Source organism: Mytilus trossulus, chromosome 13, assembly GCF_036588685.1.
Source record: "Mytilus trossulus isolate FHL-02 chromosome 13, PNRI_Mtr1.1.1.hap1, whole genome shotgun sequence".
In the NCBI taxonomy this organism is placed as follows: domain Eukaryota; kingdom Metazoa; phylum Mollusca; class Bivalvia; order Mytilida; family Mytilidae; genus Mytilus; species Mytilus trossulus.
The window spans coordinates 4084267-4156355 of record NC_086385.1 but is presented as its reverse complement, the minus strand read 5'-3'; the positions used below and the strand labels follow the sequence as shown (position 1 = coordinate 4156355).

Here is a 72089-nt window from a genome sequence, read left to right as displayed (position 1 = left end):
TAAAATGCATTGTGTCAGATCTCGCAATGACATTTAGTAAAACTACAATATATTGACTAGTTTACAAATTTGTTGGTCGATGTTTTACTTGACAGACGTTTCATCAGCAATTGAAGGCTAGTGCACAATTATTTTTTTTTAATTTGACTGTAGAGTCCATTCTGAGTAATATTCTTTTAGCGTGTTTCGGTATTGATACATCTAGCCATTGTGTAATGAGCTATGGTCATTTTTTGTACACTTACCTTTCATTTTTTGCTTAGAATGTGATTTGCATATAGAAAGTCTATATGCCTTTTTGTTGTTCTTTGTTTAAAGGGTTATTTGTTTTATAGTGATTTGAAAGATTAAAACCCCTTGTTGGCCGCTGCACCTTCATTTTTGACATGTTGACCAAGGCCGTTTTCACACCAAACACAATGTAGAGTAAATTTGTTTACAATTTGTTTAATGTACTGGACATTGGTTTCACATTAAATTTGTTCACATCTCTACACCTTGTTTAATTACCTGTACATAAGAATTGTTCACACTTTTAAATTCTATGTCATTTAATTGTTCATTACGTAGAACCGAATACAAAGTTTTCGGACAACTTTTCTAGCAGTAAGGAAACGACCATTTGATTCCAAATCGGGGGCGGGGGTGTCGAAAGAAATATTCCGAACACCAATTGGATAAAAAAAAAAAAGGTCCTACAGATGATACAAAAATATTCCAAATCAAGAGTTTCCCCATACATGATAGTGTTAAATGTTGGAAAAAAAATTGATTACCAGCTTCGAAAAAAAACCCAGAATAAAACGTTTGCGCGAAAAATTTATGTCTCAGATAAATTAACAATTTAAGTGGTTGCTTCATTATGAAAGCCATTTTGATGATTTGCAGTAGTTTAAAAATAATTAAGATGTATCGATTAAGCATTAGAAAACGTAGGCTGCATCAGCGTGCTTCTAGGCGAAGAATATATATATATTTATTCTCATAAAGCAAATGCATTACATTGGTATACAGATTGAAGGAGAAGAAGGAATGATATATTAGGGATCACTATATTCCTATCTGTTCTGTTTGTTATAAATGGCATTTCTTCTGCAAGGAGTATTTGGCAAAGGGAGAGGGTAATGCTTTTTTTAATTTTAAGGGTAATTTAACGGATCCTATACATATACTAGACAAACAATACATTTACCTCACACTTTTTAGAAATGCATTTATGAGTTAATCGTTGTTCGAGTAAAGACCAGTGGTAAACATTTCTGTGTAAGTCAAGTCGATTCGGAAAGACCTTAATTTTCAAATGAATTATTTGTTCGGCAATGATGCTGCTTTGAGTCTTGATAAGGGCTAAATAGAGCTACGTTAAGTTTAAAAAAACCCCACATAAATATATCAAGTTAAGGCAAATAATTCTGTAAAGAACTTTATTAATAATTGTTATAAATATCAATTTTATTCAAAAACTGTTTCTTCCTTAAATATACACGGTGAAACTAATGTTTTAAATGCCTAGTTTTGCGTATACTTAATCTACACAAAGCCTTCATCGAGTATCGACTGCATGTAGACAAAACATTTTTTACACTACATGTAAACATTGAATTTTATCAATGGAACTTACACTTACACAACACAGAGTTTAGGTCAATGTGAACACGGCCTTATAATACCAATTGAAGTTGACATCATCACTTAGAAATTTTACGGACGACATCACGAGTTAGTTGACCGTTATGGAATGACCGTTTCACAAATGATATCGGATATGTTCATTACGTCGTAATTACAATCTTCTTCCCCTTCATGTATGTGACCTACCGAATTAGACTATTTACCGGATTTATTATCTCATAAGCAACACGACGGGTGCCACATATGGAGCAGGATCGGAATACCCTTCCGGAGCACCTGAGATCACCTCTAGTTTTTGATGGGGTTCGTGTTGTTTATTTTTTTGTTTTCTATAATGTGTTATGTGAACTATTGTTTCTCTGCTTGTCCTCTTCATTTTTAGCCATGACATTGTCAGGTTTTTTTTAGATTGATGAGTTTGACGTATCTTTTGTCCCTCATTTCAATATCAAAAGGTTAGGCGATAAAGATGAAACATTTACAAAGCAATACATGATCGGAATAAATAAGATGATAAAATAAGTTGAGCCATTGTCAAGTGTAACAGTTATATTTTTTTTTATTTTTCTGTGCAAAATTTTTCACATTATTGATAGTGAGTACCTGTCAATGTTTGTTTTAATTAATTGGTTGCATTCAATTTTTTTTAAGCGCGAAACTCATATCATAACAATGAATAAATCGAACACAAACTGACAATGCCATATGAAAAATAGACAATCGACCGATAGACAAACAACAGCCTACAAAACACAAAACACAAAACACAAAACACAAAATATTAAATTAAAGATTGCGTAACAAGAAATATTTGAAAAAAAGGGATTATCTCAGGTTATCTGGAAGAATGATATCATCCTTCTCTTATTTTGTCACGCGTCTTGTTTTACTCATTTTTATTCAAACCAGGTGAAACTGCTAAACACAATTTAAATACAGTCAACATCTTAAGAAGCACAGTCATCCTATTAAATATTTTCCAGTTTAACCTTTAGAAGTAGTAAATAAGCAGCCTGGTGAATCTCATTCAATGTTTGTACGATCACGAACAATAATTGAATTAAATTGGATCAAAAAATTACAGACAGCCTACCCTCTCGGTCTTAATGATAATATCATGGGAATAAGCAATATATCAAGAACCGATTCTGTTAACATTTTGGATATAGTTTCTAAAACTGTTCGTAAAAATCGTTCTCATGGACGCAGAAAAAATCGCAATCAAAGAAAATTTCGGACCAACCATACAAATATTTTGGACCTAATTTCTATTTCAAAAAACAACGGCAGACATTATCTGTTAACCAAACTTTGTTCTTTACCTATAAAAAAATTACATAAAATTTTAGAGGATTGCAACACAATTTCATATTACAGTCCTAAGTATGAAATTGTCCAAATTATAATGGTATATTGTTATTCTAAACTGTTTCCAAAAATTGATCGCCCTGAAGATCATAAAAAACATTTTATTAAAATAAAGTATGTCAATAAAGGTTTTGATTTTGTAAATATTGCAGGTATTTTTAGTGACCATTCTGTTAAAGACCAAATTCCTGGATATTTTGATAATACTGAACTCCCTCTCATTTGTTATATATACAAGAAATCTACCCGAAAATATGTGTTTAATTATAGCCAATTGTGTAAAGATGTAAATATCACTGAAAATACACCTATGTCGTGTAACTGCAGTAATTCAGAATACACCTATGGCCCAATTTCCAATGTTATAACAGGAGACATTAATATCGTTCGCGACCGAGAGTTAAAATCATTCCTCAGTAAAGGACATAAATGTCGTCCCCCGTCAACTATTAACTGGAATGAGTTACGTAATATCATTCACCACTCACTCCGTGCCTACTGTTTGAAATGGGTAAAACGGGAAAAAGCTGACAAAAAATATTTGGACTCTTTTTTTGATTCAGTAATGAAGATAGTTGATATTCGAATACAACATTTTAAAGATGATTTTACTCTTAACAAAAACATTAAAAACCATATTTCGCGTATCAAAAATAAACTAACAGAACTAGCTAAGGAATTTGTTTTTGTCCCGGCTGATAAAGCTGCTAATAATATCATTATCGTTTGACGTAAATTTTATATAGAGGTTCTGCAAAAGGAAATCACGAATTCACCAACATTCCAACTGACTTAATTTTTAGAAAACGACATATGTAACAAACATAAACTTTTAGCTACTTCTTTACAAGCAGAACCAAACACAATGAAAGTCCCAACTATGTACTGGCTTCCGAAGCTGCACAAAAAACCTTACAAATATAGATTTATTTCATCTTCTAGCCATTGTTCAACTACTAAATTGTCTGTTTTACTTATTAGTACACTTGGTACAATAAAAAACCTGATAATAAATTGTTCAAATAAGGCCTTTGAAAATAGTGGAATTAATTACTTTTGGAGTGTCAAAAACTCGTTGGAAGTACTTGATAAATTGCATGCATATATTGGTGATTTTGAATCTGTTCAAAGTTTTGATTTTTCTACCCTATATACCACTTTGCCTCATATTCTTATTAAGAAAATAAGAAAACAATCACATCCCTAATTAACTGGGCATTTAAAAAGTCGGAATGCGAGTACATATGTTCAAACTATACAAAAGAACTATGTCAATTGGACATGCTTTGATACTATTTATGCGCTTGCATTTTTACTTGATAACATTTTTGTTCGCTTTGGAGATTCCGTATATCGTCAAGTTATTGGAATTCCAATGGGCACTAACTGTGCACCACGTATTGCGGACCTGCTTTTGTATTGTTATGAGTTACAATTTATGACTAAAATTAGCAAAGACCCATCAAAAAAGCATTTGATACAAAAAATTAACAATACTTTTAGATATTTGGATAATATATTGGCTCTCAATAATGACGACTTCAGTATGTATACTAATGAAATTTATCCTGTAGAACTTACTTTGAATAAAGCTAATGATAGCAATGACCACTGCCCTTTCCTCGATCTTGATATCTATATCATAAACGGGAAGCTTAATACAAACATTTATGATAAAAGAGATGATTTTTCATTTCCTATTGTTAATTATCCATTTTTAGATGGTGACGTTCGCTTGTCACCATCTTATGGTGTTTATATATCTCAATTTGTACGATTCGCTCGTGTATGTAACAACGTATTAGATTTTAGCGAGAGAAATTTATGTATAACTGAAAAATTATTACACCAGGGTTTTCGATATCACAAACTGGTCAAAACATTTACTTAATTTTATCACCGGTATAAGGAAATAATTCGTAAATATAACTCAACTTGCAGACATCTTATACGTTCAGGTATTTCACATCCATTTTTTATGGAAATATTCTTTATAAGCACAAAAATGTCAGTATTCTCCTCAGAAACTAACAAAACCTTTAAATAGACTTATTAGAAGGGGATATAGTTACGATACTGTTGTAAGGTCATTAAAGATTGCATATTTTGGTTTTAATATTGATTCAATGATAGGGTCTTTGCATCGGAACTAAACACATTTATTTCTAAATAAACAGTTGTTGGCATGACACGGATTATGTTCTTCTCATATATTTTATGATAGTATGATACTAAACCCCTGACGGGAGGGATTGTGCCTGATATTCATATGATGAAGACATAATATTTCAATCAGTTTAATCGAGGTCTGTAGCTGGCATGTCAGTTAACTGCTAAAAGTCTGTTGTTATTTATGTATTATTGTCATTTTATTTATCTTCTTTTGTTACATCTTTTGACATCGGACTCGGACTTCACTTGAACTGAATTTAAATGTGCGTATTGTTATTCTTTTACTTTTCTACATTGGCTAGAGGTATAGGGGGAGGGTTGAGATCTTATCAACATGTTTAACCCCGCCGCAATTTTGCAAGTCAGGAGCCTCTGGCCTTTGTTAGTCTTGTATGATTTTAAATTTTAGTTTCTTGTGTATTATTCGGAGTTAAGTATGACGTCCATTATGACTGTACTATTATGCATATTTTTAGGGGCCAGCTGAGGGACACCTACGGGTGCGGGTATTCTCGCTACATTGAAGACCAATTGGTTGCCTTCGGCTGTTGTCTGCTCTATGGTCGGGTGGTTGTCGCTTTGACATATTCTCCATTTCCTTTCTTAATTTTATTTGCAACGTTAGGTACTGTTAATAAAATTGAGAATGGAAATGGGGAATGTGTCAAAGAGACAATAACCCGACCATAGAAACAAAAATAACAGCAGAAGGTCACCAACAGGTCTTCAATGCAGCGAGAAACTCCCATACCCGGAGGCGTTCCTCAGCTGGCCCCTAAACAAATATATACTAGTTCAGTGATAATGAACGCCATACTAATTTCCAAACTGTACACACGAAACCAAAATTTAAATAATACAAGACTAACAAAGGCCAGGGGCTCCTGACTTGGGACAGGCGCAATGTTTATATTTTTATTCCCTCTCTGCAAAGAAACCGAATATTTAAGTAATGTTTTCATCAAGCCGATACAAGACAATACAGTTTAAATACGATATAAAGATGTATACAGGTACAGGGGGAAGGTTTGGTATTGGTACTATTTAAACGTTAAATCCCGCTGCAAATATTTGCAACTGTTCTTAATCAGGAATCTGATGTATAATAAATGAAGATATAGTCAATACAGGTTTCCCGTTTTTATATAGATAAGAACATTGGTTTACTGTTTGAATGGTTTTCCACTTGATTTTTTTTTGGGGGGGGGGGCTTTATAGCTTTACGTCGGTGTGAACCAAAGTTTTGTGTTGACGGTCATACCTTGACCTATAATGGTTTGCTTTCATAAATTGTTACTTGGATGGAGAGTTGTCTCATTCGCACTCGAACCGCATCTTCCGATATTTAATAAAATGCATTGTGTAAGATCTTGCAGTGACATTTACTAAAACTACAATATAGTGGCTAGTTTACAAATTTGTTGGTCGATTTTTTACTTGACAGACGTTTCATCAGCAATTGAAGGCTAGTGCACAATTTTTTTATTTTTTTTTTATTTGACTGTAGAGTCCATTCTAAGTAATATTCTTTTAGCGTGGTTCGGTATTTATACATCTATCCATTGTGTAATGAGCTATTGTCATTTTTTGTACACTTACCTTTCTTTTTTTGCTTAGAATGTGATTTGCATATAGAAAGTCTATATGCCATTTTGTTGTTCTTTGTTTAAAGGGTTATTTGTTTTATAGTGATTTTAAAGATCAAAACCCCTTGTTGACCGCTGCACCTTCGTTTTTGACATGTTGACCAAGGCCGTGTTCACACCAAACGCAATGTAGAGTAAATTTGTTTACAATTAGTTTAATGTACTGGACATTGGTTTCACATTAAATTTGTTCACCTTGTTTAATTACCTGTACATAAGAATTGTTCACACTGGTAAACTCTATGTCATTTAATTGTTCATTACGTAGAACCGAATACAAAGTTTTCGGACAACTTTTCTAGCAGTAAGGAAACGACCATTTGACTCCAAATCGGGGCGGGGGTGTCGAAAGAAATATTCCGAACACCAATTGGATAAAAAAAAAAGGTCCTACAGATGATACAAAAATATTCTAAATCAAGAGTTTCCCCATAGATTATAGTGTTAAATGTTGGAAAAAAAATTGATTACCAGCATAAAAAAAAACAGAATAAAACGTTTGCGCGAAACTTTTTATGTCTCAGATAAATTAACAATTTAAGTGGTTGCCTCTTTATGAAAGCCATTTTGATGATTTGCAGTAGTTTAAAAATAATTAAGATGTATCGAGTAAGCATTAGAAAACGTAGGCTGCATCAGCGTGCTTCTAGGCGAAGAATATAAATATTTGTATTCTCATCAAGCAAATGCATTACATCGGTACACAGATTGAAGGAGAAGAAGGAATGATATATTAGGGATCACTATATTCCTATCTGTTCTGTTTGTTATAAATGGCATTTCTTCTGCAAGGAGTATTTGGCAAAGGGAGAGGGTAATGCTTTTTTTAGTTTTAAGGGTAATTTAACGGATCCTATACATATACTAGACAAACAATACATTCACCTCACACTTTTTAGTAATGCATTTATGAGTTAATCGTTGTTTGAGTAAAGACCAGTGGCAAACATTTCTGTGCAAGTCAAGTCGATTCGGAAAGACCTTAATTTTCAAGTGAATTACGTGTTCGGCAATGATGCTGCTTTGAGTCTTGATAAGGGCTAAATAAAGCTACGTTAAGTTTAAAAACAAAACACGTAAATATATCAAGTTTAGACAAATAATTCTGTAAAGAACTTTATTAATAATTGTTATAAATGTCAATTTTATTCAAAAACTGTTTCTTCCTTAAATATACACGGTGAAACTAATGTTTTAAATGCCTAGTTTTGTGTACACTTAATCTACACAAAGCCTTCATCAAGTTTCGACTGCATGTAGACAAAACATGTTTTACACTACATGTAAACATTGAATTTTATCAAAGGGAACGTAATTTTGTTTAGTTTACGTGTGCGTTACACTTACACAACACCGAGTTTAGGTCAATGTGAACACGGCCTTATAATGCCAATTGAAGTTGACATCATCACTTAAAAATGTTACGGACGACATCACGAGTTAGTTGACCGTTATGGAATGACCGTTTCACAAATAATATCGGATATGTTCCTTACGCCGTAATTACAATCTTCTTCCCCTTCATGAATGTGACCTACCGAATTAGACTATTTTCCGAATTTATTATCTCATAAGCAACACGACGGATGCCAAATATGGAGCAGGATCTAAATACCCTTCCGGAGCACCAGAGATCACCACTAGTTTTTGGTGGGGTTCGTGTTGTTTATTCTTTTGTTTTCTATGTTGTGTCATGTGTACTATTGTTTCTCTGTTTGTCCTCTTCACTTTTAGCCATGACATTGTCATTTTTTTTTCGATTTATGAGTTTGACGTATCTTTCGTCCCTCTTTTCAATATCAAAAGGTTAGGCAATAAAGATGAAACATTTACAAAGCAATACATGATCGGAATAAATAAGATGACTAAATAAGTTGAGCCATTGTCAAGTGTAACGGTTATATTTTTTTAAATTTTTTAAATGCTAAAAGTCTGTTGTTATTTATGTATTATTGTCATTTTATTTATCTTCTTTTGTTACATCTTTTGACATCGGACTCGGACTTCACATGAACTGAATTTAAATGTGCGTATTGTTATTCTTTTACTTTTCTACATTGGCTAGAGGTATAGGGGGAGGGTTGAGATCTTATCAACATGTTTAACCCCGCCGCAATTTTGCAAGTCAGGAGCCTCTGGCCTTTGTTAGTCTTGTATGATTTTAAATTTTAGTTTCTTGTGTATTATTCGGAGTTAAGTATGACGTCCATTATGACTGTACTATTATGCATATTTTTAGGGGCCAGCTGAGGGACACCTACGGGTGCGGGTATTCTCGCTACATTGAAGACCAATTGGTTGTCTTCGGCTGTTGTCTGCTCTATGGTCGGGTGGTTGTCGCTTTGACATATTCTCCATTTCCTTTCTCAATTTTATTTGAAACGTTAGGTACTGTTAATAAAATTGAGAATGGAAATGGGGAATGTGTCAAAGAGACAATAACCCGACCATAGAAACAAAAATAACAGCAGAAGGTCACCAACAGGTCTTCAATGCAGGGAGAAACTCCCACACCCGGAGGCGTTCCTCAGCTGGCCCCTAAACAAATATATACTAGTTCAGTGATAATGAACGCCATACTAATTTCCAAACTGTACACACGAAACGAAAATTAAAATAATACAAGACTAACAAAGGCCAGGGGCTCCTGACTTGGGACAGGCGCAATGTTTATATTTTTATTCCCTCTCTGCAAAGAAACCGAATATTTAAGTAATGTTTTCATCAAGCCGATACAAGACAATACAGTTTAAATACGATATAAAGATGTATACAGGTACAGGGGGAAGGTTTGGTATTGGTACTATTTAAACGTTAAATCCCGCTGCAAATATTTGCACCTGTCCTAAATCAGGAATCTGATGTATAATAAATGAAGATATAGTCAATACAGGTTTCCCGTTTTTATATAGATAAGAACATTGGTTTACTGTTTGAATGGTTTTCCACTTGTTTTTTTTTTTTGGGGGGGGGGGGGGGGGGGGGGGCTTTATAGCTTTACGTCGGTGTGAACCAAAGTTTTGTGTTGACGGTCATACCTTGACCTATAATGGTTTGCTTTTATAAATTGTTACTTGGATGGAGAGTTGTCTCATTCGCACTCGAACCGCATCTTCCGATATTTAATAAAATGCATTGTGTAAGATCTTGCAGTGACATTTACTAAAACTACAATATAGTGGCTAGTTTACAAATTTGTTGGTCGATTTTTTACTTGACAGACGTTTCATCAGCAATTGAAGGCTAGTGCACAATTTTTTTATTTTTTTTTAATTTGACTGTAGAGTCCATTCTAAGTAATATTCTTTTAGCGTGGTTCGGTATTTATACATCTATCCATTGTGTAATGAGCTATGGTCATTTTTTGTACACTTACCTTTCTTTTTTTGCTTAGAATGTGATTTGCATATAGAAAGTCTATATGCCATTTTGTTGTTCTTTGTTTAAAGGGTTATTTGTTTTATAGTGATTTTAAAGATCAAAACCCCTTGTTGACCGCTGCACCTTCGTTTTTGACATGTTGACCAAGGCCGTGTTCACACCAAACGCAATGTAGAGTAAATTTGTTTACAATTAGTTTAATGTACTGGACATTGGTTTCACATTAAATTTGTTCACCTTGTTTAATTACCTGTACATAAGAATTGTTCACACTTGTAAACTCTATGTCATTTAATTGTTCATTACGTAGAACCGAATACAAAGTTTTCGGACAACTTTTCTAGCAGTAAGGAAACGACCATTTGACTCCAAATCGGGGCGGGGTGTCGAAAGAAATATTCCGAACACCAATTGGATAAAAAAAAAAGGTCCTACAGATGATACAAAAATATTCTAAATCAAGAGTTTCCCCATAGATTATAGTGTTAAATGTTGGAAAAAAAATTGATTACCAGCATAAAAAAAACCCAGAATAAAACGTTTGCGCGAAACTTTTTTTGTCTCAGATAAATTAACAATTTAAGTGGTTGCCTCTTTATGAAAGCCATTTTGATGATTTGCAGTAGTTTAAACATAATTAAGATGTATCGAGTAAGCATTAGAAAACGTAGGCTGCATCAGCGTGCTTCTAGGCGAAGAATATAAATATTTGTATTCTCATCAAGCAAATGCATTACATCGGTACACAGATTGAAGGAGAAGAAGGAATGATATATTAGGGATCACTATATTCCTATCTGTTCTGTTTGTTATAAATGGCATTTCTTCTGCAAGGAGTATTTGGCAAAGGGAGAGGGTAATGCTTTTTTTAGTTTTAAGGGTAATTTAACGGATCCTATACATATACTAGACAAACAATACATTCACCTCACACTTTTTAGTAATGCAATTATGAGTTAATCGTTGTTTGAGTAAAGACCAGTGGCAAACATTTCTGTGCAAGTCAAGTCGATTCGGAAAGACCTTAATTTTCAAGTGAATTACGTGTTCGGAAATGATGCTGCTTTGAGTCTTGATAAGGGCTAAATAAAGCTACGTTAAGTTTAAAAACAAAACACGTAAATATATCAAGTTTAGACAAATAATTCTGTAAAGAACTTTATTAATAATTGTTATAAATGTCAATTTTATTCAAAAACTGTTTCTTCCTTAAATATACACGGTGAAACTAATGTTTTAAATGCCTAGTTTTGTGTACACTTAATCTACACAAAGCCTTCATCGAGTTTCGACTGCATGTAGACAAAACATGTTTTACACTACATGTAAACATTGAATTTTATCAAAGGGAACGTAATTTTGTTTAGTTTACGTGTGCGTTACACTTACACAACACCGAGTTTAGGTCAATGTGAACACGGCCTTATAATGCCAATTGAAGTTGACATCATCACTTAAAAATGGTACGGACGACATCACGTGTTAGTTGACCGTTATGGAATGACCGTTTCACAAATAATATCGGATATGTTCCTTACGCCGTAATTACAATCTTCTTCCCCTTCATGGATGTGACCTACCGAATTAGACTATTTTCCGAATTTATTATCTCATAAGCAACACGACGGATGCCGAATATGGAGCAGGATCTAAATACCCTTCCGGAGCACCAGAGATCACCACTAGTTTTTGGTGGGGTTCGTGTTGTTTATTCTTTTGTTTTCTATGTTGTGTCATGTGTACTATTGTTTCTCTGTTTTTCCTCTTCACTTTTAGCCATGACATTGTCATTTTTTTTTCGATTTATGAGTTTGACGTATCTTTCGTCCCTCTTTTCAATACAAACATTTACAAAGCAATACATGATCGGAATAAATAAGATGACTAAATAAGTTGAGCCATTGTCAAGTGTAACAGTTATATTTTTTTTAATTTTTCTGTGCAAACTTTTTCACATTATTGATAGTGAGTGCATGTCAATGTTTGTTTTAATTAATTGGTTGCATTCATATTCGTAGAAACATCTTCTAATTTTGAAAATTAAAACAAAACTGAAAAAACAAAAACAAAAGGCATAACAACATAAATAAAAGCCAACTTAAAATTAAAAAAAAATATGTACGTTCATTATATCAATCAAACTAAGAAACTGTTTTTGAAGAAGTTTAAATCTCATAAAACTGTTTAGGAAGACAAATCAAGGTCTTTCAAAATGACAGAAAAAAAAACTTAAAAAAACAACTTTAAAGGACGTAGTTTTTATCAATTTAATTTATCCAAGACCAAGTACAACTCGTGTCACATACAAACAATATTGATTTTAGAGACAACTTGCCCTGAGGACAAGGACATCTTGTTTGTCATATTTTCTTCTTCTTCATGAATTGTAATGTCATAGAGCAAGCTATGTGTCCACTGGATTTATCGTTTGAATTTTAGATTGCTTGCAAAGCCGGGATTTTTGTTAGTGTTGACAATATATATGGGATTTGCTCATTAAAAAAAAAATATGTCGGTTATCCTATGATTCTTTATCTTCGCTTTATTTAGAGTCTGTTAGTACAATGTACAGCCCTTGGATGGTGTAAACTTCCCAAAACACCGTGTATGGTGTAATGGTGTATGGCATATGGTGCAATAGTGTAAGGTGTATGGTGCTATGGTGTATGGTGTAAGGGGAATGGTGTAATGGTGTATGAGGAATGGTGTGATTGTGTAACGTGCGATCGGGAACGGTGTGAATGATAATGTACGACCTTTCATTGGTTGCAAACGAAGTTTTTTTTATTTCATTTTTTAGGATTGTTAGCATAAACATAATAAAAATCTTAATATTTAAAATTTAATTGCATTATGGGTAATTTCGGATCGTGTAGATAGAATGGGGAATGGTGTATGGTGTAAAGTGTAAGGTGTATGGTGCAAAGGTGTAACGTGTATGGTGTAATGGTACAAGGTGTATGGTGTAATGGGGTATGGTGTATGGTGTGATGGTGTATGGTGTTAGTGGGAAGTTTACACAATCCAAGGACTGTAGTAGGGAGGTCAGTTAAAATATGGAGTATAGAAAAAGTCCATAAAAAACATTTTACTGAAAGAGCTCAACAAAAGAAATTCATTGGTGCCAAAATTTTTGAAATCGGTCAAGCGGTTCAAAAGTTATGACCATTTATAAATCAAAAATTTGGCCTATTTCCTTGCGAAGGCAAAAATACCATATTTTGTGAGGCCAAATATATCAAAAGTATTAGGAACTACAAGCAATTTATCTACATAATTGCAATGAGGTCCTTTTAAGCTTTGATTTAAGCCACTAAAGTCCTCTGGAACATCAGTATTAAGGAAACTACAATATCTCAAACTTGGTAAAAACAAACTTTGGACTTAGGTTATTTTTACTGTGTGTCAAGGGCATCTTTGAATAAACTGGAATGTTTAGACATTCATATCTTCCAATGGAAAGCAGGCAGAGGTCTGGTTGTATGCAGTTATGTAAAGACCCAACCAGTCAACAGAAATATATTAACTGACATATTGCCACCATTTCGGATTTTTTTTTTCGGTGAATCAAAATCATGCCGGCAGGCCCCCCTTTTTTAAGGTAGCTTTTTAGGCAAAAAAAAAAAATTTTCGGTAAGACAATGCTGGAAAAAGATCCCTATTTTTTTCTACTACTTGTTTTGTATTGATATTCAGTTGTTTCACAAATAAGTAAGGTCTTTTAGCTGAAAAAAAAATAGTGAATGAAACAATCAGCATTTTGACGTTAATTTTTAAGCTATTTTTCGCCAAATATACACTGAAATCGGCACAAAATCTTAAATTTTGAAGCTGACATTAACTTTTCATCAAATTATTTGATTGTTACTGTGAGTCAATTTTAAAAATCGCGGAGTTTTTCAAATATTTGCCTATTTATGCAAAAATTTAATGGAAAATTGGAGATTCCCTAAACATGTAAGGTATCATATTAAAGCCTAAATTCTCAGCTTTCAAATGAACCTAATATCATTGTATTTGTGTGACTGATACTTATTATAGATGTAATTTGGTTAGGCCTATACCTGCATGAAAAAAAAGCTATAATTTTGAAATAATTTTTTTTTAACAAAAACATAAAAATAATCCATTTAAACTGAAAGAGTTATATAATTACTTAGTCAGACATTGCTATTATGATGTATTCTCCTGCAAAATGTAATAGTTACACTTAAATATTCTCATTTCTAAAAAAAATTGTTAAGTTTTACGAAAAAACTGTTTCTCTAATAAAAAAATGCTTTGAGTGAGCTTTAAAATGTATAGACCGATGCAGTCTTTACGTCTTTTACATGTTGTAATCATTGGTATTTGCAGCAGTGACTATCTGGACTGTTTTGAATGCATCCAATTATAGAGCTGACTATGCAGTATGGGCTTTGCTCATTGTTAAAGGCTGTACGGTGACCTACAGTTGTTAATGTCTGTGTCATTTTGGTCTTTTGTTTACAGTTATCGCATTGGCAATAATACTACATCTTCTTTGTTTATATCGTTAAAATGATAAACAAACTATTCATCATTTGATTAAATTTATTGAATGTTTCTTAAGTTTTCCTTTTCAGGTCAGATAAACCAAATAAAATATTTTGTTTATATCTTGAATTACCTTGGAGAACCTGCATTCATATGTGTCCCAGTGATAATTATTTTGTGGAGGAAGCATTGCTAATTTTTACACTGTATTCGATTCTTTTTTTTTTATCTGTATCATACTATATTTCTGAACCTGTTTTCTATCCTTCGTCGAAAGATTTCTGATGTTTTGCAGTTTGGAGATGTTTTAAATTGTGTGAGTTCAAACACTTTTCTGGATTTAATGTTATCAGGAAATATTAAAACGCTTTGTAACTGTGATTACCTATAGTATAGAGAACCCCTCATATTACTTCTATTGAAATTTAAATGATTTGACTATTAGTGTAATATTACTGTCTTTAAGCATTATATAATTTTTTTTGTTCTTTGTGCTGAAGAAATTTATTTAGTGGAGTGGTAGAATTAAGCAATATTAAATTCAAATCATACACATACATGTTCAGGATTTGCTTCATTCAAACTTCCTTACCAATTCACTGTATGGTTTTTGAGTCCAATTAGTATTCCTCTCAATGGCAGATGGATAGACAGTATTATTCCTATTATCACAACATATTATTGTATAAAAGTCTAACAAATTCAATCAAATTTCAAATAATCTGAATTTTCAATAAAAAATTGTTCACAGGTTTCTTTTTTAATCCTAATAACAATGATTAAGGTAGCTACAAGGTACATGTGTTATAAGTTAACAAAGTATGCACAATTCTGGTTTTACATAACTGTCAGTGTATAGGCATCAGCATTAAATTATATAAAACAGTAAAGTGACATATACTCTAGTAAATCAAAAGTCCAGAAATAAAATCAAAAGTTTGAATATAAATAAGAATAAAAGAGGCAAATATCTAAATAATAAAATTCTTTTTGAACATTGTGCATACTTATGAAAATAACTGAAGTATTGTTTGATATGACCGTCCAATAAGTTTAAATAATATATTCTAAAAAAATCATTTAAATATAAATGTACATGTATTAAATGTATGCAAATTTTCTCCCAAACTGCCAATCATTTTTGACAGCAGGCATGTTTTTTTTCAAAAGAAAGCTTTAGGTCATTATACATTACCCTTAAGTAATTAATAATTATAAAGTTGGTAAAATACTAAACTATGATTGAACAACTTTTTTCTGATTCTAAATTAAAATAGAAATGTAATGTGTTCAAAGTAGATTAACTATCATCAAATGCAATGATAAGCACCGAAAAATTCCGAGTATTATCAATGGATGAAACCCGAGAAATTCCGAACGGATCACATTCCATCGACGGGTAACGTTGGGAGAACTTACCTCATTACATATTCATGGATTAATAAATAGGCTATAGGAAGCGTTTTAAAAAAAAATGCTGGTAGAAAGTGCCTTTCATTTTGTAAGTTTAATATATTTTAACAAAACAATACACCTTCGAAATAGTTTAAAGTTATTTTTGTTGAGTTTTTTGAAAAAAAAGGAATTCCCCTCCCTCAAATGAGACAAATTAGCTAATAAAAGATATAATAAAGGTACTTACCATAAGTGATTGGCCTCCGTGGCCTATTTCCAACGTTGTTAGCTGTCTCATTAAGCAGTCCGTCAAAAAAATTGTCGGTAAAAGTCATTTTGTTACACGTTTCAGGTTTCATGTCTTTCTCAATGGCGGATACGTCACTTCCAGAATTCAAGAACAGATAACTCTTTTCGCAGCTTTTCAGCGTGGTAACCACGCCTTGCACATACAAATATCCAATCAATTCCGCAAGCCACTATTGTTTTTCTTGAGAAACCATGGATACATGTGGAAAGAGAAAGTTCTAGAATTTATGAATCCGAGTGTCAGTGTTGTTTACAAAGTCGTAAACAATTTTTTTTTACATCTTTTTTACATCTTTTTTTTTCTATACCGAAAATCGACACCTAGGTATGACTGACAACCGGATCATAAAACTTGAATATATTTCAAAAAAATCAATGAAGAAAATCGAGCGAGAAACAGCTTGCGGAATTAATTTCAAAATCAGTAGTACTTTTGACACATAGTTTTTACGGCGGCCATTTTTTTCAAAACTTCACAACTTTAAACCTTTTTTTTTCGTACGAAATCACTGCAATACCAATAAAACTTATATATTTAGAAAGATAAATGTCTGAACTTTAAATACATATCAATGTTTTGCACATATAATATATTTTCCCCCTTTTTCGAAGCATCTGAATTACGGTAAAATCTGACATGTTTGCCTTCGCAAAAGAAATCATTACGTTACGATAATCGCATTGGCGACCTCCCTACTGTTAGACAGTTGTCTTATTAGCAATGTCTAATACCATATTCCACTTATATTTTGTAGGTAGTGTTAAGAAAACGTTAAACTTGTCAAGTTATTGACTAAAAGATACGATAGATTCTAAAGCGCGAAACTCATATCATAACAATGAATAAATCGAACACAAACTGACAATGCCATATGAAAAATAGACAATCGACCGATAGACAAACAACAGCCTACAAAACACAAAACACAAAACACAAAACACAAAATATTAAATTAAAGATTGGGTAACAAGAAATATTTGAAAAAAAAGGGATTATCTCAGGTTATCTGGAAGAATGATATCATCCTTCTCTATTTTTGACAACCGTCTTGTGAATCATTTATGTACAAACAGGGTGAAACTGCTACATACAGTTTAAATACGGTCATTTAAAACATGTGCTACTGTATTGTTTGTATTTATATTCCATTTAACACATACTCTGCAAAAAGTAAAATCACAAAAATACTGAACTCAGAGGAAAATCAATTAGGAAAGTCCATAATACATGGCAAAATCAAATAACAAAACGCATCAAAAACGAATGGACAAGAACTGTCATATTCCTGACTTGGCACAGGCATTTTCAAATGTAGAACACACAACGACACACACCAGTTAAATGTGTATTCAGCAAGCCGATACAAGACAGTAAAGTTTAAATACGATATAAAGATGTATACAGGTACAGGGGGAAGGTTTGGTAAAAAAAAAAACCGTTAAATCCCGCTTCAAATGTTTTCACCTGTCCTAAGTCAGGAATGTGATGTATAGTAAATGTAGGTATAGTCAATACATGTGTCTCGTTTCTTGTTTTTATATAGGGAAGACCGTTGGTTTATGTTTGAATGGTTTTACACTTGCATTTTTTGGGGAGGGCTTTATAGCTTGCTGTTCGGTGTATCCCAGAGTTGTGTGTTGACCGCCGTACATTGACCTATAATGGTTTATTTTTATAAATTGTTACTTGGATGAAGAGTTGTCTCATTCGCACTCAAACCACATCTTCCGATATCTATATAAAATGCATTGTGTCAGATCTCAAATTTGACAATTACAAATACTAAAAACTATAATCAATTGGCCAGTTTACAAATGTGTTGGTCGATTTTTTACTTGACAGACGTTTCATCAGCAATTGAAGACTAGTGCACAAATACTTTTTTTTTAAATTTGACTGTAGAGTCCATTCTTAGTAATATTCTTTTGGCGTGGCTCGGTATTTTATACATATATATCATGCTTACAAGGGGTATTTGCCAAAAATACCGGTTTAGAGGTACAAATTTCCAGAGCCGTTAGGCGAGGGAAATTTGATTACTTCGAAACCGGTATTTTTGGCAAATACCCCTTGTAAGCATGATATAATTGTTTAATTCCACCGAATGTTTCACCCCAGAAAGTTTATTATAATCAGGTATCATATGATATTTCTACTTGAATGTATAATTTTTGTATACACTGCAGCTGTGCTATTTGCGCAGTCAAATTGCATTGACCGTATAATCATTTTTTTAAATTTTGGTATGTACAGTCACTGACTGTATATATATATCTCTTTTATGATAATCAGCTGGTTCTCGGATGACTACTACACTTTGTTCATCAGTTTCAGTGAAGCGTAAAACAAATGGATTCCAGTTTTATGTGACCGGTTGACAATTCGTTTCCGTTGAGTTTTAATTATGACGTCATTCCCGGACTTTTTACGTCATTCGCGCCAAATTCAATAATGATGCTTTTTATCCTAAATATTTCATCTGGAACCATATATTTAGAATGGCCATGAATTTGTCGTATTAAAATAAAAATAGTTATTTTTAGACATGGTATTCCCCATCTGCCATGGTCTTGCTAGCAAATACCCCGGCTCATGGAATTCCCTAATGGCAATTACCCCGACGGAGAAAAGAAAATTTCAATATATAGAAATTGGTGAAAAATACCATGTTTCTCATCCAATGAAAATACAGCATTATTACATAAGGTGGAATTAATACATCTAGCCATTGTGTAATGAGCTATGGTATGAGGCATTTTTTGTACAAGTAACTTTAATTGTTTGCTGAGAATGTGATTCTATAGAAAGTCTATATGTCATTTTTTCTTTTCTTTGTTAAAAGATTTTTTTTGGTTTTATAGTGATTAAGATCAAAAACCCTTGTTGCTCGCTGCACCTTAATTTTTTACATGTTGACTTATATTGCCAGTTTTGTATTATATTGTTGTCAATACAATGGAATTACATGCGAATGTCATGTTAGTAAGATGTTTAGCTAGCTATAACCAGATCCAATCTACCATTTTCTATAAATGTAAATGCCTGTAATAGTTCCGTAATATGACAGTTGTTTCCATTATTTTGAGGTGTTTTAGCTTTTGGTTTTACCATTTGATAACTAAGGTACTTTATAATATGACTTTTCTTGGAGTATTTTGTTCTTTTCCTTTTTTTAAACGGAATATATTTATTTACGTTTTTGTGTCTTTTGGGGGAGCTTGTTTGCCTTTTTGAAAGAATTTAAAGCTCCCAATGTTATACCAGTACACCAAAAACGTGAAAATGAAATAGTTCGTAACTCTATCTTCGTCACAAATCTTTGAAACTTTATTATCAAATGAAAAAGTAACTTTGTTAGAGATTCATTTGGTGTCCGTTACTTTTACAACTCTGGAACACCTTCATTTATTCTTTTTGCTACAAAGAAAATAAGTTTTATGTCTATAGTTGTATAATACTTTGCACGACTTTTTGGAGTATTTTGTAGAATAATAACCACCGCTTGAACCAATTTTGACTTGCAGAGGAGGGTCCGTAGCTGAAATGTCAACATGAACTATAATAATAGTATGCAAAGTTAATACGCTTACCATGTCTAAAATTTGCACAAATCGAGTGGACTAGAAGGACAAAGCTTGATTTTAACAGGGTTCAAACCTGGAGTAGCTTGGACTAAATACAGCTCTGAATTTAAATTGTGATTCAATGTTTGAGACTGTATAGGTTTGAACATGTTCACTGGAAATTATATGTTGTTGTAAATATAATGAAATAAAATACGACTGTCATACAAATGAAAGATTAACTAGCTATAAAACCACGTTTAATGCACCATTTTCTAACGAGAAATTTCCTGTATCCAAAACAAATTAAAAAGAAAATGTTGAAAAACATAATTTGAAGAACAAAATATTGACCATCAAAAAAACTTCAACTTTAAGACAATCTATTGCATGTAAACTTAAAAATGCTGTGTTTGGACCCTTTTTGCCGTTAATGTCTACCGTTAAGGGCGGTAACCCCCGAACTCAAACCTAATTTTCCATTCACTTAAACACAGTAGGTTATTGCTTGGAAACCAAGTGTGCCTTAGGATGACTACGACGACGACGACGACTTGATAACATTATACGAACACAAACATTTGGCTGTGGTATGAAAATGACCACAGCACAAAAAGCACAATGGCGTGATGTACAAGAACTGAGCCACACCTAAAGCATATTTAAAAATAAAATTGAACCAAACAGAAAAATAAGTAATTTATAAAGAGAAATAAAATAAAACTTCAGAAGGACGATAAACAACGTCAGTGCCTAAAACTTATACATGAAGACCATCATTATTTTGGAAGTTGATACGCTGAATTTTATAAAAAAAGGTCTTGTTATCGTCCAATGAAACGTTCTTTGACATAACCATGGTTCGTGAACTTTCTGTTAAGACAATTGAAACGGCAATTACAAGGTAGCTTGATATCGATATAAGCAGAAAAACAGTACTACAGGTGTAAGGTTGTTTTGTTACCTACTCAGACATCAGACTCAGACTTCTTTTAAACTGATTATTACTGTACGTATTGATATGTATTTCTTTAATCTGCATTGGGTAGAGGTAAAGAGAAGGGTTTAGAAATCACAAAACATGTTTAACCCCGCCGCATTTGTGTGCCTGTCCCAAGTCAGGAGCCTTTGAACGTTGTTAGTCTTGTTTGGTTTTTTTTCATTTTAGTTCTTTTATATGTTCTTGAGTTTAACATGGCGTCCATTTTCCATTGGTGATCTTCCGCTGTTGTCTGTTCTTTAGTCGGGTTGTTGTAACTTTGACATATTCTCCACATTGTATCTTTCTAGATTTGGAGGATTTAATCCAGTTTATCCATTTGTCGGTCGAGTGTCAATGAGAAATGCCGATGTATACATATGTAATCATACACAAACGTTTCGCGGAAAACTCTCTGGTTGCTGTCTCATTTTTGTTACCCAATTTCTATTTATTAAATCGAATTTCCATCATGCTCTTTCAATAAAAGAGGAGCAAAATATATCTGAGGGACAATAAAATTCAGATCGAAAACAAACAGACAACGCCATAGTTAAAAAAAGAAAACTTTAAACAGACACATAATAGCACAAAAGACACAGCATTAAACACAAATCCCAGTAATCAATAAAAAAACATGAAAGTTCAGTTGTTAATATGTATAATTTTATTTCATAATTTGTGTTAGTTTGAATGTGACAACAATTTAAGGAAACAATATACTTTGTTAGCTAATAATTTCAGTCAAATATTAAAATATATGTAATTAAATATGGAACACCGTACAATTATGGTGTATTCTACTATTAAATGCGTATATAAGTATTTAATATGATTTGAAATTCAATCATAGCCATATTCAATTAACAATGTGTTAAATATTGCGGTATAATTACAATAGATGTATGTGTCATTGTGATACTTTATTCTGATTGGCTAACTGCACATCTCGTGTTATTCCGTAAGCAATTGCATTGCTCAATAAAACTTTTCATTCATGATAACACGTGGTCCCACAATAAAGTGCACCGGTGAATTAAAAAAACAATATTGAAATTCGTGTTTTCATGATCATAGCTAAAAAATGTAATTATAAGTATTGAATGCTCTGTTGGTAACTTCATAGGGTTGTAAAAGCGTTGAGCGTGCGCACATTTTAAGTATGAAGCGCTTCCGCGCTTCATACAAAACGTACTTCGGTCAACGCTTTTACACCCCAATGAAGTTACAAAAAGAAGCATTTAATTCTTAAATAAACCAAAACATTAAGTCTCAAACAAAAATATGTGTAAGTTATTTTACCTTTTTGAAATATAAAAAAGGACCCTTCTTTAGGGTTTAGAAAAAAATCATTCGTAAACAAATAAGAACAATGACTTCACCAAGTAATACTCAATCAGGACAATCTAGGTTTTCGTAAATTATATCTTAACATTTGCATAGTTTTGTGTTTTTTTTATACCTAGAGGTATGAGGAGGGATAAGATCTAATAAAACATATTTAACCCCGCCGCATCTTTGCGGCTGCCCCAAGTGAGGAGTCTCTGGCTTATGTAAGTCATGTATTATTTTGAATTTTTGTTTCTTTTACCTAATTCGGAGTTAAGTGTGACGTCCATTATCACTGAATTAGTTACATTTTTGTTTAGGGGCCAGCTGAAGCACGCCTCCAAGTGCTGGATTGAAGACCCATTTTCTTTTTCTGCTCTTTGGTCGAGTTGTTGTCTGTTTGATACCTTCCCCATTTCCATTTTCAATGTTATCACAGAGGTATTCATGTCACCAGCTCACTTATTAACCTTGCGAGACAAAACAGAGATAGAATATCGGAAGGACAGATGGACAAGCATACCAGCAAAATAAAACATCACTTCTACATTCATAAGCATTCATAAGTATAACTATGTAAAATTTTAGTCGTAAATACTGAAGTGTTATAGATAGCTGCCTTTTATAAACATCGTCTATTAATTTTTGTCTTTTCAAAAAATTCACGAAACTTACAAAAACCAAATAAAATCGATAAACTTTATGAAACTCCCATTGGCGTCATTGAAACGAAAAGTGTAAAAGTTAAACGTGAATTAATTTCAACTTTATGATTTATATTTGTAAAATTTCATGCGTTTTAGTGAAATAAGGCAATTGCGAAACTATACACTTAAATATGTGGGTCGTTATTTGTGTGATTGGCACATAAACAAAAACATATGCAGAAAAGGAAAACAAATAAGCACTGTGAAACAGAAGTTCCACAGAAAAGTATTGATATCAATAAAATGTAAATCAAATTATTAAAGTCAAACAAACTATCAAAATGGTCATTCCAATATATACATTATAAAACACTATTACTAAATACATAAAAGTCATACTTTGAGTCAAATGGTCATTTTAATAGATACAATATAACACATTTACAGATACACTTAAGTCTGCCTCAAATATTGACTTACATCTAGAAATTGAAAATGAGGGTCGGTTGAAAAGAAATCTTTACCACAATATATATCTCCCTATTTGTATGATATTCCGGGCTTATATTTCCTATCATGATTTCCTTGATAGAGGATTGCTGCTAACAGGGGAGCTTTTAAACCAAGAGTTTCTAAAGAGGGACGAAAGATACAAAAGGGACAGTCAAACTCATAAATCGAAAACAAACTGACAACGCCATGGCTAAAAACGAAAAAGACAACCAGAAAAACAATAGTACACATAACACAACATAGAAAACTAAAGAATTAACAACACGAACCCCACCGAAAACTAGGGATGCTATCAGGTGCTCCGGAAGGGTAAGCAGATCCTGCTCCACATGCGGCACCCGTCGTGGTGTTTATGAAATTACAAATTCGGTAAATAGTCTAATTCGGTAGGTCAAATTCATGGAAGGGAAGGGGTTTGTAGTTAGGACGTAAAGAACATATCCGATATCATTTGGGAAACGGTTATTCCATAACGGTCAACTCGTGATGGCGTCGTAAACTTTACGAAGGGATGATGATCAAATGGTGAAGTTGAACTCATCCCTTTGTTAATTTTACGGACGTCATCACGAGTTAAGGAATACTCGTTTTACAGATGATATCGGATATCTTCCTTATGTCGTAACAACAATACCCTTCACTGTTTATGAATATGACCTACCGAATTATACTATTTACCGAATTTGTAATAACACATTCGCATGTGGAACAGGATCTGCTTGCCTCCAGGCACCTCAAATCAAAACCTAGTTTTTCGTGGGGTTACTGCAAATCAAGTTAATTCAATATTGTCATTGACATAAATATTGATTAGATGTTTTAAAAATCGGAATCAAGCTTTAATCACAGTACCATGGTTTATAAACATGATTTCTACATATATACTAAGAAAAAAATATATATCATGAAAGCACATACAAAGATATACTTTGAACTGTGAATTGAATACATAAAAATTCCTGAACAAACAAAATGATTTAAAAAGTATACATATAATAATAGGTACTCATGATTTAATAACAATGATTGCATTAGTTATTTTATATACATCTATACATGGATTTGAATTCAAAAGTGATTTTATAATGTTTGAAAAGTTGTAGAATTTATTCAAAGTAGATTCTGTTCAGCCTTAAAAATAAACCTTTGTTAATTCTTGCAGACTGAATGTGACTTTACATGGTGTCTACCATATGTAAAGTAAACGGGGTTTGCTTGACTGCAAAATAATAGTATTTCAATGTTACCAATGTAATCAAATTGTGTATAGTAATACACAGATATGTGTAGTTGTATCATGGTTATTGCAATACAAAGAAATGAAAAAAGTTAAATAGCAAAAATTCAAATCGGAAAATCCCTTACAAAACGGCTAATTCAAAACAGCTTGAGTACAACAAACGAATAAAAAAAACCCAATAATAATACTAATTTGGTACAGGCATTTCCTTTCGTAGAAAACAGAGGATTAAATCTGGTTTTATAACTAGCTTAACCTCTCACTTGTTTGACAGTCACATACAATTACCTTATATTGACAACAATGTGTGGACAAAACACACATACTTAATAGGTTAAAATGTCAAAAAGGGTTACAACAGTCAACAAGTTTTTTTTTTTATCTTAATCACTATAAAATCAAATATATCAACAAAGAAAAACAAAATGGCATATGGACAAAGCACATAAGCAAATATATAAGACAATACTACAAAAATTACAACAGCTGAACAATACAATAGCATTGTCCTCTACATATACTGATCAATTTCGTACACTCCAAACATAAACCGACAATTTACATAGACCTCTATACATGTACTGATCAATTACATACACTCCAAACATAAACCAACAATTTACATAGACCTATACATATGCTGACCAATTTCGTACACTCCATACATAAACCGACAATTTACATAGACCTATATACATGTACTGATCAATTACATACACTCCAAACATAAACCAACAATTTACATAGACCTATACATATACTGATCAATTACATACACTCCAAACATAAACCAACAATTTACATAGACCTATACATATGCTGACCAAATGTAAACACTCCCTTCATTAACCGATAATTTACATAGACCTATATACATGTACTGATCAATTACATACACTCCATGCATAGACCAACAATTTGCATAGACCTATACATATACTGACCAATTTTATACACTCCATACATAAACCGATAATGTACATAGACCTATATACATTTACTGATCAATTACATACACTCCATGCATAAACCAACAATTAACATAGACCTATACATATACTGACCAAATTTATACACTCCATACATAAACCGATAACTTACATAGACATATATTCATGCACTGATCAATTACATACACTCCATACATAGACCAACAATTTACATAGACCTATACATATACTGACCACATTTATACACTCCATACACCAACCGATAATTTACATAGAGATATGCATATACTGATCAATTACATACACTTCATACATACACCGATAATTTACATAAACCTATATACATATATACATACACTTCATACATACACCGATAATTTACATAAACCTATATACATATACCGATTAATTAAATACACTCCATACAAAAACCGACAATTTAAATCGACCTATACATATACTGATCAATTACATGCACTCCATACATACACCAACAATTTACATAGACCTCTACATATACTGATCAATTACATACACTTTTTACATATACAATGTATAAATTATTAAATCTTGTCCAGGCATTTATTGTAATCTTAGATAAATCTTGTCCAGTCATGTATTGTAATCTTAGATAAATCTTGTCCAGGCATTTACTGTTATCTTAAATAATTCTTGTCCAGGCATTTATTCTAGTCTTATATAAATCTTGTCCAGGCATTTATTGTAATTTTTGATAAATCTTGTTAGTTATTTCTATTGTTTATTCCTTTAAATTACCTGAATAACTAATTAAAACAAAATGTCTGGTTGAAGAACACCTGGGTTATGAGTGCATTCATTGATTTTTTTTGTGATACAATTCCAACATTGTAACGATATTTTCCTCGTAAAATTCAAATAGATGAAAAGTTTACTTTAATTGTGATTTTTTTAGCTGGAGATTTTTCTCAAAAAGATTTACAATTTCAACAAAATGTGATTCACGTACAATATCAAGTGGTGTCTGACCATTCCTATTGAACATTTTGACATCTGCACCCCAAGCAAGTAATATTTTAACAGTTTCAATGTATCTTTTTAAAACAGGTTCCACTCGATCTTTACTGTAAAATGATTGCAAGTGGTAATGATATGAACAAACCGCATGTAAGGGTGATTCTCCCTCACTATTACACTGATTAACATCAGCTTTTTCCTTGAGTAACAGTTCTACTGTTTCTTTATGTCCTCTTCTACAGGCAGCAAACAATGGAGAATCGCCATTCTGATCACACTGATTGACTTTAGCCTCGTTCTTCAGTAACAGTTCTACTGTTTCATTATTTTCTAGTTTACATGCATTAACAGAGTACTGATATACATCTTCGTTGTTCTGTAGTACGCTTTCCAACTCACATGTATATCTTCCTTCACAGGCGGCAAACAACGGAGACTTACCATCCAAATCACACTGATTGATATTATCCTCTTTCTTCAGTAACAGTTCTACTGTTTCTTTATGTGATTCTTGACAGGCCACAAACAATGGAGATTGACCACTTGTATTGCAGTGATTGACATCAGCCTTTTTTTGTAGTAACAGTTGTACTATATGTATATGTCCTCCTCTACAGGCCACATATAATGGGGAACAATCAGTTGCATCAGTCTGGTTGACATCAGCATCCTTCTCAAGTAGCATGTTTACCGCATCTTTATGTCCTCCTCCACAGGCTGCATACAGCGGAGACTCATCCTGCGTATTGCACTGATTGAAATCAGCACCGTTCTTCAGTAACAGTTCTACTGTATCTGTATGCCCTCTTGCACATGCAACATACAATAGAGAACATCCACCCGTATCACACTGATTAACGCCAGTATCTTTCTTCAATAACAGTTCTACTATACCTTTATGTCCTCCTTTACAGGCTGCATACAGTGGAGACTGATTCTGCATATTACACTGAAATACATTAGCAGTGTTCTTAAGTAATATTTTTACAGTATTTATATGTCCTCCCTTACAGGCCACATATAATGGCGATTTTCCATCCTCATTACACTGGTTGACATAATCATTGGTTTGCAGTAACATTTCTACGGTATCCTGAAATCCTCCCCTATATGATACAAATGGATCCTCCATCAGCACATCACTCTTGTCGACATCATTATTTTTCTGCAGTAACATTTCAACTATATCTGTATGTCCTCCTTTACAGGCTACATACAATGGAGACATATAAGTCGGAAAACACTGATTGATACTAGCCCCTTTCTGTAGTAACAGTTTCACTATATATGTGTGTCCTCCTTTACAGGCCTCATACAATGGAAACCTCCACAACTCAAAACACTGGGAGATAGATGCGTCTTTGTCTAGTAACAGTTCAACTATATCTTTATTTCCTCCTTTACAAGCTACATACAATGGAGACAGACCAATTATGACGTCAGCGTTGTGCTCAAGTAACAGTTTTACTGTATCTGTATGTCCTCCTGCACAGGCCACATACAATGACGATTCACCATACCTATTGCAGTGATTGACAGAAGCATTGTTATCTAATAATAATTCAGCTACAGCTCTATGTCCTCTTTCGGATGCTTTATGTAAAGGGGAGCAGTTGTTACAGTCTGTGTAATTCACGTTACATTTGACATCAACAATCAGAAAGTGAACAATATCAAAGTAACCCCTAATTGCTGATTCTATTAAAGGTGTTGTATAATAAATGTTCATCAAATACTTTTGTATTTCGTATTTCGTATTCCGCATTTTTTCATTACCATCGTATATTTGGCAGCCTTGTGCATGTTGTGTGTCAAACTTCTTTAATACTGTTTTTGCATTATCACTGCTTCTTAAAAAGTTTATTAACTTTTCTCTAAATTTCTCGTAAATTAACTGGTTATTATGGAATGTACTTGTGATGACACGGTCTTTTAAGTCGCATATCAATCGTTCAAAGTATTTTTTTTCTTCTTGGAGTTCCAATAGTACAATTGAATCATCGCTTTCATGGACTTCCAGTAGAGATGCGAAGATGAAATGATCCCGAATAAATTCAGGGGGAGCATATTTCATAAAACATTCTGTAAGGTTTTGTCCACAGATTACAGCTGCCATCTTATGGATTTTATCATGTATCATGCTATACTCCTTGCCTCTCAGTTTTAAATAGGTGCCATTTAATATCGAAAAACTAGATTTTAAATCCTTCCTATGCTTCTCTTTGCTTAAGTCCTTGCCAAATACTTCAACTATGTTCTGAAGTCTGTCATCCTTCCATGGTGAAACTGATCCTGATTCCAACCAATCTGTATTGAATCCGTCTTCAAATAAGATGCACAGGCAAAGGGCGCAAAATTGATTTTCTTTTGTATCAATAATGATATTTATGTTTTTTTTAATACTTTTCAATGGAGCTGTAAATAGTGTCTCGACCTCTGTTAAATATTTGCCCTTTGACAATTTACAAAGCAAAGGAAAATAATCAACGTTTTCCATGACTGGTTTTACATCGTCAATACTTATGTCATCTCGAATGTACATTTTTAGCATGTCAATTCTTTCCCCTGGCTTCAGACACAACGCAGGTGATAATAAATTGCATTCCTTATTGTTAAATAAGGTAATACGTTGAAACTGTGATTCTTTATATATATCCAGTCTACAAGAAATTAGCATTTTCGGACTTGACATATTTGAAACAGTGCCATCTTTTTTATCTGCAACATCTAATCCTACATCTGTAAATAGTTTCCCCGTTTTTTCCAAATGATCGCTCCACGTTTGTAATGTGCTTGTGTTTAGTGTTTCTTTTCCATATATGTCATCAACAACAAAGACTTGTTTTTTCTCTTCATTATAAAAATCAATTATATCTGTTGGTCCTTTTAAAACAGGAATTATCTCGAATCCATAACTGTCACGTAAGTGAAGTGCAGCATGGTGTATATTTGAGGATTTACCACAACCCGAACATCCTGTCACAATAATGCAGTTTTTGAAGGGTAATAATTCCAGTATATGATGTGTTGCTCTGGTTTCGAGAAAAGTAGTTTTGTCTTCTTCCCATCCTTTGATTTCTAGTCTATGCAGAGCTGCAAGACAAAAATAATTGGAAGTTAAATTTATTGCTGTGTTTTTAAGATTTAAATTAACCATAAAAGAATAGTTCATTTATGGTTACAAAAGATAATATGAGTAACAATCTTAGAAGATTTGGCTCAATAGCTTTAATTGTTTTTCCATAGGCGATAATGGTAACGTTTTTTCCTGTCGCTCAGTCCATATCGTAAACTTGGATATGTGTGATAGCTCGTTTCGAAGCTGTGACATTTTCACATATGTGGTTAAATTTTCGGGGTACGAAGTGAGATTACTTTTTCCGGAAATTAGCAAACCCCGAACATCCTTTTGTGATGCGGCTCCTTGTGGTAAAATATCCTCAGTTTGTTTGTTTTTTAGTGTTTTATATTGTAACATGCTAGTCTGTTTGTCTTTTTCATTTTTAGCCATGGCGTTGTCAGTTTATTTTCCTTTAATGACTTTGACTGTCCGTCTGGTATCTTCCGTCCCTCTTTTACATACAAATAAACTGATTATAGATACCAAGATGAAATTTTGTAGTGTCGGAGTTGTGAAGATCTCAGCGTAACATAAATACGAACTGGTATTTTTAGGACAGAAAAAGGGAAAAAGTTAGATGTTTCCCCTACTCGGAACTTTTTTCTATATCCAGCAATTTAGTTATTATCCTGACACACTGTTATTAAACTCTTTTTGAATGTCATATTACAATTGGGTGTAAAGGGTAAAATAACCCAACAAAGTAAGGGTGGATAAACCACTTAAAACCTATTTATTAATTATGAAATTAAAACAATAACTTGACCACTAATATTTATTCGCTTACAGTTTCAAGTCTGTTTACTCTAACTATGTTGTTTATAAGCTCTATATCTAAACAATAATCAGTGATTGTCAGAAATGTGCGTCAAAGCTATAATCTCTGTTGTAATGTAAACTGTATTACAGAATTTTGTCTGGTATACTATTGATTTCGGGGGGAACAATTACTATATGACTTCACCCTGTGTCTTCTTAAGGTTATGTAAACATTCTCACTATAACATGAACATTTTGTTGAAATGAAAGATATATGAAGTGTCAAGTGAAGGACAATAAGCTTTATATCTTATAATATTCAACCCAATGCATTACATAGGTTTCTTTTTCCATTCATTGTTCAAAAATATATGGTTGCTTAGGACTTTCATGTTCAGAACACAAATCATTACTCAGGAAAGTAATTCTAAAAATGTCTTCAATGCATAGCCTTTAAAGTCAAAATAAGTGTTTGCTAAGGACTTGCTTAGGACAAAAAATATCATTTCCATTTTTAAATCTTCATATTTATATTATTCATATCCTTTTAAGTTCCAAAATATATGGTTGCTTATGTTTTTCTTATGTTGTTAGTAGTGACATTGACCTCGGACCTTGGAACACCTAAATCAATACTAGTTGGGTTATTGAGTAAACTAATTGTTTTACATTGTCATTTCGCGGCCTTTTATAGCTATATATGTGGTATGGACTTTGTTCGTTTTTTAAGGCCGTACGATAACCCATAAATGTTAATTTCTATGCCATGTGTGTATCTTGTGGAGAGTTGTCTTAATGGCAATCATACTACATCTTCCTTTTTTATAAGGTCGAAACATAGATCATGACTTTGATGGTTTCGTCCCCGAGGGTATCGCCAGCCCAGTAATCAGCACTTCGGTGATGACATGAATATCAATTATATGGTCATTTTAATAAGTTTTCTGTTTACAAAACTTAGAATTTTTCCAAAAACTAAGGATTTTCTTACCCCAGGAGTAGATTACCTTAGCCGTCTTTGGCACAACTTTTTGGAATTTTTGGTCCTCAATGCTCTTCAACTTTGTATTTATTTGGCTTTTTAACTATTTTGATATGAGCGTCACTGTTGAGTCTTATATAGACGAAACGCGCGTCTGGCGTATAAAATTGTAATCCTGGTACTTTTGATAACTATTTACACCACTGGGTCGCTATCACTGCTGTTGGACGTTTCGTCCCCGAGGGTATCACCAGCCCAGTAGTCATCACTTCGGTGTTGACATGAATATTAATTATATGGTCATTTTTATAAGTTTTCTGTTTACAAAACTTAGAATTTTTCCAAAAACTAAGGATTTTCTTACCCCAGGAGAAGATTACCTTAGCCGTATTTGGCACAACTTTTGGGAATTTTTGGTCCTCAATGCTCTTCATCTTTGTATTTATTTGGCTTTTTAACTATTTTGATATGAGCATCACTGATGAGTCTTATGTGGACGAAACGCGCGTCTGGCGTATAAAATTGTAATCCTGGTACTTTTGATAACAATTTGACCTTTGACGTTTAGACGTTTTCAAAGTCACTTGAATTGATGATCTTTGGTGGCCACAACTAACGGTTTCTGAGTTTAATAGGCCCATCGATAAAGGGTGATTTTCAATGGACATAACCCTACCAGTGAGTTGTTGAATATTTGTGAGCAAAATGTAACGATGAACCAGGGTATGGTCCTGAACCAATTTGATCCTTCGCTATTGTTTTTAAGGTTTCGGAAGGATTACTCCGAACGGACAAAATGTTTTCCCTCATAGGGTGAGTTCCAGATAGGTATTTATGAAATCGATACAAAGTGTGAACTGAAAGCAGCCCGTCTTACGGTTAAAGCTAGTAACTTCTTGAAAGCTTGTAGTTAAAAATAATCATAATAATAATTAAAATGTCAATGTTTTTGAACAAATGAGAGGTTTTTCTTCCATAACGTTAAATGTATTTTTTTAAAGGCGTTGAAAACATCAAAAAGCTCTGAAACACACATACGACCATTCAAATATGCCTAGGAACAAAATCCTCTATTTTAAAACATGACCTTGACCTTTGATCTTATGTCCTTAGTCAAGTTCTTTAAAAGAGGGACGAAAGATACCAGAGGGACTATCAAACTGTATTAACTGACAACGCCATGGCTAAAAATGAAAAAAAAGACAAACAGAAAAACAAAAGTACACATTCCATAACATGAAAACTAAAGAATAAGCAACACGAACCAAATCAAAAACTAGGGGTGATATCAAGTGTTCCGGGAGGGTAAGCAGATCCTGCTCCACGTGTGGCGCCTGTCGTGTTGCTTATGTGATAAAAAATCCGGTGAATAGTATAATTCGGAAGGTCACATGTATGAAAGGGTAGGGAATAATATTAACGACGTAAGGAACATATCCAATATAATTTGTGAAACGGTTATTCCATAACGGTCAACCAGCTCGTGATGGCGTCCGTAAAATTTACGAAGTGGTGATTTCAACCTCACCATTTGGAACTCTTCGTTTAATAGCTAACTTGTGAGCAGCAACCCCCTATCAAGAAAATCATGATATGAAATGCAAGCACAAGAATATCGTATCAATAGGGAGATATGTACCCCGTGTGTAGGTGCTACGGAAAGTTCACAATAAGAAAGCTGAAATCATCTCTTTTATCGTAAAGTTTTGTTTTCAACCATCCCTAATTGTCAATTTCTAGATGTAAGTTCAGATATGAGGCCGATTTAACTGTATCTGTAGTACTCTTTATCTCTAGGTCGATGGGATAGATGCGTTCAACAAAGCCACCACATTTTGAATTATTTAGGGAAAGAATATCATGTACATAGCGGAAAGTAGAGTTAAAGGATATGACTGACTTCTTATCTTTCTTCCTAAGAATTTCCAGTATGAAATCAGCCTCATAATAATAATAAAAAAACAAGTCCGCAAAAATGGGGGCACAATTTGTTCCAAGTAGAATGCCTACAGTATGTTGAAAAATACTTCCTCGTAACAAATATGTTGTCAATTAAGAAATCAAGCATTTTGATTATATCAGTTTCAGAGATTTTTTTCTTTGAATCAGAGTGATCGTTTACAAAGTAGGATTTATCCCTCTCTAAGACAAGATACGTATATCTCCGTTGGCCAGTCTTTTTTTTATAAAACAAAGCAATACCAACTATTTAATTTGTCTTTTAGTTTGGAATGTGGAATACTTGTGTATAGTGTAGAAAAGTCAAATGTTTTAATAATATTACAACATGAAAGAGAGTTAGACTATGTATTCTAAAAAATCATTGTGGAACTTTCAAGTATCCACATCTGATCCACACCACCTCTAGATTAGGCAGTTGCACAATTACTTTGAAGCCCGTCTTTGATTGGTGAAAAAATAGATGTTAATGATTTAGAAAGAGGTTTCGGTGAGCACTTGGAAGACCCAGCAATATACTGCTGTTTGTAAGGACACTTATGTAGTTAAGGTATCCAATACAGTGATGGAAGATCCAGTTCTTCATAAATGGTCGAAATTGCAAGGGACATAGAACAGACCTATGATTATTCATGATTTCCTCTTTGGCAAGTGTCGTGAGTGTATATTTTGAGTTTCCAAGTGAATTTTGAATACCTAATTCGTCTATCAAGCAGTTAATGGAAAGTGTTTTTCACAAAAACTATGTTCTTTGAAGGTATATCAGCGAGGACAACAACATATTTGTCATGGAGGTAGGATAAGTGTTTCGCAACATTTGGGTCTTTAAAGATTGACGTAGGGCATTGATAGACCCATTCAGTTTCTTAAATCTGATTTGTATCACTGCCTTAATCCATAATGAATGAGTGTATACGTCTTCCTTCTCGCACAAAGCCCATTGCCTCTGGTATAATCTTCGACTGAATCCATCAAAATTTAAAAGTTGTATTTCCAATTGATGAATTTAGGTTCACGATATTTAGGACCTTCAAATAACACATTAGTGTACGAAGTCATCACAAAAGACCCTCTGGTGTATAACCTTTAGTTAAATAGTTGAAACGGGTGTTGTCTTTTTAGAAACAGTAAACTGGGGCTATGCCCCTTACGGATATGTCCTATCTCTTAATCTCTGAAGGCATAACTAATACAAAAACAGATTGTGCCGTGATGATCAAAACGTGTTCCACTAGTTGCTAGTTTTGTAAGTATAACCATTTGTGAGATATCCAGTAAACAGTTATAAGGCTTAACGTCAAGGTCAACCTTAAAAACCTTTAAAAACTAAAAAAACATTTAAACATACTTTAAATAAGGTCAAAAATCATAACCAAGGTACTTTTCCACTGATATAGACTTTACTGTTTTAGATAATGTCACTTCCGATTTACCTTTTAAAAGGTCATACCGACCGTGCATGGCTGTATAGCCAGTCAAGGTCGTTAAAAACTTCCATTTGTATCTATTGGATTTTTAATGAAACAGTATGAATATTCAGCAAAGGTCAAAATCTTGAACGTTAATTGACCTTCGACCTTGACTCAATTTTAAGATAATGTGTTCGTGATCTCAAATCAACAGATTCCAGGTCACTCACTTGTATGGTTTAGTAGTAATATTGATGGTTTCCTTTGAATAAAGATTACAAGCAAATTTTGGACCCTTAAACTTCACCTTAATTTCCTTCAAATGGACCACACTTCTTTCAAAAGACAAAAAGGCCTCTATCACTTATTATGTATAAATCTATCAACATTTCACATATGTCAAATTTTCAACGGGAAATAACTCCCATAAGATATCATCCGATCATATTAGTTAAACTCAAGCAAAACATTTCTAAGAGTAGAACAGTTTGGCGAACTCAGTTTGTTGGAACATTTACGGTGTCATATAAATAAAGATAACAAGAAAAAGGGGACGTTGGGAGAAAACTCCTAGAATAATAAGTGTTGGGTAACACAGGGTGAGTTTTCCGATTCCAATCACTGCACCACATCATTAACCAAAAAACCCTTCGATAAACAAATAAGCATCTCAGACGGCAACAGAAATAAAATTAATCAGAATAAATGCAAAAGGTCGTACCTAATTAAAAACCAGCTGTTCAGAAAACAATTCAAGGTCATTCCACATCAATTTTCAATGCTATTGAAAAAAAGTTAGTTCGGTTTACTCAAAGTACAAAAATGGCATATAATCATAAGTTTCTCAATACTGATGTTTTATGTAAGTGATTTATTTATACTTTTGAGTGAAACAAGGGAGATAATTTGCTTCCTCCGGTAAAGTAAAAGTAAAAACACAAAAATACTAAACTCCGAGGAAAATTCAAAAAGGAAAATCAAAAATGTTTCATATAATAGTTTCTCCTAATTTTGTGCTATTATCACATTTCCTGTGGACAAATATTTCTCCTCACTATTGAAAAATCTATTCTCGGCAAATGATTGGTTGAAATTCAATTGTAACGTTATATTTTCTTGTTTTCTTTCGGATTTTCTTGTTTAGACGTCATGAAAAAAGGCGACTATGCATGATGAATTGACATCAAAAGTACACAACTTTCGTCAAATCTTTGAAAAGGAATGATAAAAATCATTACGGAAACAGCTTCAACCACTCTAACTCGTTTATTACGATATTTCTCCACTCTCAACAGTAAAATTTTAATTATTTAAAAAGCGCGGCAAACCTCGCACTTTAAATATTAAAATTAACTGTCTCGAGTGGAGAAATATCGTAATACACTGGTTGCAGTTGTGGAATCTATATTTTTTTCACACTGATTCCAATTTTTTATACTTTTGAATGTAAAACAGGAGATAATTGGCCACTTCAGGTTAATAGAGAGTCTGTTGTATTTATATTCATATTACAAAATATATGGATTCCGAGTACTTTTCAATAAACAAAGTGCAAATATTGTTTCTACCGGTTTTCACAAGGTCAATTCCGGTTGACATTTTACAAGATCATGTCACTTTACCTATTCTAAAAGGTCAAAGGGTTTTATGATAAAACAAGTTAAAGTGACAATCAATAAACCAATTTATATTAAAACATTTCAGAGGCACTAACTTATACATTGTCATATAAGATGCCGTTAGATTGTTTCAACCACAATGGAACATATCTTGATTACAAAATTCAAACAGTTTGCCCTTGTTCTTTTATGAATATCTTTACAATTGTCAGAGAAAATGCAAAAACATTAAAAAGTCAAAATTGAGAACTAGACTTTTGACCTTGGACTCATTTTCTTAAAAACGACACCGGGACCTCAATTAAAAAAAATCCAGGGTTATACGGTTAAAAGTATATGTGTAAAAAAAACATACTGACAAATTTCATTGGTAATGGTAGATACATGTAACATCTATAAAATGTTATGAAACCGCTTTGATTAAGTAAGCCAAAACTTCATGAGTAAAGTAACAAATAATTAAGAAAACGATTTTGAAAATATCTTTTTTTTTGTTGCGAAGGAGATGCAAAAATATGATTATCAATACATAGGAAGATAACTCTTACAAAGAAATGTGTCAAGCTTTTCAGGGTGAAATATAAAAGCGCATTTACTATGCGATACAGTACGAGATATATCTAAGAGACTTCTTGCAAAACACATTTTTTTTTACATTAACACAATTTTTCAAAAGAAAAAAAAGGAAGAGATAAGTAGAACCAAATTGTTCTCTTTCCACATCAATTTTCAAAGTTATTAAAATAAGCAGGCTGCGGTTTACTCCAAGTTAGAATAGGCATAATTTGATTACATAAATAAGGCCGTTAGTTTTCTCGTTTGAATACACCTTATCGCTGTTTAGTCCATTCCTGGGGAAAAGTCATTTATACAACTTCCTGTTTAGGTCACGCGGGTCGAAAATTGAGGTCATCAGTAGTTGAGCTGAGGGAGGAAACACTTTAGACAGTGATCATCAAGAAACTTTGATATAGTATGATCCACTGTTTTCGAAATTAAAATTGAAGTAAAAAAATATTTTGATTGAAGTATTTACGGTAGTTTAAACAGGTCTCATTCAAAAGTATCATTCATGGTGAATTGTTTAAACAGGGTCCCAGATAGCTTCAACTGGTTTTAAAAAGTTGTGTAATTTTAGAACTTATCCGGAATGGAATAAATAGCGATAAGGTGTATTGTTTTACATTGTCTTATCGGGGCCATTTTATAGCTGACTTTGCAGTATTGGCGTTGCTCATTGTTGAAGACCGTACGGTGACCTATAGTTGTTAATGTCTGTGTCATGTTGGTCTTTTGTGGATAGTTGTCAATCATACCACATCTTCTCTTATATATCAAATCTTAAGGTTTTTATTCAATCTGATGCGAGATTTAAATGGTTCCTATACAATGGTTTAGTAACACAAGGGATATTATTAACTACTTCCTATAAAGTAAATATCCCTTCCGGTCTCATATTCTAGCTTTCTTCATTCTAATTTTTTTTTAAATACTGTTGCATGTAAAACAGGAGGTAACTGGTCACTTCCGGTTTATCAAAAGCCATTTTTGTCTTTTGTGATCAATTTATTTATATAAATTTTATCGTTTTTATAAATTTCCTGTGTAAAAAACTTTGATTTTATCGAAAAACTGAGGATTTTTTTATCCCAGGATTAGATTACCTTAGCTGTGTTTGGCACAACTTTTTGGAATTTTGGATCCTCAATGCTCTTCAACTTCTTAATTGCTTGGCTGGATAAATATTTTGATATGATCGTCACTGATGAGTCTTAAGTAGACGAAACGTGCGTCTGGCGTTTCGTCTGCCTAAGACTCATTAGTTTTCCCTTTTGGAAAAGGAAAGATTTTTATAATAATAATAATCAGAAGAAATACAGTAAGGAGTTTCTTTTTTGAAAAGACAAAACCTTAATAACAATCAGAAGAGCTACATGTACCATAAGGTCTGTTTTGGAAAAAAAAAGTGGAGGATTATTTTCGCTATTTCTCATCAATAAAAGTAGAAGTGAAAAGGAAACAAAACACAGACACAATGATTCATTCACAGAAATAATGTTTTACAAACACACAAAAAATTTGTCTCAGGGACATATTGATTTATACTGATCCCAGGTTTTCTTTATCTTATCATCAGAATGTTCATATTAAACAGTTTTTTAACATGAGGGTTTAGACGTTTCGCGGTCTAGAATGATGTGTATAATGTAGAATAATGCATGTCAGACCAACATAAAATGATGGATGGGCAAGCGAACCTCCTCATTAGGTTTGGGGCCTGGTCAATTTCCAAATGTGTTTAATTGTTTTTTTCGTGAGGTTGCAGCCAGTTTTGTTGCAGAATGACATACATGTGGTATGGCGAGAGAATGCAATATTTTGCATTGATGTTGTAATTATATTAGATAATTTTATTTTTTTTCAGTTTAGAACTTTATTTATAAAATGAAAACCTCATTTATCATTATATTGTTATTGAATAATCAAAGTTTCACTCATTATAAAACATATTATTATATAGTGTACTTTTAATAAGATTTGTATTATTATATTACCTATCAATTTTAGGTCTTACGGTGGACCATCATTCATTAACAGCAGATTATAAACAACAGTTTTACAGAAAAAATGAAGGATTTACATCATTTGTACATGGCGGTCAATGGTAAATTTATGTGTAGATAATCAGTTACCTTTGAGAAAAAATAAATTAATTCTTCATTTTAGAGACTTATTAATCTGATAAGGGTGTTTGTCTGTCATAAACTTTTGTTTCTGGGCAATATGTTTAGTAGTATTTAGCTCGTTAAGCTAAGTTGAAACGTCCGAGTTTATATTTCAGCAAATAAAAGTGGCAAGTTCGTGCAAACTAATACACAGATGCTTCTCAGTTAGTATAGATTCTGGGCGAAAACAATGTCACTGTGATTCAAATTTTATTTTATACTTTATTTAAATATTAAGTATACTATCAAGACTTCCACTGGACCTATATGCCACAATGAGACTAACTTTGTAATGTAGATTATTTTCCTCATGTTTATCACTTGGTCACATGCTATATATTAAGCATACCATAAGAACAGTTCAATTATATTTATTGAAGATAAATGGTCCATTTCACAGCTATTGCATATATACTTTCAATTGTATTTGAGACTACAATGCCCCCTATAATGTTCATTATATGCAGGAGCAATATAAAAGTTTATACCCGTCAGTTGACCTAATTTTAACCATCACTTCAAAAACCTGAACATATGTAACATTAGGTTAAACTTTAAATGCATATGATGAAGATTGAGTTGTAAGTCGGGAATATGATTTTTAAATTGTTGTTTTAATGCATGATTGGATTTATTTTTAACTATAATATATTACAACAATCGTTACAATTAGATACATAACTTTTTTTCAAAGAAATGTACTGGCAAAATGTCCCCTATGCCAGTTATATTATATTGTATTATATAATATTATGCATGTTTAAACATACAATAAATATGTACTTATATGTATTAATATTATGTTAAGACGAGTTATACATACAAAGTGTAAACAGCCACACACAAAAAAAAAATAGTACTAAGTAGTTATATTTTACTTAGATTTCTTTTTTATTACTAAAATTTACTTACAAATTACTCACCATTACGAGCAATTACTTAAATTTTCCTAGATGTGAAAAAGTTACTGTAAGCAAGTGGGTTTTACTGAAAATGTGTGTCTAGCAAAAAAAAATACTTTATTAAAAACAATTACTAATATTAATTTTAATCAATTAAGTAAATAAATTATTTAGTCCTTATTTAAGTAAAAACTTACTGTGTCTATAAGAAAACTAGAGGCTCTAAAGAGCCTGTGTCGCTCACCTTGGTATATATATATGTGAACATTAAACAAAAGAAGCAGATAGATTCATGACAAAATTGTGTTTTGGTGATGGTGATGTGTTTGTACATCTTACTTTACTGAACATTCTTGCTGCGTACAATTATCTTTATCTATAATGAACTTGGCCCAGTAGTTTCAGTGGAAAATGCAAGTAAAAATTAACAAATGCTTTGGTTTTTGAGTTATAAGCCAAAAACTGCATTTTACTACTATGTTCTATTTTTAGCCATGGCGGCCATCTTGGTTGGTTGACCGGGTCACCGAACACATTTTTTTAAACAAGATACCCCAATGATGATTGTGGCCAAGTTTGGATTAATTTGACACAGTAGTTTCAGAGGAGAAGATTTTTGTAAAAGATTACTAAGATTTACGAAAAATGGTTAAAAATTGACTATAAAGGGCAATAACTCCTAAAGCGGTCATCTGACCATTTCGGTCATGTTGACTTATTTGTAAATCTTATTTTGCTGAACATTATTGCTGTTTACAGGTTATCTCTATCTATAATAATATTCAAGATAATAAACCAGAACTAAATAAATCAAAATATCTTCAAATAAGCATTATTTATTTTAAAGATAATTTTTATAATGTAATCTTACATGACTTAGTTTCACTTAAACTGATAATTAACTATTTATTATAAATGTACAAAATTGTATTATATGTCCTGTATTTTTGATTATTTTTTTATTTGAGACCGAAAAAAATATTCGGCCAATCAGAATTAAGTTTTTATTTGACTTTAATAAGCAATTTTTGAAAATTGGCTTGAACTCATTCAGATTAGAATTTGAACAAAAGTATATACTGAGTTTGATGAAATACTTGCACAATTGACAATTATGAAAGGAAAGGAGGACCTTACAAAAGGGACCCTTTGTGGGTAATCATGTTTCTGACTACTCTTTGTGTACTATCTCAATTAATTGAAAATACAGCACAAAGAGTTGCTGTGGAGGTAGCCCATGTTTACTTACCACAAAGAAGAATAGAAATGGATTATAACAGGAGATATAGTATATGATCATTCTTTTAAAAGGTATGTTATTTTTCAAATTTTATGCATTTATAATAAAAAAAATTAATATATTATAAATACATGTATATGCAATTTATTTGTAAGAAATTACTCAAAACCTACAAATAAATTTACTGTTTCAAGTAAAAGTATTTCCCGAAATAACTTGTATTAAGTAAAAGAATGACTTACAAGTGATACACGAATACTAAGAGTATTAAAAGAAATACTCAATAAATATAAGAGGAATTACTTACTTTAATAAATGTCCAACTAGACCACGATCGCACCAAGCTCATTGCAATCTTAAAAAAATAAGGTCGCGGCATGACAATGTAAATTTTCGTTGCTATCACGATGCTACTATGTCCTCATTGAGCTTCTAAAATGATCCCACTACGACTATATAACGTTCTTACTGCGTTTATTTTGCGACCTGACTACGCTTATTAAGATCTTTCTACGCTCTTTACGTTCTCACTACGACCATACCACAAGTATTCGTTTGCAACATGATCTTACCACGCTTCTACTATGATTGCTGTACGTTCCTCCGAAGATTATACTACGTTCATACTGCGATCTTACTACGTTCTTATTAATAAAGTCCACATTGTGTTCCATATCATTTCTCTAAAACAATAGTCATGCCACCAAAATATACTGGATAACGTTGGCGTGGTGGTAGGGGATAATGTAGAGGCATAGGAAGCAAAGTAACAAATCCGGATCAAGCTGAGATGTCGGACCGACCAATCCAACCTCAATTACAACATATAGCGATGGTCCATAACGCTCAAATGACGATATTTTAGTGAATGATAGCAGAGATGACACAGATGTGTCAATAGATATAGAAAGATGTGGTATGAATGCCAATGAGAAAACTCTCCATCCAGGAAGTAATTGATGAAAGTAAACAACTATAGGTCAAGGTACAGCCTTCAACACGGAGCCTCGGCTCACACCGAACAGCAAGCTATACAGAGCCCCAAAAAATACTAGTATAAAACCATTTAAACGGGAAACCAAACGGTCTTATCTATATAAAAACGAGAACCATGGTTGAGCCGTTAAAGCAAATGAATAATTACATATGTTGAATTAATCGCGGGAACATAACGTTCCAACTATTGTACATGTCTAATGTCGACGTCGTATTGTCAGTGACGTCGCCTTGGGCGGAAATACGTTCTTGTATATTAAATGTAATGGCTGAACAGTTGTTGTAATATCGGTGCCTGAACTATTATCTATGTTTATGGTGCCTTGGCCAATGGATCTCGAAAAATTAAAATCAGTCTGATCGGTGAACAGAAGCGCTGTTACCAGATTATTCCGAAGATTAGACGAAGCAAAGGAAAATTCGAAATTCGACGAAGAAGTTATTGCAACACTCGAAAAATTAGTGAAAAAACAAACATTGTTCGAGGATTTAAACGAAAAATTCTAAAGCTAACAGAAAATGTGGAACATGAAATAATAGATTCAGATAAATATTCAGTGGATATGGAAACCATGATTCGCCACATACGTAAGTTCATACAAAATTTCCAAACACCGCAGTCCCGTCATATTAAATCATATAAAATAACCCACACATTAAATCCAGAAACTACACCGTTTGTTCCAACGCACAACATAGCTAACCCCCAAAACGCAAAGTCGTTTAAGAACCCGTCTGTACACGCCAGTCACACGTTCAAAACACATCAAAGGACAATTTCGTCAGCTAGTAGTCACCGCCTACCCAAACGTTCGCTTCCAATATTCTCAGGCAACATCTTAGAATGGCAAACTTTCTAGGACTCATATGAGTCGGCCGTACATCTTTACTTGTCACTTATAAATGTACAAACATTCAATTACTTGAAAGCACAACTAGAACATAAATCACTAGATTCCACATCAGGATTCGCACTAACAAATGTAAACAACGATGACAGCGTAAATCTATCAAAAGAGAGGTTCGGTCAACAAGACAAAATCATAAATGCATACATGCATACATGCATACATACAGGCATTATTAGAAATCCCTTTGCTTAGAAATCAATTAACAAGCTTACGAAGTTTAACGATAAAATGTTAAGTTACGTCAGGGGATTACGGAAGACACAAGAAACATACGGCTCTCTTCGTGTTCCAAGTACTCAGTATTACAAAGAAATTACCCGGGGAAGTCAGACAACATCTCGCGCGAGAACATAGAATATACACTTGGGTATTACGGGACCTCCGTAAAAGCATTTTAGATGAGATGAATATAATGGACGCAGAACAATAGATAGAGTCGTCACACCTTCTGCCAACAACAATAGCTTTCTCTTCCCTAGCGAAATCGCCGAATTCGAAACAAAACCTTAACAAATCTTACAAGAATATTGAGACAAGACCTTGTGTTTTTTGCCATGAAATACATGCACACACCCATTGCAGTAAAGTGCCCGACACAAAATCCCGTATGATCATAGTAAAACGAGATAAGTTATGCTTTATTTGCATTGGTAACCACAGACTTAACGAATGTAAATCTGAGAATACATGTAGATATTGTAACAGAAAACACCATACAAGCTTATGTAACGCCCATATAACAAACGACATAAAACCAGGTAGTGAAGAAAGCGATAGAAACGGAGGTAATACCTCAATGCATACGAATTTCCGCACAAATGGTAACCAGATCAGCAACCCGCTTAACCCGCTAAATCCGCCATCTTTAATTTTGAAAAACTTTCACCTCGTAAATGATAATCATACAACGGAACAAGATACTACCATTTTGTATTCACAATCGAAAGAATCGAGATTAACTGTACTTTTAAAACCACCGTAGCTCAAGTAGGGTCGAATCAGTTCTTCATCGACACAAACATTCTTCTTGACAAAGGAGCACATAGATCGTTTTTAACGCAGGACTTAGCGAAAAAAAGAACGTAACTTACAGATAGAGGGATCAGAGATAATGCATTTATCGGTATTTGGAGTACATGCGTAATATTGATACACAGTATGGATATTAACGTGGTTTGGAGTAAGGGCACACGATGACACAGCAAGAATCATTCGTTGCTGGTAGGCGCAGATCACTATTGGTACATTGTAGAAGACCATATAGTACGGGGAAACTGTCCGACAGCCGTGAAATCTAAGATCGGATATTTGCTTTCATGACCTAAATACGGTACGGAAATTGTCACGTCGAACAATAACACGCTTAATAATTCACACGTTTCTGTAGAATACAATCTAGAGAGTCATCGAAAATTGGAGTCAAAAGGTTATAGTAAGGAGATAAACAAAGACGATGATGCATATATTAAAGCCTATCAGGACAGATCAATTGCGTTATGTGCACGTGGAAATAAAGATTTCACTATGCTACCAGGGAAACAAGACGCTGATGATTTATCTACAAATTTAACCGTTACGAGGAGAAGGACAGACAACGTCACTAAAAGACTTGCTCAAATTCCAGATATGTTGAAGCAAAATGGACAAGTTATTCAAGAACAGGAACGTTGGCAATTCATAGAAAAGATGGATAAAAAAACAGAAACTTCAAGAAAACTACCTTACATTAGTGATTTTGCAGTAAAACAGGAACCGAGCATCACCTCGAACAGATTTGTTTAGGACTCCAGAAAAAGGAAAAGATGGAAATTTGGATATCTTACGCCGTTATGTTAATTTTATGGGAAAAACGATAGTTAGAAACAATTCAGTAGTAAATACAACACTAACAGAACATTTCCTGACGAAATAGCCCGTGAGACCATACAGAAGTGGATTCACCAGTGATGTTAGCGATGAACATTAACATTTACAGGTAAAGTGCAAAGTTGAATTTCATTTCATTTCATGAGAGACTTTAATTGAATTTGATCGCTTAATGTAATTTCTGTTTTTATATGATTTGCTCAGTATTTCAAAGAAAAACACAACGTGAGAGACAATTTCAAAGTATTATTATTCATTGTTCATGTTGATGGACAATTGCGATTTTTAGAAAATTATGATAATTTTTACTCTTTTGCGGCCCCAGTATGTTAAGATAAACGCGGGAACATAAAGTTCCAACTATTATACATGTCTTTTGTCGACGTCGTATTGTCAGTGACGTCGCCTTTTGGCTGAAATACGTGTACTTGTATCTTACATGTAATGGCTGAACAGTTGTTGTAATATCGTTGCCTTAACTATCATCTATAGCATACAGACAAACAAAATCTAGGGAGCTTTTTAAAATATTTTATGTGAAAATGACAATGAGAATGATGGTCGTAGTATGAAAGTAGTAATAAGATTGTGATGAGGACGACAAGGCAACAGTAGTATACCGCTGTTCAAAACTCATAAATCCATGGACAAAAAACAAAATCGGGTTAACAAACTAAAACTGAGGGGAAACGCATTAAATATAAGAGGAGAACAACGACACAACAATGAAATGTATCACACTCAGAAACGGAGCAAGCATCAGACAAAATCCCACAAGAATAACAAATATAACATCAAAACCAAATACATGAATTTGGGATAGACAAGAACCGTGACACGTCTTATCGCAATGTTAATTTTCACTAAAACATAAGAGAAAACAAACGACGCAACGTTAAAATGTAACACACACAGAATTGTACTATGGTCGTTAACAGCGTGAAATAGTCGTAGTTAAAGCGTAGTTAGGTTGCGGTGAGAACGTGCGGTAATAACGTCGGTGTGAGATTGTAGCGCAGTCTCTCCCGAAATAATCATGTTTTTGTTACGCATTCGCTACGCATTCGCCACACATTCGCTACGCCTTCGCTACGCCTTCGCTACGCATTCGCTACGCATTCGCTACGCATTCGCTACACTCTAGCTACGATGGTACAGCGACCTTTGCGATCTTACTATGATCGTAGTGCGCTCTCACTACGCTTCTGCTATGACCTGATTTTGCCACGACCGCACCACGATCTTGAAGACCTCACCAAGACCGTGATACGACCGAACACGATCGTACTACGATCATCAAAATTTGCATTGTTTTAATACTGCAGTCCCACTAGGCCACGATCGCACTTCGATCTGTGAAAAAAATGTAACTTTTGACAATCGTAGTGCGATCGTGTAGATCGCAGTAAGGTCGTATCACGGTCGTGGTGAGGTCTTCACGATCGTGATGAGCGTGACAAACTTTTAATGCGGGTCACACATTGCCGATTATTGCTCCCGTTTGAGATCAGACAGCGATACGGAACGAAAAGTGAAAAAAGTCCGATTACTATTCTCAATTATCTGGAATGTCCTATCATTGTCTTAACGCAGTCGTTTAAGTTTGTCACAGATTCCTACGGGTCGGGAAGGGTCCGAATAGTTCGACGAAGCACCCCGACAGTTAGGTGCGTCCCGTAACATTCAGGGAAACTCAGTCGATTTAGTCTAGTCGAGTTACAATCGTACCTATGTCGTGACAGATTCTGCTGTATCGGATCAAAATCCTAGCAATTATCTCTGTATTCTGGACGGTGTCCTGTGGAACGGGAATGATCTGTAGAAATTTTTCAATGCTGTTTTTTCTGCCGATTGAGTCCAGATTGCATCCAGATCTTGTCGATTGCGAACCTTTTTTGCCGAAACCGTTCTGGAACAGTCCCGTTATTAATACGAAATTCGTCAATAATACACACGTCATAGTCCCGACAATTACAGAATACAATACGACTAAGATCAGATAAAGCCATTCGCAATGCGATAGAGCGGATCGTGACAGGATTACGTTACGACAGTACCTGCTGTCCCGATTATGTCGACAGTTTTCGAACGGATAACTTCCGTCAGCGTCAATTCACTGTCTGATCTCTGTCGGATTACATTCGGTAAAATCGGGACGCAGACGAAACAGACTCGGTCGAATTTTACCTAGCGAAAGATACAAATTGGATTAGAAGTGAATTGAGAACGGGATTATCGGGATAAATTCGCCTGGAAACGGTTAAATATCGAAGCTTCCTGAACAATATCTGATTGTTGTCGTGATTAAATTATTTGTTTTATAAATTTGAATTAAAGTTTGAATTTCTGTCCACGATTCACAGGATCTTGATCAGACTTTTGACAAATTTTAATCGGGAATGGTCCTGTCAAGGACGGCAGTAAAATCGTAAATGTGTGACCCCAGCTTAACATGTTCAAAACAATCGTGATGCGGTCGTGGCGAAATAAGGTCGTAGTAGAAGCGTAGTGAGAGCGCACTAAGGTCGTACTAAGATCGCAAAAGTCGCTGTACCATCGTAGCGAGAGCGTAGTGAAAGTGTGATTCTATTCGGACAGACTGCGCTACGATCTCACAGTGATGTTATTACGACCTCACTTCGACCTACCTACGCTTTTATTACGACTATATCACGTTTACACCACGCTGTTCAAGATCACAGTACGATTTTAGCACGCCCATGCCGTCCTCGTCACGCTCTTCGTACGACCAAACTATGTTCAAACTACGACCATCATGCCCTTAATCATTGTCACATAAAATATATAACAGCTCTTCAGGTTTTGTTTGTCTGTATGTAATTTGAACCTCTTGTCCTTTTTCTCGAACGGCTCGACCTAAGGCTGTTAGCTTTTTTCCTCGTTTGAATTGTTTTACATTGTCATTTCGGGGCCTTTTATTGCTGACTATGCGGTATGGGCTATGCTCATTGTTGAAGGCCTTACGGTGACCAATAGTTGTTAATTTCTGTGTCATTACGGTCTCTTGTGGGTAGTTGTCTCATCGGCAATCATACCACATCTTCTTTTTTATATTGACACATCTTTGTCATCCCTGATATCGTTCACTTTTACATCGTCGTTTGAACATGATGGACCAACAATAGGTTTGCGATTCAGATTGGATTGGTCAGTCCGACATCTCTACTGGATCAGGATTCATTACAAGCAAAGCTCCCTTTGCCTCTATCACCCTACCACCACTCCTAAGTGTTCTTTTATATTTTGGTGGCAAGACACGTCGTTTCCGAGAAATCTACGTATTAATCAGAAATAGAAAGAATGGAATCGTATTGATATGGAACACGCTGTTGACGCTTTTGCTGTGAACGTAGTAAGATTGCGGTGTAAACGTAGTATAATCGTGGTAAGATCGTGTTGCAATCGGATAACTCGTGGTATGGTCGTATTGAAAACGTGATGAGCGTAGAACGATCTTGATAATAGTAGTGAGATCGCAGAATAATCGCGATGAGAACGTTGCATATTCGTAGCGGGGTCGTTGTAGAAGCGCAATGAGGACGTAGTAGCATCGTGGAGGCAACGACAATATACATTTTATGCCGCATATACCGCGACCTCACCACGATCCGCATTTATTTTAGATCTTGGTGAGCGTTGTGCAATCGTGGTCTAGTGGGACTGGGGCTTGACACATATCGTAGTGTGATCGTGGGCAAGTGGGACTGCGGTATAATAAGGTATGTATTAAAATAATAACTTAAAATACATTGAAAAATTATTTAAATTTAATTACTAGGTAATAACTTACATTTACTTGGCATTGCTAGCAATTACTCATTTGTTGACAAACATTTTTACTTATGTTTTTACTTAATTTGAGTAAAATTGATACTTGTTTGAAGAACATTCAAGTAATTTATCTTTTTGAGCGCATGTATTGACATCACTGCTGGTGATCTGATGGACCAATCTTTTGTAGAATTGTCACTGTTTCAGACGTACTTATACATACAATTATTTCTTTGACTGTACCTTTCGTAATTTGTAGGATCCCTAACTATAAATAATCCATGCAGCCGATCTGTAACAATACCATCTGCATGCCTTAGATATCATGTACTGTATTACGACGCTAGTTTAAAGGTAAGGTTTTTGAGATCAGCTTTGATACAATGGGTCTACCAGGGTTGTTAACTTTGTGTATTTTGGGAAGAAGATACAATCGACCAGGTTTGGCGATCCCTGGTTTTAAATAACCGATTGTATCCTCATCTATGTGACCGTCATCATACATGGTTTGTCACGCAGTGATAAATTTTACACTGAAATCGGAAGTAATGTCATAATCTAGCATCTTATAAAATTTGTCATTAAAGAGCTGACGCACTGCTTCCACGATGTAGTTAGCTTTGTCCATTATCACAACGGCACTTCCCCTGTCTGCTGGTTTTATCACAATAGCATCTTGGTTTCTGAGTGATTGTATGGCTTTTGTTCTCGTCAGGAGATGTGTTATAAAATGACGACTACTTGTTGTAAGCTAGATGAACAACGTCCGATTTGATTTGGTCAATAACATCTTCCAGTATAGAAGATTTACTAAGTCTTCTTAAAATGCGGAATACTGATTTCTTCCTCCAAGTCAGATGGTATGTGCCTTTCTCATTATCCATTTCTTTATCTTTGTTACTCAAACATTCTCTGATTCGGAGAGTTGTGGCAAAGGTATCACGGTCATCTTCCAGTTTCATATTATATATGTGACTGGGAGTAGGGGGAAAATTCAAACCCTTAGACAAGACTTTAATTTCGTCCTCAGTTAAAGCGACTGAAAAAAAAAATTGACAACCGTGTTGTTGGGATCGGTCGGAACTCGATTTTGTCTTTCATATTTGAATTTTTAGAAGGTCTGATTAAAGCGGGGTTAATTTTCAGACCTTCACGTTTGAATTTGTTAATCTGTTTAGCGTGGAGCATCACCAATGCGTACTTGAATTTTGTCAAGTTCAAGATCAGACAATTTTTCACTAGATCGGCATTGCAAATTATCACGAAGTTTATAATTTACTTGATGAACCGATTCTTGGCGTAAAAGATCCATCAGACTAAAAGAACTGTTGTAAAGAATGATATTCTATCTATATGTTTGATTTATCTCCTGTTGTAAGTGGGGAGGCTTTAAAAACTCATCCTTTTGGAATAAATCTTTGCTCAATGGAGGTTTTTAAATTTGAATTGTGATGTTTTGTTTTGATAATTTTGATAGTAGAAGATCTTAATTTCTAAAAATTAAATTGCAAATGCATGATGGAATAGGCAGTAAACAAATCAGATCGGGTGAAGACACTCGATGCAGACTACAAAAAGGTAAAAATATTAAATGACTTAACGACTGAATAAAAAGTCCACGATTGATCTTACAGGGCGATGAACCATGTAATGATATTTTACACTACACAATATAATATATAAATCAAAAAGAGTACAACATCGCCATAAAATAACTGTAAAATTAACAAACATTAAATATTTTGGATAACAGATATCATTCTTAGGTAATAGCACGATGTCAAATAAATCATGTCAATATATTCAAACTGAGACACTATCAACATCTTGAAAATTTATACAATTTAAGTTCCAAACACGGTGCAAATTCTACAAAGATATGCCAAAAAAAAGTTATTTGCGATGTGAACTGACACAACTCGAAATTTCCAAAATTGGTGGCAGTTGAGATATTAAAATTACTGCATGGATAGCAATCTTCAAAAAGAAAAAAATAATAAATGCCCTTATCGATTCAAGATGGTATAATATTTCAAATTTGACAACGGAAGGGCAATTGCAACAGAAACTTCATATTTAAGCCTTCCAAACGAATAGCAATTTAATAATGATCAGCAAAATAAGAAAAAAATAATTGATGAAGGTAAAATAATTATGTACTTGTACATCCATCTTAAATGAATGATGCCCTGTTATTTAAACTAGTATGGGTTTAGAAAAGTCAGGAAAATAAGTGACTCATTCTATGTTTTTTCATGTATTCCCTCTGAGGAAACTGTCCCTAACTTTCTTATCTAATATCTTTCCCGATCGACTCTTTCGACCATCAACCAACCTTCGTTGTGGTCTATGATTGTGATTGATGGTAATGGTTTTGATTTCAGCCTTGGCGTGTCAAGGTGGTCTCAAATGACGACTTATGGGTAGGTCGGGCTTGCAAGTGTAGTCACTTCGATGACCATTCATGCGTTTGTTAAATGGCTGCTCTGTCTCGCCAACATACTGCATGCCACATCGACACTGAAGGAGGTATACAACATTCTGTGTTTTGCAAGTTACATTGCAAAATATAGTGTACACAGACCCAGTCGAGTGAATACAAGTATAAGTTGGAAACTACGTTCAAACCTATGATTGCGTTAGATAAAACCCGCTTTCTTTATTCGTGTGCATGTAAAACAAATTTTGTTGTAGAAGGGTATAAATACCGCACAAAAAACGTTTTTCAAAAGACCAAAAAGTGTAAAAGTATTAACAAAACGCATTTGACTAACAGGTCGAACAACTGGTGTTCTGTAACCCTGCTGACTGCCATTGGCGATTGCCAAATTAATTGATCACAAGATGTAACAATATGGATTTTTATATTAATTCAAGACTAAACAGAAAAACTTGTGACAAAGATGTGAAACCACAAACATGTTGTGGAAAAAATGTGTACTCCAGATCCGGATTTTGTTAATAATAGTTAAGGGTACTAGGATTACAATTTTATACTTCAGACGTGCGTTTCGTCTTCATAAGACTCACCAGTGATGCTCATATCAAAACAGTTAAAAAAAAAAACATGTTGAAAGTTAAAGAGCATTGAGGTTTTAAAATTTCAAAAGATTGTGCCAAATACCGCTAAGGAAATCTCTTCCTAGGATAAACAAATCCTTAGTTTAAAAAAATCAAAGTTTTGTAAACAGATAATTTATATATATGACCACACAATGGACATTCATACCAACACCAAAGTGCTGACTACTGGGCTGGTAATACCCTCGGAGACGAAACGTCCACCAGCAGTGGCATCGACCCAGTGGTGTAAATAGTTAAAGGTTACAGGATTATAATTTTGTACGCCACACGCGCGTTTCGTCTATTTAAGTCTCATCAGTAACGCTCATATCAAAATAGTTATGAATATCTCTTCAGTGATGTTAGGTATCTAAACGGTATTTGGAAGGCAATATAATTTACCTTAACTTATGATAGACTCTTGAATTTAAAGAGTCAAAATAGGATGACAGGATTATATACACTGGAGGGAAAATATGATATAAGCCAAATCGAAAACATATAAACAAGTCTAAATTTAAAACTACGTTCAAACCTATGGTTGCGTTAGATAAAAACCACAACTGTTAAACATGGCAGTCATCTTTGTTAGTTGGCAGGGTCACCGCACACGTTTTTAAACTAGATACCTCAATGATGATTATGGCCAAGTATGGTTAAATTTGTACCAGTAGGTGTAGTCCGGCCAATTGGTGCAGATATAGAGCAAAAATGCTCACTTGATGAGGAAAGTATGAAACTTTGCATAGTAGTTCTTGGTTGTTTATCCTGTGATTTCAGTTATGGACACACTCTGAAAAATCCAATATGGCCGCCATATTCAAGATGGCGGAAAAACGGTATACATATCAAGATTGTCCTAAAGATATTTTATATAACTTCGGAAATTAAAGTAATGATTCTTTAAAAATGGACGTCATATTGTAATTTTAAAATAAAAACTAAATTTGGTTATTTCTATAACACTAGAATAAAGGCAACAGTAGTATACCACTGTTTAAAGCTCTTAAATCCATGTCAAAAAACAAAAACCGGGTAACAAACTAAAACCGAGGGAAAAACTTTAAATAGAAGAGGAGCACAACGACATAAGACTTAAATGTAACACACACAGACACGGACCGAGCATCAGACAAAAGCCCACGAGAATAACAAATATAACATGAAAACCAAATACATAAATTTGGGATAGACAAGTACCATGACACGTCTTATCGCTGTGTGAGTTTATACTAAAAAATAACTCGAAAACAAACGACGCAATGTTAAAATGTAACACACACACAGAAACAAACTATAATATAACAATGGCCATATTCCTGACTTGGTACAGGTCATTTGTAAAGGAAAACATACCTTTGCTTGGTACAGGTCATTTTAAAGGAAAAAATACATTTGCAAATAGGGCTGCCTATACAAAAACAAATAGTGAAATTCAAAATGTTAATCAATACGTAACGTGTTATTGTAATTGTACTTTAAACGCTTTCAGTTTTAATGGTTGGATTGAAATAGGTTCAAATGAGTCGAATGAACGTTAATATATGTCAGTTACATGTGGTGGAATAGTAGGTAACTCATATGAACTTTGAGGAAGTGCCGAGTGCACCTTGTCTCGTGTCTCTGCAATGCCACGTCTTACGTCTATTCTTGCGTTTTTATCTGCTGTACCCACTACATTGTCAAATTATTCTTACTAATCGATAGGTGTACGTTTCTTCAGGCGGATTAGACCATTGTCATCATTTAAAATGGTAAAGAGGCAACAATTTCTTTTTCCAACTACGTGCGAAACTAATTCGCAACTATTCAGCGAGCATGGTCCTAAAATGCACTCCTGGTCAGCACATTTGTCAGTTTTAATGGCAACAGTCATTTTTGAGTTTGGAGAAACTATGATGGTTCGTTTTATGCAAACTTGCTGAGTTGAAATCTCGTTTCCACTGTTAACAAATGCCGCATTTATCACTTTATTGTTAATGGTAATTGTGGGAGTACTCAGGTTTATCATGCGCGCAGTATGTCAAAAATATCTAGCCTAAGTATAACATCGTCTGTTTATGGCTCTTTGCACACATCCCATTGTATGTTTACTCTATTAATGTCGAGAGTCGTTTTTTATTATCTTCACAATAACAAGCTGTTTACCCAAATCACGTAGCGTTACGTTCTCCAAATCTCAATTTTCTGCCGGAAATAATTTCACATTTACTAATACTACAATTGCAACAGTGTCCACAATCATGCTCACATTCTGGTCGTGTAGTGTACCTCGTACTGCTAAGCTCTTTCAAACTAATCGTCTGATGCCAATATCGAACGAAGACGTGGGCCTCTGTTCGATTTTGTGATGAGGTGATGTTTCATGGTTAATATAATTTGGAACCGTGCGTTGGCCTACTGGCCCGACCTTTTGCTGTTTGAAGACTCCATTGTTGGGGTTGCACTTTGATTTGCTCTGTATCCTGGTGAAGGTGACCGTTTTCTGAAATAACCGGGATTTCTTGAGCTTGTCCGTGGAGATGCTAACCGTTGTCATTAGGGACTATATGATCTCTAGCTTAGTGAGGGTGTTGCTGATCGATAGGTATTAAGCTTGTTGTATTTTTATCTGACTATATTCCCCAATTGTATTGCTCAGGTGATCTTCCACTTGTATATTGATCAGGTGATCTTCCATTGAACTGGTGATCTTTTATGATTATTTGATCAGAAGAATCAAGGTTATTTTGGTCGGTCAATCCACGGTTATGCTGATTAGTTGAAAGCATAACATCAGCTAGTCTCGTGACAATTTGTGTGAGGTAATGCACCTCATTTTCCAAATGACTGTGCATATTCCCTTTATCGGTCGGTGATACTGCGCCATCAGCAGACACTTTTTGATCCATATATCGCCATCTGGTTTGCTATTGAGGTTTTCAATTCTTTTAACGCTTTGTTGAGTGTTGCTGGGTTCCTCTCTATAATTACACCCTCGGAGGAATGCTTTGGTTCCAATCTGGTTTGATCATCTTTCTTGCTGAAGCGCTGATCCAAATGGACGGCCTGGCAATCTTGGGCCTACACGAATTGTTCCTGTATTCCCATTGTCATCTACCGGCAGTTCGTTCAAATTGGTAAATGAACGCCTCCGAATTCAAGGCTTCTCTTCAATTGAGTTTTTGCATTTTTGGGAGCTGTGGGCTTCGGCTTCGGTTCCTTGCTCTAAGATTTCCTGCCATCGGGTATATTTTATCTCCAATGAAGTGTCTGAAGAAGAGCTGTTGCCACACATGTTTGGTTTCCTCTGCCCTTTTCTGGATCGGTCAGTGGAGTCGGCTGCTCTTATGGGAAGCCTGTTAGAGCTACAGGCCCTAACGAGGGATGATTTTGTCAGTAGGCACTGCATTCAACATTGGAGAAACTTTATAGAATCCACTTTCAGCCCATTTGTTATGTAATGGTGTGCTGCTCTGAACCAAATATAATTGATTCATAGTATATTCTAAGTGCGTAAAAGACACATAAGCCCTTTCCTGGTGTCCTTTATTAGTACTAGAGGGTTATAGTATGTTCTTGATTTTGTTGTTGAATAATTTAAGCTGTCTCATGCAGGGCCAAGGGCCCTGCAAAAGGACTTTTGACTTATTAAGGCGAAGACACCTTCAACAGAGTTGGCTCAGTTGATGGTTCATGCGAACTACAATTGGGGAAAGACCCAAGGCAGGAATTTTATTGTGTACCTGTGTGGTACTGGCTAAGGTCAAATTTTTACTTAGATCATGTAGATGATGTGTCCATTGCAGGACTTTTAACTTCTTTATTCCGATTGCCTACTAATTCATTTACAATAGATACCAGTTGTTGGAAGGATCCCTGCTGTTTAAATACACTTTTTTAATTGAACTGTGTCTCCTTCCTCAGTTGTCGTCAGCTTGACCATCCGTCTCACCACAACATTAAATATCTTAGTATTCTGATCATCAATTTCGCCAAGCAATTACCACTAGCCTCGTGGTCTATCCTGTCCTCAGACTGCTGAAGTTGCTGGAAATTGCACCCATCTGTTCGTTATAACTATGCATTGCCTCTTTCTGTTCAGCTTGAATCTTAATGAGACCATCACAATTCGCGCTTCGCTTGGTTTGATATTGCGGTATATCTCAGCTGTTCTTTGAGCATTAGATTTTCTATCTGCTAAACGTTCTTGGTACAATTTGTTCATTGATCATTTCTGAGCTGTCCTCGTTAAAGCGTCTTCAACTTTAGGTTTTTCAATATCCCCAAGTGATTCATTTTCCGCCATTTCAATGTGTTTGTCCTTGTTGTCCCCAATTCCTGCCATTTCACTAATATGTTTTTAAATGATGCTCAATTCACAGTATACTAAAATTGCAAAATATTGCGACTCCTAAATAAGATAGGCACTGAATAATATCTTAAGGAAGATAAATCCCAGATCACAGCTCTTATGTATGACCCAAGACAACAAATAGTGAAAGCTACTACTGCAGCGTGTTATTAAAGCTACTACTGCAGGTTTTTATGAAAGCTACTACTTTCTGTATGAAATGTCAGACAAGGCAAAAAAAAAAAAGGACAGAACTGGGACAGATACTAAATGACACTATACATCTATAAAAAGCTTATATTCATGTCAATTCTCAATAATGAATATTTGCTTATTTTTCAAGGCGGCCATTTTGAAAAAAAACGCCATTTTATATTTCAAAGAAAGATCAAAACAAAGTCTTGCTTTTTTTTATAAAGTTGTTGATGCTTTTTGTTATTTGATGTTGCCATGTGATTATGGCCTTTCTTATTGATGTTCCTCTGAGTTCAGTATTTTTGTGATTTTACTTTTTAGTACACCAAGTCATTCTAATATGTATGTTTGTGCTTCCAGCATTAAATCCACAGTTGTTTGTGCAATGCTTGAAAATATTTTAAAACGTGCGGCAGCCATCTTGAAATAAGCCGCCATATTGAATTTTGAAGATGGGTCCATAGCTAATATTGCGCAGTACACAAAAATGTACCATCATGCAAAAATTGCTGCTTTCCTCATTATTTGTACATTTTTTTCACCGATCAGCCGGACTAGTTTAAGAGAGAAGATTTTTGTTAAAGATTAGAAAATAATACGAAAAATTGGTAAACAATTACTATAAAGGGCAATAACTCCTTAATGATTTTACTTTGCTGAACGTTATGGCTGTTTACGGTTTATCTATATCTTTAATAATATTCAAGATAATAGCCAAAAAACGGTATAATTTCCTTAAAATTGTCAATTCTGGGGCAACAAACCAAACAACCGGTTGTCCGATTCGTCTGAAAATTTCAGGGCAAACAGATCTTTACCTGATAAACAGTTGTACAACATGTCAAATTTGCTCTAAAAGCTTTGGTTTAAGAGTTATAAGCCAAAATCTACATTTTACCCCTATGTTCAATGTTTAGCCATTGCGGCCATCTTGGTTTGTTGACCTGGTCATGCCTTACATTTTTAAACTAGATACCTCAATAATGATTGTGGCCAAGTTTGGATTAATTTGGCCCAGTAGTCTCAGAGGAGAAGATTTTTGTGAAAGCTAACGACGGACGACGACGACGGACGACGACGACGCCGGACGACGCCGGACGAAAAGTGACGAGAAAAGCTTACTTAGGCCTTCGGGCCAGGTGAGCTAAAATGCATGTTAATATAATGCATTTGACTGACAGGTCGAACAACTTTTTAATTGAGACTTGTTTGTATATCTATGTTTTGGCTTGTATTATATTTCTCCTCCGGTTTTTATGATCTGTTCATCCTTTTTTGAACTCTTAAATTTAAATAGTAAAAAAAAAATGAACAGATCATAAAAACCGGAGGAGAAATATAATACAAGCCAAAACAAAAATATATAAACAAGTCTCAATTAAAAAGTACGCTCGAACCTAAGATTGCGTTGGATAAAAACCGCATTTTTTTATAACTGTGCATGTTAAGGGCATACAATACAGTTACAGGGGAAGTAATGACGTTGCCAACGTAAAATGTTATTTTGGCGACGTCAAACTGTGACATATCAGGAAGAGATGCATTTTTTGACTGACTTTTATCATTCAAACTGCATTAACTTGAAAACGAGTGCATGGACCCTATATTTTCAAACCTAATTTTGTTTCATTTTGCAGGGAGACTGTGTGGACTAAATTTTATAAAACTGGAAATAGTGCACTTTTTAATTTAAATGAGTATACAGCAAAATATGACGTTTTATCTCATTTCATGATCATTTGATAAATATGAGGTATTTCTAAATAAAAAATATTTAACAAAAAACAATTTGTGTTTATCTTTTAAAACAAAAAGAGTTAGAGCTTTCTTTCCAAAGGCAAAATACGGTCACTAATCCGAATTTTGAGCAAATATAACAAAATTCGATCTCATTTAACTAAAAAAAGTAGCACACGAAGGTATATCTGTCATTACATATTTGATTTAATCAGGCAAAAAAAACCTATCTGGAAATTTTCTTCAAACTCTAAAAACGGAATCAAAACTGTATCGTATGCCTTTTATTAAATTTCGTTGTAAAAAGGTCTAAATACAGCACAAAAATACGGCTCAACCAAAAACAAACAAAGAACAAAAAAATTGCGAAAGCAAATTTACAGATCTAACATTGTTGGGTTGATGTTTAGACGATTTGTATAAATAAATATAAACAGGTACATACATAACAACGAAAGCCCTTGCTTGATTATAAACAATAAAGACTTGGTTAACTTGAATTATGCCTACCTCGAATACGTTGATCTTCGTTTAGCTTATCTGAAAATAATTAAGTTTTGTATATGTTTTTTAATTTTTTTCGGTCTTTAATCCTAACTTAGAAACTGTTTTAAATAATATTTTTTATTTCTTTTATTATGAAGTTCTTTATAAAACTAATAGTAAACTCACTCCTTCTACATAACTAAAATATATAAGTTGCGTTATTATTTTCTACAGCTGGTCATATTGTATCGATTTTCTCATTGTTGAAAGCCATACATTAACCTTAGTATAGTTTCCTAAATTTTAATTAAAAAGGTTGGAATGATGTCTTATTGGTAAGCATACCACATCTCTATCATGTGTCTATGTTGTGTACAAAAGACAAAGTAAAAACATTTAACTCCGAAATTGAAAACAAAAACAGAAATAAAACAATTGATCATAATTGAAAACACTTAATTCTGAGTCATGTAGTTGAATAACTAAGAAGGATATAGAAAATGGTTATCATAGTTATAATAGGTACCAGGACTATCATGTATGACAGACACACGTTTTGTCTACATAAGACTCGTAAGTGACGCTGAGATCAAAATAGGTATATAGTCAAACAATTACAAAGTTGTGCCAAAGTTAACCCTTCTGCTATACATAGTTTGATGTTTTGTTGAAACTATTTTAAACCATTTATCAAAAAGATACTACTGGTCATTCGTTGATTTTTTTTAATTAGTTGCGCTTAACAGTTATGAAACTTTTGAAGTCTTTTATACTACTGCTTGTATTGTTAAGGAGGCTCGAGGGGATAAATCGATATTTTAAGAATATAGTAATTCGCATTATTTATTTATAAAAATTTAAATTATCAAATACTTTATTAAAATACAAATAAAAAGGTGGAGTCTATCTGTTTATTTCTGCCTCAAGCTCACAATCTGCCTTCGAAAGAAGCTTTGATTTTTTTGTAAGGTTCTTTTTCTCTGTTGAAATTATATGAGTTGGGAATTTATTTGTTATATTAAATATACCTTCTAAAATCTTGTTCCTTTGTTGTAATTTGTTGTTTATTTTTAATAATTCTTTTAGCACTTTTCTATTGACAAACTGACTGTCTGTTTCAGAACACAAACTCTGGACACATTTACTGAGATTGCAGTTCTTCTGCACTATATCTGGACCAAGTGTTGTTCCACTCAGGACATTTTGATCTACAAACCAAGCGTATGTGTTTACATATACAGATATGGATTGAAGATACGTGTTACTAGATACGTTGTATTTATTGTTTTGTGATGCAGTTAACGTTTCCTTTGACATACATTACAGTTCTTAAGTTTTGTTGACTGTGAAGTAGATATCAGTAATGCATTTTTTTGTATTTTTGATTTTGTCCAAATGATCAAATTTGAAATGTCTTTATTTTAAGTGATTGTTATATATTTTTTTTTTGTATCTAAACATGTGTTGCTCAATCAATTTTTAATACAACATTTTTAAGTTTTACAACACGAGAGCTAATTTACTGACAATGCGAATTTTTGAAATTGTAGCATACACATATTTTCTTATTAAAAAAGTACATTAAGCAAGAAATTCATTTTATGATAAGGTACCATATGTTGCCCAAGTGTTTAGTTCTCTCAAGCTTCCCTCTTCTCTGGTATTTAGTCCAATGTTCTTAAGAAGTTGTTCCATCAAATGGAAGGAATCTATATATTTTGTAGCAGTCCATTCTCTTAAGTCACAATGTGCCCAGTGATTACGTATGTCTGATCGTATCTTAATAATTAAAAGAGAAAAAAATAGATGCTTAGGCAAATTTATCTTTGATGGCAGACAAATAAGTATTCTTAGAAACTAACGACAAAGACGTGAAATCGTATATCTTTCAAAACTGTTAAATTTGTAGAATGAAAGAGAGAGAGGAAATATCAAGGACATATTTAAACTTATAAGTTCAAAAGAAAACTGACAACGGCACGGAAAAGTAAGAACTATGAAAAAAAAGCAAACAAGTCCATACAAGTCTTTTAAAAAGTACGCATGCAATACTGTATCCATATAACTATATTGAAAATTGATACCTTTTCAGCATCTGTCTGTACACTTGATGGAAATGAGTTGATGTTGATTACTATAGAAAGCAGTGCAGTCAAGTCACATGACTCATCAATAGCAGTGTAACAAGCATATGTAGGCAGAAGGAACAACTTCGACAAATCCACATGGCTCGTTACCGTGTAATTGTAACTATTCTTGTGTACTTCCCAGTTGTTGTTTATTGATTTAAAGTTAAGTTTGTATTTATTTGTTCTGTATTTATCTATACATGGGCGATTGTCATTGGTATTAATAGAGTTACTGGACTTCAGTGACTCATACAAGCTGTTAACTTCATCATCAGCATATTTTCTCAGAACAGGAGAAATTATTGTTTGTAGACATATTCCGACAATCAGCCATTTTTGTGTCTTATCATCTAAATATGGTGGTGGACCTGTAAGAACATCAATGTGAGAAAAGTGGAGTACATACAATGAATACATGGAACTAAATATATTATGTCATCTTTCATTTCAAGCATTTATGTTTCTGTTATTTTTTTGCTGTTGTAAACGACAACTCAGGTTGAATCATCACTAAGTGGATGGTGGCAAGTTTAACACAAAGTTGTTAAAAGAAAAAAAACCTCCAAAGCCACCTAGAACATCAGAGTGTTAATATTACAATTTGACAAATGTACAACATTTAATATTTTTATGTATATTATTTGTAACGTCTCTGTAACCTGTGTAATGACATAGTTTTATGAGGATTAAGTACCTATCTATCTAAATATATTACCAAGAAAGAAGACCCACACGCTTAGCTGTGAATACACGGCCTACAGTTTGACGTCTCCATCCTTAAGAGTCTTAATTTAGCCAAAAAAACTAAAAGCCAGTAATTATACTCTAAAATATGTCATAGACAATATCGACAGAGAGAGAGAGATGATATACTATGTTACTTCTTCCACCTTATCATTCAGACTTCAATCCGATAGAACCAAGTTAACCAAGATGATGCTTCTCGAAACGTAACCATCAGAATAAATGATAATTTGCAAATTGTAAATGAGGAAGTGGGAGAAATAATCGTTTCAGAAAACTGGTTACTTTGCCAACATTAATGATGAAAACAAACATTGTAATAGACGAATACAATGAAAGGTTAATCGTTGATCTCGTAGACAGCAGTGACAGTGAGAGCTATACTGATAATAATTTAATTGTTTACTTTTTTAAATGTATAAACAAAATATGAGTTTAAGTTAATATTTTGTAGATGTAGTTGAATATGTATTCGAAAGGCACACACGAAAAATTACACAGAAAAGGAAATAGACGACACTAGATAAAATAAAGACGAAAATACCAGAGAGACAGTCAAACTCATAAATTGACGATAAACTGACCACGCCATGGCTGAAAATGAAAAGGACAAACAGTATACATAACACAACATAGAAAACTAAGGAATAAACAACACGAACCCCCTAGATAAAAACATATGCATATATTAAAAAATCATTAATAAAAAGAGAAAGACAATGTAAAAAACCCACTCGTCCTACCAATTCAAAGATAAATACAAAAATCGATATAGAGAACAAAAACAGATGATCGAATTGCATTTATTATGACGATTCTGTTTGTGGTTTATTTGCATGTAGTACTTAAACTTTTATGAAACTTGTGTTACATTTAATGTGCATCAGGTAAAAACTTTAAGAAAAATAGATGTTAACAACGCTTCCTTCTTTAAAAAAAAAAGTAATTCAATTATTGCCAGGTACCGTGTTTATCTAAACACTGAAACTTAGCAATAATAAATTCACTCGAAATAAAAAGTAAAATCACAAAAGTACTGAACCCCTAGAAAAGAGCAAAACTGAAAGTCAACTGGCAAAATTAAACCTCAAACTAAGCATAGCAGTGGATAAAATCTGTCATATTCTTGACTTGGTAGAAAATGTTGGTATTTGAGGTATCTGAGAATCAGACATAACATTATTAGAATTATTTAGTATGAACTAATTAACAGTGAAAATAAGGTCAAGGTCGGATAAACCCTACGATACAGACATGTTAACCTTACATTAATCCAAAACACACAGTTATGCATTGGAAGGAGATCATATTAAACAGTTCAACACAGAACTTAAAACCCGCCCAACAAAAAATGGATAACTTTGTTGGCAATAATTAGGCGTTGTTTACAGGCAGTCATTGCTTTAAAAGTGACATATATATTAGTAAGGAAAAAAAAGATATCAAAGGTACCAGGATTAAAATTTAGTACGCCAGACGCGCGTTTTGTCTACATAAGACTCATCAGTGACGCTCATATCAAAATATTTATAAAGCAAAATAAGTAAAAAGTTGGAGAGCATTGAGGATCCGAAATTCCAAAAAGTTGTGCCAAATACGGCTAAGGTAATCAATGCCTGGGATAAGAAAATCCTTAGTGTTTCAAAAGTTTTGTAAACAGGAAATTTCGAAAAATTAGAAAACCAGGATTTCAGCGCACACCACTTGATTTTGAACGGACACTGAGTTGGGCAATACAGAAATGAATTGGATTAACTTTTGTTTATAAATTTGTTTTATAAAAATAAGTTATTGGCCTAATCGGAATAAAAAAAAATCTAGTGTTACGTTTTTAAAATCTGTCGTTACTTATGAAAACATTGTAGAATGACGTTTGGTTGTTATATATAATTGATGACTATTTTATCATTACATTACAAATTGTATTGTTTAACATATAATTTACCTGTTACTCTTGGTACTTTTATTTGTATGTTTTCTTCTTCCATCTGTAAATCAAGTGGGAGCGGCCGTTTTACTGGCCCAGGTTCTGTTAGGTCAGTCATTTTGTTATATTCAATCTAACCTACATCAACTCTTACATACACTGTAGTCTTTAATTGATCGAGAACACGGTACATCCTGCAAAATTACCAATGAGTTCTAGTATACATATATGGCCAATCATTTAAATTTGAGTTATGTGTGAAAAAAACCTCATAATATGCCAGGAAACGTCAATGCTTATGCTGTTCAGTGTATCATGTTAACAGCTTTTACTTTTAATATCTAAGGGTCAGACTCATAATATCTTTATATCATTAAACATCTTAAGATAGAAATGTACAGATTTATAACTCAGGAAAACGAGGTCAAGATAAAATATGGATTAGAGCGTCACTGATGAGTCTTTTGTAGACGAAACGCGCGTCTGACGTATATACTTAATTTAGTACTTGTATCTATGAGTTTATATGCAGTGTTAAGTAAACAGAAATTTTGACATGATTTATCCAAAAGACAACCAAACTCAAACTCATACTCTAAAATTAACAGAAATATTCTTTCATGAAAAAATAATGACCACAAATATAAAGTAAACATGGCAATGATCATGTAGATACACAAATTACAAAGGGCAACGACTCCTAAAGAAAAGAACGTAATATGCTAGTTGATATATGTGGCTTCATAGATAGAATTTATTCAATAAGACAGAATTATATGAATCACTGAAGCATGCAAACATTTTTTAGCAATTCATATAGCATTAGTTACATGGTGTGTTAGTGACCATATACATATGGGGAGATAGCATTGGACAGTAAAATATGTTTAATGATAAGGATAGGAGTCTGAATAGATAGAGAAAACCAACAAGAATGAGGCTGGATAGTTTACTTTGATAACAATATTAAATATGAAAGACTAATTTGATAACTGTGTGGTTTAAAATTTTAACAAAATATAAAACGTCTTTTTGTATTATGCTGTATGTACAGACCACCTAACAGTCAAACATCCTGGTATGATAATTTCGAAAAAAAATGCATACATGCCCTCTCTTTAAACGATGTTAGTTTATTTATGAGTGATTTAAATATTGATGATATAAAAACACTTCCTATTCCTCAGGTATACCACCAAATCATGGTTCGTCACATCCGGTTGTATACGAAAAAAGGTCTAAAATAATATTCCCTTAAATTTGACAGTTGTAGAAAATTAACCCTGCATTTCAATGCACTTAAATTTTTCTGAGTCATAAGCATGTACTTTGGGTGTCTGAAAGCATCATTCCTTTTTGTTTGATGGTCTTATAAATAATTTTGGAAAGTTAACGTTACATAGTTACCAAAGCAGTTAACCAGTAAATAACTTTGAAAAATATTTGGGTTGTTTACTTCCGGTGATGGTTACTTTTCATATGAAATTGGATGTAGTTCGAAATGTTCACTGTAGCACTGGAAAGGATTAAACTTTATTCATGCAAAGTATTTCTTTGGATGAAATAAAGATAATACTGTACATTTTTTTTTAAATGCCAATAAAGAGTAATAGTGAAAAATCAATGGTGGTATTACATCTAGATGATCAAATTTTATTTCAACAAATTGACTTCATCAAATGGTTATTGACACTAATCGAGTTGTCATAATAATAGACCATATTTTCAGCACTAATTCCGCAAACATTATCGATGTCACAGTGCCATTTAATGCCCTAACAGATCAAAATCATATCAGCTGCACCATAAATAGATAATTTTGGTTCACATTTAGAGATCAAATACAGAAATAAATAATTTGTCTACACAACCTTTTAATGTTATACATAAAATAAGTAGCCAAAATAATGCAATTAAAATGTGGTAGTATCTTATAATTAATGTTTTAGATAAACATGTCCCTGTTGTAACCAAACAGATACAAAATAAATATCAACCAGAGTGGTATACGAAATCTGTAAATCTGCTCACTAGAGAGATTTATGTCACAAAAAGATGATTATAAGAAATATCGGAACCTAACACAAACACTGATTTGTTCTTCAATTTTTTTGTATTTTATGGAAGCCATCAATAGGATAATAAATGTATAATATCTTTGGAGACATTTTTGTAAATTTCCTGTTAAGAAAACTTTGAAATTTTCGAAAAACTAAGAAATTTTTATCCCAGAATAGATTACCTTAGCCGTATTTGGCACAATTTTTTGGAGTTTTGGATCATCAATGCTCATCAATTTCGTACTTGTTTGGCTTCATCAATATTTTGACATGCGCGTCACTGATGAGTCTTCTGTAGACGAAACGCGCACTGCCGTATTAAATTATAATACCGGTGCCTTTGCTAACTACTGCAAACTGCTTAAATAATCACTTTAGTTCAGTGAGAGAAAAAGTTATTCCACATCCCCTTTCTAATTTTAAGTTATAGAAAAAACAATTATGTGAATTCCAAATTAATGATAACTTGTTGTTTTCACTAATACTGATGTTTTTGAATATCTCACAGGTTTAGATATTAAAAAATAAACCGGAACCAATGGAGTTGGTCCACGAATATCAAAATTTTAAAAATCAATAATTGTAGTTTCTCTCACTCATATTATAAACCCTAGTTTAAGGACAGGTCTATTTCCTTATATTCAAAGTTTGCTAAAGTAACTCCCATTTTCGAAACCGGTAAAAAGGATGACCCTAACTATTATCTATTTCAATTTTACCTACAGTGTCCAAATTGTTTGAAAGAATTGGGTTTAAACAATATTCTTCAGTTTAATCTAAATACAAACTATTAGTACAACAACAATCTGGATTTAAGGAAAACATTCATGCCACATAGCACTTGTCAAAATAATTGACAAATAGTTAGAAGAACTTGACAAAGGCAATTTCACTGCTGTTTTATTTCTAGATTTAAAAAAAAACATTTGACACTGTTAAACCTGACATCTTATTATCGAAACTTAATTTATATAAATGTGATGATCACTCTGTTAAGTGCTTTTCATTTTATCTCTCAAATAGGTTATAAAAGGTTAACATTGGAACAACTGAATCAGGATACAATAATGCAACCATTGCTTTATTATTCTTAATCTTTATCGCCTGATTGATTGTCGGTTGCTTTACGCCGCATTATCACTTTATCTATATAATTGATCTCCCGTTTACATAAGAACACATAGAGTCTGACTATATATGCAGATGATACAACTTTGCATATATCGTACATATATATTTCAAACTTAAACTTTTGTTTAAAAAAACTACTTTGAAAACGTAATTGAATGGTGTGCTAAAACAATCTGATAATAAATAACAAGAAGTTCAAATTTATGCTTATGGAATCTAAGAACATAACAAGTCTCAACTCCACCAAATAACAATAAAATAAACAAATGTTAAGTATTTCGGATAACAGATATTTTTAGTCAGTATGATCACCATGTCAAATTAATCATATCAATCTATTCATTTTTTTTTATTAAAGAGGAACGAAAGATACCAAAGGGACAGTTAAACTCTACAAATCTAGAAAAAACCGACAACGCCATCGCCAAAAACGAAAAACACAAACAAACAACATCACACACGACACAACACAGAAAACTAAAGAATTATCAACACGAACCCCACCAAAATACTAGGGGTGATATCAGGTGAACCGGAAGGGGAAAGGATCCTGCTTCACCTGTGGCACCCGTCGTGTTGCTTATGTGATAACAAATCCGGTAAATAGTCTTAATAATAAATATGGTAGGTCACATCCACGAAAGGGAAGGGGATTGTAGTTACGACGTAAGGAACATATCCGATATCATTTGTGAAACGGTTATTTCATAACGGTCAACCAACTCGTGATGGCGTCCGTAAAATTTACGAAGGGATGATATCAACTTCACCATTTGGAACTCTTGGTTTAATAGCTTCCTTGTGAGCAGCAACCCTCTATCAAGAAAATCATAATAAAAAATGCAAGCACGGGAATATCGTATCAATTGGGAGATATATACCCCGTATGCAGGTGCTGCTCGAATTCTGCTACTTAAAAATGGACAGTTGACACTTGGAAATCTGAAATCATCTCTTTTGTCGTAAAGTTTTGTTTTCAACCGACCCTCATTCTCAATTTCTAAATGTAAGTCAAGATATGAGGCCAACTTAACTGTATATGTAGTATCCGTTATCTCTAGCTCGATGGGATACATGTGTTCCACATAGTCACCAAATTTTGAATTATTTAGTGAAAGAACATCATCTATACTAGTCAACAAAAGAAACGATACACGACTTTGAATAAAATTTATCAAAAAGTATTAAATATAAAAAAAAAATGAGATACACTATTTTAAAAAAACTTTCATTTGCAATGTATTCACATGTGATAATGAAAATCAAAACTTTTGCGGAAAGTTGAATAAAAAATCGTCACATAATTTTCTAAGTTCTAAATAAAATTTCAAATTTGTTAAAAAATTTCAATATGCTAATCAAGAAATGTTCATGTTGTGAGAAATGGGTTGAAATATATTTTTTTTCAAATTTTTGGGAAAAAAAGTGTTTTTTTTAAATCTCAAAAAATGCAAAAATATTTTTTTTTATTTTCGTCTCAAATCAATGCTTTAGATATGAAAACAATACACATTAAATCTGGAACCTTTCGGATAAGTTTTAAGATTGTTACCGCTTTTTAAATATCACTTTACACATGCTGTCTATGGTAAATCAGTTGATAATGTATACATTTTAACGATTTCTCGTGGGGACAAACTTTGCTTAACAAATAAACGAAGAAACTGTATGATTTTTAAAAACAACTTGATGGCAAACACTGACTTTACCTTTAAATAAGAGGTTGGCATCATTATTTGGAATCTCTTTTTTTAAATTGTCGTTTTATGTAAATTTTGTAAAAAAAAAAATCGCGAAAAAACGTCAAGAAAGGACAAAAAATAAAAAAAAATAACGGATTTATATTTCCATAATGATTAAGTATTACTACCTTCAAAATTGGTCCATTGAATGGAAAACTTTATCATTACTTTGAAAAAAAGTCTTGTATCGTTTATTTTGTTGACCAGTATATATACATGTACCGGAAAGTAGAGTTAAAGGATATTGCGAAGTTCTTATCTTTTTTGCATGAAGTCAGCCTTATATTAATAAGGAAACAAGTCGGCAAGTAGAGGGGCACAGTTTGTTCCCATTGGAATGCCGACAGTCTGTTGAGAGACGTAACAAATATGTTGTCAACCAAGTAATCAAGAATCTTGATAATAGTTAGCAAAGGTACCAGGATTCTAATTTAATACGCCAGACGCGCGTTTCGATAATATCAGTTTCAGAGAATTTTTTGTTTGAATCATAGAGATCCTTTTCAAAGTAGGATTTATCCCTCCCTAAAAAAAGATACTTGGCCATTCTGTTTTATGAAGCACGGCAATACCAACTCTTTCAATTTGTCTTTTAGTTTGTAATGTGGAATACTTTTGTAAAGAGTAGAAAAGTCAAATGTTTCAATACTGTTACGAGATGACAGAGAGTTAGATTGTATGTACTCCTAAAAGATCTTTAGAATTTGTAAGTATCCACATCTGATTCACGCCACCTCTAGAATAGGCAGTTTCACAATAACTCTGAAGCCCGTCTATGATAAAATATATGTTAATAATTTAGAAAGAGGTTTCGTGGAGCACTTGGAAGATCCAGCAATATACCGTTGTTTGTAAGGACACTTATGTAGTTTAGGTATCCAATACAGTGATGGAAGATCAAGTTCTTCATCTTTGGTTGAAATTCCAAAGGAACACAGAACAGACCTATGATTATCCAAGATTTCCTCTTTGATAAGTGTCGTGAGGGTATATGTTGAGTTTCCAAGTGAATTGTCGATACCTAATTCGTTTATCAAGCAGTTAATGTAATGAGCTTTACACACAAAAACGATGTATCTGTGGGGACAACAACATATTTGACATGGAGGTAGGATAAGTGTTTTGCAACATTTGGGTCTTTAAAGATTGACGTAGCATTGACATTGATAGACCCATTGTTTATTATCTTTTCAATAACCCCGAATGTCATAGACACGCTATATCAATTTTATATTGCGATATGAAGTGGCACAACTCATAAATCCCAAAGAGAACGACAGTTGAGATGTGACAACAATTGCGTGGGAATGCATCCCCAATAAACAGCACTGCCCGATGGTAAAATATTTCAAATTTAACAACGGTAGATAAATTAAAACCAAAAAGCTGCGTTTTTAAACATCCTAAATAAATAGTAGTTTGATAATGATTATACATTGTACACTCAATAAATACATTGATTAAGGCGTTCTAATTGAACGTGATTGCGTACTTGTACATCCATTCAAAATGAATATATATATATATCAATGAGAAAAAATTACGGTTTACTGCTTGCACAAGTCTTCAGGTACTATGATTTGTTTATTAAAAGTTGACATTAACAATAGAACGACGTAAACAAATATATGATTGCCCCTGCTAACAGTCTAACATCTTCGAATGTATTTCAATACAACAGGTATAGTTGTTCATAATTTGTAAGTCTAATGTTATAATCCTGGTACCTTTGATAACTTTAACACGTATAACATGTTTTAAACTAAATCATCTTTATACAATTGAGGAGATGTTTAATGACCAGAAACCTAATAGTGTTAATGCTCTTATATTATCTTAATATGAATAGGACTTTTCAGAAAATGTTTTTAAGACAGATACGATTTCATATTCCCTTATTCATTTGGTAATTTATATTTTTAGACAGCGATATTCGTGTTACTCCATTGTACGATGATTTTATATCCAAACTCGTTCCTTACACTTGTGTGTAATATATTTAGAAAAAATAAAGCAAGGGACTTCGTTACCATGAATTTGGGGTCCTCAATGCTCATCAACTTGGTATTTGTTTTGGCTTTTTAACTATTTTGATCTGAGCGTCACTGATGAGACTTATGTAGACGAAACGCGCGTCTGGCGTATACACTTATAATCCTGGTACTTTTTACACTATTTACACTACTGGGTCGATGCCAATGCTGGTGGACGTTTCGTCCCCGAGGGTATCACTAACCCAGTAGTCAGCACTTCGGTGTTGACATGAATATCATTATATGGTCATTTTTATAAATTTTCTGTTTACAAAACTTTGAATTTCTCGAAAAACGAAGGATTTTCTTACCCCAGGAGTAGATTACCTTAGCCGTATTTGGCACAATTGTTTGGAATTTTGGGTCCTCAATGCTCATCAACTTTGTATTTGATTTGGCTTTTTAACTATTTTGATCTGAGCGTCACTGATAAGTCTTATGTAGACGAAACGCGCGTCTGGCGTATAAAATTATAATCCTGGTACTTTTGATAACCATACACTATTTTAATCATTCATTATTTTTGTTCATATATGCACAAATTTGATTAGTACTTTTGGCTGTACCTTATACAACTGTATTTCATATCTTAAATCCACAGTAATATCGAACGAAAGCAACGAATTGCGATTTACTTAAACATGTGTTAAAGCTTATCTTATTAAAAAATACTGCACCCAGAGATAAATCTAATCTGAAAGTCCATAATCATATTAATGTTGTGATAATATCTTTGAATACACTTTTTATTGATACTATCATCAATATTGTCATGAAAAAGTGAAACATGAAGACATTTTGTATTTGTTCTCGAAGGTTTTGTTTTATATACAATGTATATATTTAAATTAACGTTTATTTTCTATTTAGCCATTGTTTAATATATATATATATATATAAAAGTCTATAAAAAATACCAACCGGCAAACTTACTATGATCGGATCGTCTAGAATAGGCGATGCTATGCAGATAAGGAAAAAATATATCAGTCTAAAGATTTGCACAACGGTACTGATATAAGATGTTATTATACGAAAATGTTGTTATCATTTAATAACAACATTTTCGTATAATAACATCTTACATCAGTACCGTTGTGCAAATCTTTAGACTGATATATATATATATATATATATAAAGTGCCTAGAAAATCAACCTAACGACTTCATGCCTTATATATCATGTACTGTAGTACGCCGCTAGATTAAAACTGACGTGGAAAGGTATTACATGGCCAGCGAAAGCTCTTTTTTTGTGGTGTAGCGGGACGGCTGCAGTGCAGGCGATTTGGTGTCACGATATCACAGTAGCATGGGTTCGAATCCCTGCGAGGGAAGAACCAAAAATTTTCAAAAGCAAATTTACAGATATAACATTGTTGGGTTGGTGTTTAGACCATATATATATATACAACTCGTCTAAACATCAACCCAACAATGTTAAATCTGAAAATTTGCTTTCTCAAATTTTTGGTTCTTTCCTCGACGGGATTCGAACCCATGCTACTGTGATATCGTGACACCAAATCACCTGCATATATATAAACGCCTAAAAGTGTACATAACAACACCAATAACACAAAAAGGAACT

General features: G+C 33.5%; 1 protein-coding gene across 1 annotated transcript; it reads right to left on the bottom strand.

Moving 5' to 3' along the window:
* Positions 1-26550: 26550 nt before the first annotated feature.
* LOC134695346 (uncharacterized) lies at positions 26551-63650 on the bottom strand. The gene is made up of 6 exons (XM_063556570.1): positions 63551-63650; positions 60817-61229; positions 60346-60511; positions 59761-59940; positions 29265-29729; positions 26551-28943 (listed from the first exon to the last, which is right to left on the bottom strand). The coding sequence occupies exons 1-6, from the start codon at positions 63648-63650 to the stop codon at positions 26551-26553; spliced, it is 3717 nt and encodes a 1238-aa protein (XP_063412640.1).
* Between the last annotated feature and the right edge of the window lie 8439 nt (positions 63651-72089).

Bases quoted from the DNA above. Each gene is read 5' to 3' on its own strand.
- LOC134695346 (XM_063556570.1), bottom strand. From the start codon at position 63,650: ATGACTGACCTAACAGAACCTGGGCCAGTAAAACGGCCGCTCCCACTT. The intron at 61,230-63,550 runs GTAAATTATATG...ATGTTCTTACAG, and splicing joins AAAAGTACCAAGAGTAACAG to GTCCACCACCATATTTAGAT. The intron at 29,730-59,760 runs GTATATTTAATA...TTTGTCTTGCAG, and splicing joins AAGGAACAAGATTTTAGAAG to CTCTGCATAGACTAGAAATC.